The sequence below is a fragment of the Mytilus trossulus genome, chromosome 3 (genome assembly GCF_036588685.1).
Source record: "Mytilus trossulus isolate FHL-02 chromosome 3, PNRI_Mtr1.1.1.hap1, whole genome shotgun sequence".
Taxonomy (NCBI): Eukaryota; Metazoa; Mollusca; class Bivalvia; order Mytilida; family Mytilidae; genus Mytilus; species Mytilus trossulus.
Window position 1 is genome coordinate 17,704,588 of NC_086375.1, and position 61,569 is coordinate 17,766,156.

Here is a 61,569-nt window from a genome sequence, read left to right on the forward strand (position 1 = left end):
TTGCACTTTTAAGGAAACCTTGTTAATTACCAAGCATTGTTTCAATAATCCATACTTTGAAAAAAAAAATATTGCAATGTTTAAGTGAATTGTTAATTTAAATGTTATACATTTGTCATATTGCTAAATAAACACCCTAAGGGGTCAGGCCATTAACACTTATAAAATTGGCTGATTATTGTTACATAAACAAATCTGCATTCTACATGTTCTAATCAGAATAATTACTTACTAATTAGTGACAGTACATATACATTATTTAAATGAAATTTTTCTTACATGCAATTGTTAATTCTTAATAGGAGTTATATCTATTTTAAAAAAGTTTTTTGCTTTATGATTTACAGTTTTACCAATTCAGACAAACAAAAAAGGTTATACATACATTTTAAATGTATAAAATTTGTTTGATCACTGAATTCTCTATAAAATTCAGACTTGTTTTTTGTATTACCCAGTATTGCCCAGTATTACCCACTAAAACCCAGTAAAACCCGGGTTTTCCCAGTATTTCCCACTGGGCTGGGCAATACTCATAAAACCCGGGTTTTCCCAGTATTTCCCACTGGGCTGGGCAATACTCATAAAACCCGGGTTTTTGCCAACCCTGATTGAGGGAAAAAAATAGGTACAAATAATTCATATCTTGACAATGACAGTGAGGGTCATCTTACTTTCCTAGTTGAGACGATGTTTCAGTTTTTTTTTTTCCTTTTATAATTTTCTTGATACAGGGTTGCTGCTATAATGCAAGCTAATATAATGAACGTAAAGTTGTCATCTTTCATTAAAACTCTATATAGACACCATAAAGATTTAAATGACTTCAGATATCTTCCAGTTGTCATAGCAACAATCTTAGTTTTCAGTCCCTGTTCTGTGACGTGTTACAATGTTTCTACTGGACATGAGTAATGTCACTGTTGGAGCAGGAACATTATACTCATCTTCATTCCTAGGTTGTGTTGCTAAATCTTTAGTTTTCTTAGAAGTGTTTGGTAGAGAGTGGACTTGTGGCAATGCTGTTGCATGTATAATGTGTATTTTTAAAGCTTTAAATGAAGGCGATGGCAAACTGTTGCATTTGTATTTTTCACAAATATAAATAAACAGACATATCTAACTGTTTGAAAAAATCTTTTTTCTTTCAATAACAAAGCAATAATTTATACACTTATTTTATATATCACAGCTTTCAGTAAGTTAGTAGATTAACAGAAAGCTTTGGAGATTTTTGACAGTGTATAAATGTATAATGGTGGCAAATTATTGAGATTTCTGTAATTGATGTTGGATAAAAAATACTTACTTTAATCAAACTTTATACATATCAATAACCAGAACATAATTTATCCTTTTCAACTACTGTAGAAAATTAAATTTTGTGAGACTTATTAAAATATGGCTGGTGTCACACAAAACATTACCATTCCATTAAATTCTTTATTTAGAGAAACATGTGTAATCCTTTACAACAGTTCGACTTTAACATACCTTCCATCCTGAAAGCAGGGAATTTCTCCTGTATTCAAATTAAAAATTTAACATGCCAAATATTTTTTGAAACATTAGCTGCTTGAGCAAATAAAGTAAACTCACCAAAAAAACAAAAAACACAAAACAAAATATTCTGCTCATATTAATAATCTTTCTAAACGTAACAATTTTAATTTAAACTGCATAATCAATTAACCATTTGGCATTTTGAAATAAAAAAATGCATCTCAAAATTCAGTTGTCAGACAAGTTATTCAATGAAAATGTTAAATTTAAGATTGTCTTTCCTATTATTTAACCAACTCACAAACATGATCATGTATCTATTCAGTTTTAAACAAGGAAAATAACATGCAACAGAATATTAAATCTGATATACACTGTACAGTAAAACAATTCATTGAAAATGTGCGTAAACTATTTAAGTTATTTTTAAATCTTTCAGTTCCTTTAGCAGAGATTCTTCTGTCTTTAATTTGTCCAACTGTAAAGAAAACAATAGAAAATTTTATTAAATAAGGGACTATGATTTGGTGCAGCATGGTATGACTACAGCAGGTTCAGTTATAATTTCACTTTCAGTCTATCAAGGTTTCTGAAACAAAAACTTTGAGCCATTCATAGTGAAAAGCATTGGTTGGAGAGTTGTAAAGTAAGTTATTGCACAGAAAAATATATTTCCAATCATAAACTCTTGAATGGTAATGGTGAAAATCATCATTATCAAACTGGACCTCAATTTTGTCACTGGTAATGTTTAATAAATTATTGCATAATACAACATATAAGTGTAACTTCCAATTAAAGGAAAGAACCATTAATCTGTAACAGAAGAATGCCTGAGGAAGAGCGTTTCTTTAAGACAATAAATGTAAATTGAACCAGGTGCTCAGCATGGTGCAGCTTTGAACAACAGCTGTAGACAAACCCTGAACAGTTGGGGCAAATTTGGTCACAATATTCAAGCTTGATACTGTCTGAATTTGGATGGTGATCAAATTTTTGACACAAAATTGGTTTTTGTCACAATATAAATGTGGTCAAAGATCTAACAAATATATTATACAATACTGTGCAATTGAATTGAAGATTTCTTCTTTAAACTTTTGAAAACAAGCAGTGTAAGGGAGGTAATCAAGTAATCAAACGTATATATAACAATAATCTTTAAATTTAAATTGCATTACCTCCCTTACACTGCTTTTAATATTGTCTAAATTGTCCTAAAACCCTTGTTTTCCACCCTTTTGCTCCTAATTACTTAATTATTTGAGCCATAACCCCCCATACCCATCCCTATGTAGAATGAAAACTTGTGGTTTACTTTCAGGGAGATTTATACACTTAAACACAAGTTACTGATTAAAAACTACAAAAATGCTTATTTGGGCCCCTTTTTTTACCCCTCACTTATTGAAAACCCCCTCCCACCTTGAAGAAAGAACCCCAAAACTCAATTCCAGCCTTTCCTTGGTACTAAGAAACCTTGTAGCTTAATTTAAGAGAGATCAATTCACTTAAACCCAAGTTATTGCCTGAAAAATTCTTCTTTTTGGTTTTATTTTGGCCCCTTATTCCCAAATGTTCAGGGATATTAACCCCAAACTAAATCAAAGCCTTCCCTTATTTATATGCAACCTTGTGGTACAATGTCTGAGAGATCCATACAGTTAAACATAAGTTATTGTCCAGAAACTACAAAAATGCTTATTTTTGGCCCCTTTTTGGCCCTCAATTCCTAGACTGTTTGCCCCATAACCCTTAAAATTAATCTCAACCTTCTACTTTATGGTATGAACATTGTGGTACAATATCAGAGCAATTGAAATACTTATACACAACTTACCGTCCTGAAACTAGATAAATGTTTTTTTTTGGCCCCTTTGGGCCCATAATTTCTAAACCGTTGAGACCATAACCCCCAAAATCAATCCCAACCATTCCTTTTGTGGTTACAAACATGTATTGAAATTTTATTGATACTAAAGTTACTATCCGTAAACCATCCATCTTCAGACGACGACGTCATGATGCCAATATACAACCAATTTTTTTTTAATTTTTACCGTCTTATAAAAATCACACCTGGGCTTTCTCAATAAAAGTTTTAGTGTGGTGTACTATTTTAGGAACAAATTTATAGAAAAATTCACTAGCTCTAAACTAATTTTTATGTTAAAGGGGTTATAGATATCTTAACTTTGGCCTTTTCAACTGGGCTACTGTAAATTCAGAAATAATTGCGTGCATTTATTATTGCGATTTTGTCATTTTAGACTTAAACGCGCTTTTAATTTTTACGATTTTGCGAAAAATCATGTTTAATTCATATAAAATATTGCAAAATGCGAGTTTAATTTATTGCACTTACAACTCTGTCGCATTTTTCGCAATAATAAAAACCTCGCATTAATTTCTGAATTTAGGGTACATTACTATTTTCCTTTAAAGGTCTAACATGCATCAAAATTTGTTTTCAATATTATACAACCCTCTACTTGCTATAAGTTGGGATATGCATTCTGTAAGTATTGCATGGCAATACAGTCCCCTACTACTTTAATATTAATTACTGCAAAGTTCAAGGGAACTAGCTTGGTTTAATCATATTTACCTGATTTTTTTCCAGTGGTTTACCTGCCTGTTGTTGCTCCTTGAGTTTTTGTATTGCAGATAATTTCTAATGAAAAAAAATCAGCACCAATAAATTAAGAGAAATTGATATTAAATCAGATTCAAAATATTCTACCCAAATGTATTCAATAACAACATATAAACTTTCTATACATTGCAAGATTAGTTGCTTTGTTGTACATGTATTAAATTTTTAAATAGTTTTCTCTGCATGTTTAAATTTATCTAGAAAAAAAAAATGAATCAATTATTTTGTCACATTAATACAATAAAATAGCCCTTGAAACAATACTTGTTTCTTTTTTTGTTGTTGTTTACTTTTTGTTTGGGAGGAGTTGGGGCATATTTTCTTCAAAATGTAGTTTGTAGTTATTCAGTGTGTATTTGTTAGGTTGCTCTCTCATTTAAATATGGACAAATCAGCTGAGGCCGCCTGCCTATCCACTGCGAAAGACCCTAAATCAATATTAAAACTGGATTTCTGTTAGAAGCCTTTGTTTAAAGTAAAAATTAATGTATCAAGGCAAATCTACGTGCTGACTCTAAAGATAAATCTTACACTTCCAAGCTGTTTTCACCAGCATCAGAAGTTCTAACTATGTTATCTCTAGTCTGTTGCTACAAAATGTAAACATTTTCTAAAGCACCTACTTTGTTTAAATTTTTAATTTTCTTGTCCATCTCTGGATCCCCAGTTAATTGTGGTCGTCCTAAGTCAGATAGTGATGGTCCCCCTGGAACACTGGCTGTAGCTTCTGTTTCTGCTTGCTATCAAATAAAGAAGTTTTTTAAAATATTTGAATGCTGTCAGCAATTGTCAACAGAAGTAGAATTGTTATTGGTCAAACAAGTATGTATTTACCAGCTGAACTCAGTCATCAATTCAGATCAATAGTTAAACATGTGAAACAGATTTAAACCAAACACCTTGACTAAAATTAATTTGGCTCATTTACTTTTCATTTGATTTTGACAAAATATTGACCCTTTTAAAGAAATATAAAAAATAAAATAAAAATTGAACCACACATTTCATCAGAAATATTTCAATGGATAAATAGCAGTTTGCAAACACCAATTATGATCATTGGGAAGCTTAAAATTTCTTTAACAACAGAAGGTGATTAAAGCATTCAGAAGATTTTACAGAGATATCTCCCTGTAGTGCTATGTACCACCTTAATAACTGAAAGGATCAACAAAGTTAGTAATTATTTTGTCATGGTGGTCAATTTTACTGCAACAATGGTAACTTGTTCTATGTCAATTCATAGCTCTGAGTATGAATGTTATTCAACATGAAGATATTAATTTCAAATCTACATTCAACATAAAAGAAACATGCAAAAATTATTCCTTGTATATTTGGCCTAACAATATTTATACACAAGAATAAATTAATTACTCCTAAAACTTACACCATCTTCCTGTGCTGATTTAGCTTTCCTTGCCTCCCTCTTCTTCCTGTTTTTACTTGCTGCCTTAGATTCTTCTGTAAAAGTAAAAGTATTTGTTATGCCATAACTGACTTTTCAAGACCTTCATAGATATTTAAAAAGGTCATGAATCACGTCAGTAGTAAGTCAACAGCCCAACAAAAGTTGATCTTCTGGGCAGTAGTGAAAACTTGATGATTTTCAAAATATTGATAAAATCTTGTTAATGTAGCTTGTGTAATGCATATTTTTGTGACCATTATTTTTGCTACAATTATATTTCTTCAACCAATCAACTTTAAATTTAAAGTTTTGATTAATGTTATAATCAACATTCTTTATATTGTATTCAAAAAGAGTATCTTCACATCATAAAGAAGGTAATGTTTATTTTGATATGAATAACATTATGAAGAAAACTTAACATGAATGTGGCCTTTTATGAACTTACCCCCACTATGACCAGGATTTAGTTTCTTCGTTGGATCTGATGCAGCTTCATATTCATGTAGTTTAACTGATGCCTCTGTTCCTCTTGCTTGAGGTGGACGGTATGCTTTTTGTTTGACTGAAATTATAATTATGTCACTTAATTTAAAAAATTTCATAATGGCACACAGGATTACTTTTGACAAGGTCATACAGATGCACGAATAAAAGGCACATTAGATTACATAGGTCATTCCCAATCCTGCAAAAGATTTTTTTATGCCCCATTTATGGACATTGTGTTTTCTGATCTGTGCGTCTGTCCGTTTGTTCATCTGTATGTCCTACTTCAGGTTTAATTTTTTTGTCAAGTTAGTATTTGATGAAGTTGAATCGAAGTCTAATCAACTTGAAACTTAGTACACATGTTCCCTATGATTGGATCTTTCTAATTTTAATGCCAAATAAGTGTTTTTACCCCATTTTCACGCTCTTCTAAACATAGAAAATTATAGTGCTGATGGGGCATCCGTGTACTAGGGACACATTCTTGTTTATATTTAAACAAAAGATAATTGACACGTCAAAAATACGATAGAATTAAATGACCAGAAAAGTGGAAACCTGTTCAATTGTTGATATTTTAAACATATGTTCCATAAAACAGAAGTTCTAAGAAATTTTATACTTTACAAAACCCAACAGATAAAGATATTAGCAAATCAAACAAGAAGTTGGACATATTAGAAGATATCCTGGTTAAGTCATTTAAAGCATTTTAATTCAAAATTGTTACATGCAACAAATCTTTCTTCAACTTTTGAATATTACAAAACAAGTCTGAAATGGCATTCAGATAGTAAAACTGTAATGATTTGTATTGACATCCTGAAAAAGTGATTAAGACTCAAAATACCCAAAAACTAGATGACACTCATACCACATCTTCCTATTCTGTTTATGCAGTTTATATGTGTTTCTTGTTTTTATATAGATTAGACCGTTGGTTTTCCTGTTTGAATGGTTTTACACCATTGTCCCATTGACACTCATACCACATCTTCCTATTCTGTTTATGTAGTTTATATGTGTTTCTTCTGTGTCGCTCACCTTGGTATATTTAAATTAAACAAAGGAAGCAGACAGTTCATGACAAAATTGTTTAGGTAATTGTGATGTGTTTGAACATCTTACTTTACTGAACATTCTTGCTGCTTACAATTATCTCTATCTATAAAGACTTGTCTGTGTAGTTTCAGTGGAATTGTTTTAAAAATTTACAAATTTTATGAAAATTGTTAAAAATTTATTATAAAGGACAATAACTTCTTAGGGGGTCAATTGAACATTATGGTCATTTTGACTTATTATTGAGTCTTAAATTGCTGTTCATTATTGCTGTTTACAGTTTATCTCTATCTATAATAATATTCAAGATAATAACCCAAAACAGCAAAATTTCAATAAAATTACCAATTTAGGGGCAGCACTCTAACAACAAGTTGTCCCATTCACCTTGAAATTTCAGGGCAGATAGATCTTGACCTGATAAACAATTTTACCCCTTGTCAGATTTGCTCTCAATGCTTTGGTTTTTGAGTAATAACCAAAAACTGCATTTAACCTCAATGTTCTATTTTTAGCCATGGCGGCCATCTTGGTTGGTTGGCCAGGTCAAAAAATACAATTTTTAAACAAGATACATCAATGAAGATTGTGGCCAAGTTTGGATTGATTTGGCCTGTTAGTTTCAGAGGAGAAAATTTTTGTAAAAGATCATGGATATTTACGAAAAATGGTTAAAAATTTACTATAAAGGGCAATAACTCCTAAAGGGGTCAACTGACCATTTTGGTCATGTTGACTTATTTGTAAATCTTACTTTGCTGAACATTATTGCTGTTTACAGTTTATCTCCATCTATAATAATATTCAAGATAATAACCAAAAACAGTAAAATTTCCTTAAAATTACCAATTTAGGGGCAGCAACCCAACAATGGGTTGTCTGATTCATCTGAAAATTTCAGGGCAGATAGATCTTGACCTGATAAACAATTTTACCCCTTGTCAGATTTGCTCTAAATGCTTTGGTTTTTGAGTTATAAGCCAAAAACTGCATTTTACCCCTATGTTCTATTTTTAACCATGGCGGCCATCTTGGATGGTTGGCCAGGTGAAAAAACACAAACTTTAAACTAGATACATCAATGATGATTGTGGCAAAGTTTGGATTAATTTGGCCTGGTAGTTTCAGAGGAGAAGATTTTTGTAAAAGATCATGGATATTTACGAAAATATGGTTAACCAGATGCTCCGCAGGGCGTAGCTTTATACGACCACAGAGGTTGAACCCTGAACGGTTGGGGCAAGTATGGACTCAACATTCAAGCTGGATTCAGCTCTAAATTTGGATTGTGATTAAATAGTTGACACAGCATAGGTTTCTGACACAGAATGAATGTGTTCTAATGAACTTAAAATTTTTGTTTTCTCTTAGAGCAATTCACTATGCTGTTGAATATTAATCCTCTCAAAAAAATGTTTGAAGAAATTTTCTTTTTATCTATGAAATTTCAAATGAGAAAAATTTAACCCAATTTTTTTAATCACATCCCCCTTTCCCTTATTCCAAAACTAATCTCAATTAAAATTTCTAATGGAGTTTGCAACAATAACTACTCATTTAAATACATCATAAAATATTAAGATGTAAAAAAACTGCTTGTTATCACTGAATGGTAAAGATTATTTTAATTTATCAGTTAGTAGTAAAAAGTGAACATACATTGTATATTGTATATAACAAAGATTTAAGTTGATTCTGGACAAAGAAAGATAACTCCAATTAAAAAAAATTCTTGCTATTGCACAATATTTTGCAATTAGATATTTCTTGCTTACTATTCTGGACAAAGAAAGATAACTCTAATTAAAAAAAAATTTTGCTATTTCACAATATTGTGCAATTAGATATTTCTTGCCATTGTGCAATACTTTGCAATTGAAAAGACTTGCTATTGCACAATACTTAATATAATAATTTAAGTTTCCTGATTTGGACCAACTTGAAAACTGGGCCCATAATCAAAAATCTAAGTACATGTTTGGATTCAGCATATCAAAGAACCCCAAGATTTCAATTTTTGTTAAAATCAAACTAAGTTTAATTTTGGACCCTTTGGACTTTAACATAGACCAATTTGAAAACAGGACCAAAAATGAAGAATCTACATACACAGTTAGATTTGGCATATCAAAGAACCCCATTTATTCAATTTTTGATGAAATCAAACAAAGTTTAATTTTGGACCCCGATTTGGACCAACTTGAAAACTGGGCCAATAATCAAGAATCTAAGTACATTTTTAGATTCAGCATATCAAAGAACCCAACCAATTCATTTTTTCTCAAAATCAAACTAAGTTTAATTTTGGACCCTTAGGAAATTAATGTAGACCAATAAGAAAATGGGACCACAAGTTAAGAATCTACATACACAGTTAGATTCAGCATATCAACGAACCCCGATTATTCAATTTTGATGAAATCAAACAAAGTATAATTTTGGACCCTTTGGGCCCCTTATTCCTAAACTGTTGGGACCAAAACTCCCAAAATCAATACCAACCTTCCTTTTATGGTCATAAACCTTGTGTTTAAATTTCATAGATTTCTATTTACTTATAGTAACGTTATGGTGCGAAAACCAAGAAAAATGCTTATTTGGGTCCCTTTTTGGCCCCTTATTCCTAAACTGTTGGGACCAAAACTCCCAAAATCAATTCCAACCTTTCTTTTGTGGTCATAAACCTTGTGTCAAAATTTCATAGATTTCTATTAACATAAACTAAAGTTATAGTGCGAAAACCAAGAAAATGCTTATTTGGGCCCTTTTTGGCCCCTAATTCCTAAAATGTTGGGACCAAAACTCCCAAAATCAATACCAACCTTCCTTTTGTGGTCATAAACCTTGTGTTAAAATTTCATAGATTTCTATTCACTTTTACTAAAGTTAGAGTGCGAAAACTAAAAGTATTCGGAGGCCGACAACGACAACGCAGACGACGACGCCAACGTGATAGCAATATACAACGAAATATTTTTCAAATTTTGCGGTCGCATAAAAATTGACTATTAAGGGCAATAACTCCTAAAGGGGTCAACTGACCATTTTGGTCATGTTGACTTATTTGTAAATCTTACTTTGCTGAACATTATTGCTGTTTACAGTTTATCTCCATCTATAATAATATGCAAGATAATAACCAAAAACAGTAAAATTTCCTTAAAATTACCAATTTAGGGGCAGCAACCCAACAATGGGTTGTCTGATTCATCTGAAAATTTCAGGGCAGATAGATATTTACCTGATAAACAATTTTACCCCTTGTCAGATTTGCTCTAAATGCTTTGGTTTTTGAGTTATAAGCCAAAAACTGCATACTACCCCCATGTTCTATTTAGCCATGGTGGCCATCTTGGATGGTTGGCGGGGTCTAAAAACACAAACTTTAAATTAGATACATCAATGATGATTGTGGCCAACTTTGGTCTAATTTGGCCCAGTAGTTTCAGAGGAGAAGATTTTTGTAAAAGTTAACGCCGGACGACGACAGACGACGACGGACGCCAAGTGATGAGAAAAGCTCACTTGGCCCTTCGGGCCCGGTGAGCTAAATATGACCAAAATACTGTAATTTTTTTTCCTGTTCAGATGTAAGTACTTCTTAGTTTATAGTTCTTTATGGGTGGATTTGGGAATCTGACTATGAGTGTTAAACAGCTGTTTACCATCTGGTTGAGGTACATCAACTGGAGCTTGTACTACACCGTATCTGATAGGTCTCTCTGGGTAAGCTCCTTTAGGTGCTGGTTGCCATGCAGTTTCCCACAATTCATGGTTTTGCTCTAACAAAACTTGTTGCAACAAGGTACCTGTATAATGCCATACTCTATAGCTGCAAGGATAAAATATCAATGTCTTTAGTGCAATATTATATACAAGGCTGATGCACTTAACTAGTTTGTATACAAAATTCACAGACTAACAAACTTTTAAAGACTCATACTGATTTACTGCTTCACATTTTGTATAGATACCAGTCTATTTATAAATATAAATATAAATTTGAAGATGTATGTTATAGAATTAGACCAATATTGACCAGATACAATGTGACAGGGTGTTTCAAACTGTAGGCAAATCAAAATATACTAAGTCCATACTGTCTGTTCTTGAAGATTGTACATTGTTCTCTAGATGTCTTTTTGGTTATTTTTTTATGGTTTGTTGTCTAATTGATGTATATCTCTTATCTCCTTTTATTCTTATAAGATAAACCATGAATTGGAAAGAACAAATATCTCACCCATTAGCAACTCTGAGTCTTGGAGTACAAGTTGATGTTAGTATATGTTCCCCATCAGGACACCATTCAAAACTTGTAGTATCTGGAGACTGTGTTTGAGTTATCATTCGTTTTTGTTTGACATCCCAAAACTCCAAATTCCCTCTTAAATTACCAAATCCTGCCAGACACAAAAGTGTCACAGTTAAGGAAACAATTCAACATAAATATCAAGCTAAAGAATTATGACAATAGCAATTTCTTTATTTCTATAATTGATTATAGTAAATAGTTTTCCAATTTCTGTAGACTGATCTTAGAAGACTTAAATAAGCATTCATATCTAATTATAAAATACTGTAGTTTCCAAATTAGGATTAAATAGACAGGCTGACTCTTCTTTTTTTTCATCATTTATGTTCTTTTTCAGGTTTGTGGACTCATTGTTGGTAAATGGAATGCACAGGATGCATTATGGTGTGTTTTACAACTATGGTTGAGACCTATATACTGGTAGGCAGAAAGGCAGGCTGATGTGCAAGTTAAAACTAGTTAAATCTAACCACATTGTGTGTCAGTAACAAGTCAGGTTGTCTAATGTAGAGTTCGTTTTAGTTTTTTAGATGTTGTTGATTGTTGGTGTGGTCTGTACAATATTTTTGGTAATTCCTGCTATTTATTATATCTTATACAAATTTAAAGACAAATATTTGTGTCTTTAGTCTCATTAAAATAATCAAGGATATTGTTCCCTTGTGGATTGTAGAAACAGCAATTCCTTGGTCCAGTTCCAAAATCAAAGATAGGCTCTGTCTTCATGTTGTACAATGTGGCTTTAGCAGGCATAACTGACAGTCATTAAGAAATTTAAGAACAAATTTAACTCATTCATATATATATTCAAAGAAGCTAAAGCAACAATGTTATTATTGATAAAAATCTAAAATCTGATGGTCTAACATATTTCTATTACTTTACATTTCCATGCATTTTTTAATTGGTACAATGAAAAACTGACAGAAGTTATAATACATGTACAGTTGATAAGCTCAACTCAGTCTAGAACTATTTTTATGATCCTTAGTTATATCCTAATATCTACTTAACGATTTATGATCAATAGAAGGAATAGTTTCATCTTCAAACAAGTTATATTCCTGAACTTGTTTTATTTTTACAAGGGAAATAACTCTAATCAGTCACTCTAAAATTTAACCTGAATTTCATATTGATATTCACTTGTAAATTTCTGAGCTATGAACATTGAAAACAAGTCAAAGAAAGATGAAATAAGAAATAACATTTTATAAGTAGAAAAGGATACATCCATATACAACGCAAAATTCTGTAGACTTTGGACTCCAAGCAATATTATAAATAGGTCCATTCTTTGCTGTAATAGAATGAGATATTAGACATATCATCAATGAAAATATATCCCTATTTTTCAACAGAGCACACTCAATTAACACCTTGGGTCATAATTGCCAACCTCTGGTTATAGTTAATCATGTCATGACATAATATGCCAAAATGCTTATAAAAATATTTGAAACTCTGTTTTTTTTTATCTGAAAATCATATCCTATATTAAGCTGGTTATTTTAGATCACTGTTGGAATGTTAAATGCAAGGGGAAAATGAGATGAAACAGAATAACTAAATTAACACCTGGCATAAGTTTGTTTTTTTCTCAATCACCATTACATTTGATTATGTATGTGCATGTATGTAAATGTTTATAAACTCAGGTGAGTTGTTCAGCTTTAAATTTACTTTTTAAGCCTTATAAGCTCATCAACATTTACATCAAATTTTGGAATATTTTTGCCTCCAGCAGCAGTGAAGAGACATGAATTGTTAAAATATTAAACGTTATCACATATGTATTACAATGGCCAGTCATTATTAATGTTGTGTACCTATGTCACATATATATATCAAATTATATTGTATCACATCTTCTAATTCTCCAATATGACTTACATCTAGGTACAAGACATGCATCCCCATTGATATTCATGTAATGTAATCCTTGGTCACCGTAGTATGACTGATCAGATAATTCTGTAGAAGTTAAGGCCAATAATGCTGTTCCTGCATTGTTCCACAACATCTTCACATCCTCAGCTTTATAAAAACTTCTATTGGCTATGGCAGCTCCTTGTCCACCAAAATTAGGGTATTTATATAATCTAATAAATGATGGTTGTCCCTACATGCAAGTAGAATTAAATAAAACAAAACTATATAATTCATATTTTAAAACATTGTGTTGTACCAGTATCGTAGATCATTTATATTCCAGTATATATTTAAAATTTAGCAAATATATTCTGGGGCTTAGTAAACAATATGTCAATATAGCTGCAAGAGCCGAACTAGCTCAGTATACCATAGATGTCTTTATTATAGTAATCATTAAAGTACTTAGCAAGAACTTCCAGTGATGAAATTAACCCTTTATTATATGTTGCTTTCTGTTTATCTAAATGGCTTAGCACAAATAGTACATTTTCATGATTCTCATATGTAGAAAATATAGCCCATACAAATAAATAAATTTCTATTTAAAATGTTTCTAACATTTAATGAAGATTTGTTAACATGACACCAGGCAAATTGTTTATGCCTATACAATGTATTGTGAACTTTAAAAAAAAAAAGAAGACAAATTTAGGGTTAACAATAGAATAAGACAAGGAATCAAATGACACTTTTGACGATCAATCATTTTGCTCTATGAGTAGTTTGCCAGGAAGAAATGTAAATAGCCTTTGGCATACTAATCAAATGACATTTATGTACTTATTGAATACGTTAAATGAAAGTATATATCCTGAAGATAAGATTATTTTCCATTGTTAAAATAACAAATTTGCAGATTAAATTTCTATTAAATTTTTTCATTATTGTGTGAAAAAAAAAAACATTGTTTTATTTACTACTAAAAAGATATCCTATTTGTGAATTTTCAGAAAAACTTTTTTTTTTAATCTTTTAATCATGTTTATACTGGTAAAGAAGTAAATTAAGTTTTTTTTAACCCTGTCACATCATGTATGTGCCTATCCCAAGTCTGGAAACTATAAGTCAGTAGTTGTAATTGGCTGTAGTTCTGTCAAATTTGTTTTTAATTTATTATTTTAACATTTATGAACCCATTGGTTTTTATTTTTAATTGTGACCAATTTCATTAAGCAGGAGTCTATTATAGTTAAGAAAAAATCCAAAATATCTTCTTTAAGGCCAAAAAATTGTCTTTAAAAATTATCAATCTAGGAAAATAAAATGTACACACATGAATCTTACCTTGCTTCCTGGTACGTAACCAGCTACATAATATGGAGGGCCACTCACAGCTAAAGCAAAACTTGACACTTTCTGCATGTGTAACTTGGTTTTAATACTATCTGTTAAAATATATATATATAAATTATTTCAAAGTAATTCTGAATAGGTGAAATAATTTTGAATACAAGAAGATTTTGAGCCCTTGCATATACTGTTGCAACAAACTTAAAATTAAAAAAAAAACATTTATTAAACTATATTCAATCTTTTCATACTTAACTTAATAGAAACAGTGGCAAATATAAATACACAATATTTTACTGAATTAACTTTCTGAGTTGATTTTCAATGTGCTAGCTGGTTCAAGATACACAATTCATTTGTACTGCAGTTTTGGTAACATATTTTTAATTTCTCTGCCCATATAGCACACTTGGATTGATATGATCACTCATTTCAAAGCTGAGACATTTTCACATACATGTAAAGTTTCCATTTTCTATAATTTACAGTATACTATTTAATTATTCTATGGTCCTCTGCTCTTCAATCTTTTCTGAGTATACAGTTCTCTTATTATTTACTTCCATTAATCAGGGACTAAACTTAACTGTTTTTCTCTAGGGGCCAGCTGGGCCCCTAAGATATTTTTTTCAGGGGCCCGCTTAAAATTTTAGGAGCCCACTAATCTTTATACTAAAATAAAACAAAACTGAAAATTACTTAATATATACTTACTAACAGTGTTCCAGCTTAAATCTCAGGGCAGAAGGGTGCTAGTTTTCTGAAAGGGCACTTTAGCGCAATAACCGGGATTGTAAGGATACTTTGTATAAATTACCTTGAATATTGCTAGCTATAGGCTCAGCTAGAGAACATTAGTTGTATTTAAACCTTATTCAGAAATTAATATGTTCTTGATGTTGGTTCCAGTCAGATTTTTTTTTTATCAAATTATCATACCATGAAGCAAAGTAAATCATTTTGATGTTTATGTTAACAAACTTGTACATTTGTTTAGTGCTCCCACGTAAGGAGGATCATTCATACAAGAAGTAAAACAGGAAGTAGTCTTCATATATATGTTCAAATACAAACTTCTTTGATTCGTCTTTAAATGTATGTTCATGGTATGAAACAAAACAATTTTTCTAATGAAGCCTTATTGTGAAATCCTACTTGTAGTCTTGAAAATGTTTTCTGTGGTAACCATTGTAATATTTGAATTATTGCCACCAGAAATGTATCATAAGATTTGACAATTTTTATTTTAATAAAATTGAGAATGGAAATGGGGAATGTGTCAAAGAGACAACAACCCGACCAAATAAAAAAACAACAGCAGAAGGTCACCAACAGGTCTTCAATGTAGCGAGAAATTCCCGCACCCAGAGGCGTCCTTCAGCTGGCCCCTAAACAAATATATACTAGTTCAGTGATAATGAACGCCATACTAATTTCCAAATTGTACACAAGAAACTAATAAAACTAGAGGCTCTAAAGAGCCTGTGTCGCTCACCTTGGTCTATGTGCATATTAAACAAAGGACACAAATGGATTGATGACAAAATTGTATTTTGGTGATGGTGATGTGTTTGAAGTTCTTACTTTACTGAACGATTTTGCTTCTTACAATTATATCTATCATGAACTTTGCCCATTAGTAACAGAGAACTATATTTGGTAAAAATTTACATAAATTTACCAAATTAATGAAAATTGTTAAAAATTGACTATAAAGGGCAATAACTCCTTAAGGGGTCAATTGACCATTTAGGTAATGTTGACTTATTTGTAGATCTTACTTTGCTGAACATTATTGCTGTTTACAGTTTATCGCTATCTATAATAGTATTCAAGATAACCAAAAACGGCAAAATTTCTTTAAAAATTACCAATTGGAGGGCAGCAACCCAACAACCAGTTGTCCAATTCATCTGAAAAATTCAGGGCAGATAGATATTGACTTGATTAACAATTTAACTTCTTGTCAGATTTGCTCTAGATGCTTTCGTTTCATAGTTATAAGCAAAAAACTGCATTTAACCCCCATGTTCTATTTTAAGCCGTGGCGTCCATCTTGAATGAATGGCCAGGTCATCGGACACATTTTTCAAACTAGATACCCCAAAGATGATTGTGGCCTAGTAGTTTCAGTGGAGATTTTGTAAAAGATTACTTAGATTTATGAAAAATGGTTAAAGATTGACTATAAAGGGCAATAACTCCTAAAGGGGTCAACTGACCATTTTGGTCATGTTGACTTATTTGTAGATCTTACTTTGCTGAACATTATTGCTGTTTACAATTTATCTCTATCTACAATAATATTCAAGATAATAACCAAAAACAGCAAAATTTCCTCAAAATTACCAATTCAGGGGCAGCAACCCAACAACCGATTGACCGATTCATCTGAAAATTTCAGGGCAGATAGTTCTTGACCTGATAAACATTTTTATCCCATGTCAGATTTGCTCTAAATGCTTTGTTTTTTGAGTTATAAGCCAAAAACTTCATTTTACACCTATGTTCTATTTTTAGCCGTGGCGGCCATCTTGGTTGGTTGACCAGGTCACGCCACACATTTTTTAAACTAGATACCCCAAAGATGATTGTGACCAAGTTTGGATTAATTTGGCCAAGTAGTTTCAGAGGAGAAGATTTTTGTAAAAGATTACTTTAATTTACGAAAAATGGTTAAAAATTGACTATAAAGGGCAACAACTCCTAAACGGGTCAACTGACCATTTTGGTCATGTTGACTTATTTGTAGATCTTACTTTGCTGAACATTATTGCTGTTTACAGTTTATCTCTATCTATAATAATATTCAAGATAATAACCAAAAACAGCAAAATTTCCTCAAAATTACCAATTCAGGGGCAGCAACCCAACAACCGATTGACCGATTCATCTGAAAATTTTAGGGCAGATAGATCTTGACCTGATAAACATTTTTATCCCATGTCAGATTTCCTCAAAATGCTTTGGTTTTGAGTTATAAGCCAAAAACTGCATTTTACCCCTTTGTTCTATTTTTAGCCGTGGCGGCCATCTTGGTTGGTTGACCAGGTCACACCACACATTTTTTAAACTAGATACCCCAAAGATGATTGTGGCCAAGTTTGGATTAATTTGGCCAAGTAGTTTCAGAGGAGAAGATTTTTGTAAAAGATTACTTTAATTAACGAAAAATGGTTAAAAATTGACTATAAAGGGCAATAACTCCTAAAGGGGTCAACTGACCATTTTGGTCATGTTGACTTATTTGTAAATCTTACTTTGCTGAACATTATTGCTGTTTACAGTTTATCTCCATCTATAATAATATTCAAGATAATAACCAACCAGATGCTCCGCAGGGCGCAGCTTTATACGACCGCAGAGGTTGAACCCTGAACGGTTGGGGCAAGTATGGACACAACATTCAAGCTGGATTCAGCTCTAAATTTGGATTGTGATTAAATACTTGACACAGCATAGGTTTCTGACACAGAATGAATGTGTTCTAATGAACTTAAATTTTTTTTTTTGCCTTTGAGCAATTCACTATGCTGTTGACTATTAATCCTCTCAAAAAAATGTTTGAAGAAATTTTCTTTTTAATTATGAAATCTGAAATGATAAAAAATTGACCCCCCAATTTTTTTTTCACATCCCCCATACATCATAAAATATTAAAATGTAAAAAAAGTGCTTGACATGTTATCACTGAATGGTAAAAATTGTTTTAATCTATCAGTTGGTAGTAAAAGTGAATATACATTGTATATTGTTTAAAACAATGATTTAAGTTGATTCAACTACTATTCTGGACAAAGAAAGATAACTCCAATTGAAATCCAATTGGAATTTCTTGCTATTGCACAATATTATGCAATTAAATATTTCTTGCTATTGTGCAATACTGTACAATTGAAAATATTTGCTATTGCACAATACTGTGCAATTGAAGATTTCTTGCTATTGCACAATACTGTGCAATTGAAGATTTCTTGCTATTGCTGAATACTGTGCAATTGAAAATTACTTGCTTTTGCACAATACTTAATATAATAATTTTGGATCCTGATTTGGACCAACTTGAAAACTGGGCCCATAATAAAAAATCTAAGTACATGTTTAGATTCAGCATATCAAAGAGGCCCAAGAATTCAATTTTTGTTAAAATCAAACTTAGTTTAATTTTGGACCCTTTGGACTTTAATGTAGACCAATTTTAAAACGGGACCAAAAATTAAGTATCTACATACACAGTTAGATTTGGCATATCAAAGAACCCCAATTATTCAATTTTTGATGAAATCAAACAAAGTTTAAATTTGGACCCCGATTTGGACCAACTTGAAAACTGGGCCAATAATAAAAAATCTAAGTACATTTCTAGATTCAGCATATCAAAAAACCCCAAGGATTCAATTTTTGTTAAAATCAAACTAAGTTTAATTTCGGACCCTTTGGACCTTAATGAAGACCAATTTGAAAACGGAACCGAAAATTAAGAATCAACATACACAGTTAGCGTCGGCATATCAAATAACCCAAATTATTCAATTTTTGATGAAATCAAACAAAGTTTAATTTTGGACCCTTTGGGCTCTTTATTCCTAAACTGTTTGGACCAAAACTCCCAAAATCAATACCAACCTTCCTTTTATGGTCATAAACCTTGTGTTTAAATTTCATAGATTTCTATTTACTTATACTAAAGTTATGGTATGAAAACCAAGAAAAATGCTTATTTGGGTCCCTTTTTGGCCCCTAATTCCTAAACTGTTGGGACCTCAACTCCCAAAATCAATATCAAAATTCCTTTTGTGGTCATAAACATTGTGTTTAAATTTCATTGATTTCTATTTACTTAAACTAAAGTTATTGTACGAAAACCAAGAATAATGCTTATTTGGGCCCTTTTTTGGCCCCCAATTCCTAAACTGTTGGAACCAAAACTCCCAAAATCAATCCCAACCTTTCTTTTGTGGTCATAAACCATTTGTCAAAATTTCATAGATTTCTATTAACTTAAACTAAAGTTATAGTGCGAAAACCAAGAAAATGCTTATTTGGGCCCTTTTTGGCCCCTAATTCCTAAAATGATGGGATCAAAACTCCCAAAATCAATCCCCACCTTCCTTTTGTGGTCATAAACCTTGTGTTAAAATTTCTTAGATTTCTATTCACTTTTACTAAAGTTAGAGTGCGAAAACTAAAAGTATTCGGACGACGACGACGACGACGACGCCAACGTGATAGCAATATACGACGAAAATTTTTTCAAAATTTGCGGTCGTATAAAAACAGCAAAATTTCTTCAAAATTACCAATTCAGGGGCAGCAACCCAACAACCGATTGACCGATTCATTTGAAAATTTCAGGGCAGATAGATCTTGACCTGATAAACATTTTTACCCCATGTCAGATTTGCTCTAAATGCTTTGGTTTTTGAGTTTTAAGCCAAAAACTGCATTTTACCCCTATGTTCTATTTTTAGCCGTGGCGGCCATCTTGGTTGGTTGACCGGGTCACGCCACACATTTTTTAAACTAGATACCCCAATGATGATTGTGGCCAAGTTTGGTTTGATTTGGCCCAGTAGTTTCAGAGGAGAAGATTTTTGTAAAAGTTAACGATGACGGACGACGACGACGACGACGGACAACGACGGACACCGGACGCCAAGTGATGAGAAAAGCTCACTTGGCCCTTCGGGCCAGGTGAGCTAAAAATAATAGGTTGTTTCCTTTCAAAATTATCTCCCTTCAAATTTTCAACTTCCTGTTGACCTTTAGACAATATGGCTCTTTCTTTAAACATTAAATATTATCTCAATCCAAGCCATCCTCTAATAGTGTTGATCAAAATATATTTTTCAATAAGTTTTTAATGAAGATTGGATATCAAACTAGATATTGGGATTTTTATTTACGAGATTTTAAATTTCGTTTTTTAGTAAATATTTTTGTAAAAAGCGATTCAGGGACAAGTTACCATCTAACACAGGCTTGTAATGACTCGCAGGACAATAAGAAAACATCCCTTTCACGATGCTTATTGAACAGTAAAATAGAAAACACCTTTCAATAATGAAATTATCGTAGAAAATTTAGCAGAAATAAGAAAACATGCGGAAAGAAGAAGGTATATATATATGCAACATCGTGACTCCGGATTGAAAACATAGCTATTCGACTGGGTTCAGTTATTAGAAATAACCTACTGGTTTTCGAAAATACTCTATATTTCTATATCGCTTTGATAAGACAACCAGGTTTTCTTTTGGGAACAGTCTTTGTTAATATCGCGGGGGAAAGGGTACAAATGGGATTTACTTCATTTTTTTACAGTCGCCAGCTGGGCGACCATGATGACTAAATATATTCGCCCAGCCGAAAATCTGGTCGCCTCGGGCGCCCGGGCGAGCGCTAAGTTTAGGCCCTGCCATTTAGTAACAGTCTTGTTATTTTGAAACAAAGGTTCAAACGTCCTATAAAGAAAGCATTTTTAATTGGTTCAAAATTTAAAGGTTTTTTTTTATTCATAATAAAATTGAGAATGGAAATGGGCAATGTGTCAAAGAGACAACAACCCGACCATAGAACAGACAACAGCAGAAGGCCACCAATATTTCTTTAATGAATCCTTAGGCACTTACCAAAATCATTATTCTCAAAGAAGTGAAGTTCATTATTAACATTTCGGCAACAGATTCCTTCATCATTTGTCCATACTGGATCCCTGTAAAGATACACTTTTATATAGCAGTAACATCTCTAGGTTAGGTCAACTTATTACCTGTTTATTACAGAAGATTCCATGAATATACATTTATCTGTGGTCCAGCACAGGTTACTTAATTATATCTGACATAAGCCAGATTTCTCTGTTCAAAAGGGACTACATGTTTATTGCAATTAATTATTTAGAAGGAGGTGTGGTCAGTTTAAATTATATTTTATGATTCTAAGAACACCATATTTTTTTCTCTCAAAATCTCCAAATATCCTACACTGGAATTTATAAATTAATTCAAACAATCTGAACTTTATGGGCCTACAACAATGTATAATTCACATCATAATGAAAGCACTGTCTGAATCAAGTCAATGAATTATTAAGAAATATTATATTTTAAACAAGAGGCTCTTAAGAGCCTGAATCGCTCACCTTGAAAAAGATAACCAAAAACTGCAAAATTTCCTTAAAACTACCAATTTAGTGGCAGCAACCCAACAATGGGTTATTAGATTCAACTGAAAATTTCAGGGCTAATAGAACCTTACCTTAAGAACACTTTAATCCCTTATAGTATTTGCTCTAACTGCTTTGGTTTTTGAGATATATATAAGCCAAAAACTGCATTTTACCCCTTTGTTCTATTTTTAGCCATAGCAGGCATGTTTTTTGAAGAAACAGAAAATATAACACAAACTTTATTCCAGATACCCTACGGATCATTCAGCTTAAGTTTGGTTGAAATTGTTTCAGTAGTTTCAGAGGAGAAGATGTTTGAAATAGTTTACACCAGACAGAAGACGACGACAGACGCCTGGTAATGGCTAAAGCTCACACTTCCTTCAGAATGGTGAGCTAAAAAGCCTTGTTTGCAAGATTGTTTTTGCATATCCATTCATTGGGTACATCATTTTCAGGGAAATATTGATATTACAGTGCAACCTGCCTAATCTGACACACCGGGGGACCAGAAAAAAATGTTATATTAAGCAGGGTGTTGGGAATACTCATTTTTTTCTGCAAGGATCTGCATATTTTGGGACCATGATAATGTGTTGGTTTAAGCAGGATGTTTGAATACTCAAGTGTCAGATAAGACAGGTTGCACTGTACCAAATTGTGCATGATTTTGACAAAAAAATTGAGAATATTATAGGGTCAATCTGCTGTATTTCAAAAAATTTCTTACCAATTTGCTTGTTTCTTTTGAATCAAACTCTTCAGCAGTTTGCCTGTTTGCATGTTGTATATATGTAAATTTGCATTTCCCTGTTGTGTTTCTGAATTCACTGAAACATAAATGTTTGGTTTTTTTATATGAATTTGGGACATTATTGTCACTTACTTTTTCTTCAAAAATATCAGATATATCAAAAGATTATCACACATTTAAAACTGTTCAGACATCACATTATCCCAAACTTATCCCAAACTTGAACAATTGTTGTTACTGCCTATGTTATCATTTTTAATGTTGTAGGCAAGATAAACATCATATCAAAGTGAATTTCTTATATGTTTTACTTGGAAATGTAAAGACACTACTATAGTGAACACTTAAATTTTCATGGCCATGAAGTTCATACTTAGTCCATTAAGTCTCTTGTTATATTTTGTTATGGGGTTTTTTTTTGGTGTCCTTTTATGAATTTGGTGTTAATATCAGATCTTTGGTCATTGTTAGTAGTAACTAGCCTCAGTGACATTTATTCACAACTAATACAGAGTTGCTGATGGAGCTTTTCCTTTGGTGTAAACAATTGTCATGTTTTGAAAACCCTCTTTTGACCTCCACACGATCATGTTTGGGATATTGTCACATGGATTCCTACATTACATATGTTCTTCACACTTTATACATATATATATACTTCAAGGTATATTTTTGTGTTGCTTATCTAAGAATCTTATATATATTTTTACAAAGCTTAAAAAAAATCAAATAAACAGGTACCTCTTTTAATAAAAAAATGTAATTAAATGCACTTATGAAAGTTACCTGAATAATTTTCCCATATTAACAAAATACTGCCTTTTGGAGAAAACTTCATACACTGGACTTTTGCGTGAGGTAAATCCCATAACTGCTGGTAATCTGAGGTTTTCAAAACTTTGACACTAAAAAAAAAGTTTTACAAATATATAAATAACTAGATACCATTGAGATGGGAGCCATCTCTGTGGGCCCCGCTGTCAATAACGTGGGGTAAATAAGTTGTATGGATAATCTGATATGAAGCATTATTTGAAGTTATTACATAATCTCATGTGTGATTTTATTCTAAGATTTTAAGTTAAAACTGATAAATATTCTCAACTTACTTTCATAGTATAATAGTGATATGACTGCATGATGTGAACTCATTGTTGACTACTCTAAGGTGACTTCTGGATATATGGATTGATGTTTGAACAATATGTTTAAAGGTGCTGCCCAATTGATATTTGTCACATATTTTTAGAATTATGCCTTCAATATATTATGATCCACCAAAAAAGAATGCCAATTAAATGTTAAAAAATGAAAAATTGCTGAGGGGCTTCAACTTTTTGAAAAATATGGATTTTACTTTAAGAAAAATATAACACAAAGGAAATTATTTCTATCAGGAAAATTGTGGAATAAACAGGACACGGGGTTGTCAACTGAAACCAAAGTTTTTTTCACCTTGACCTTTGACCTAGGAAGTTATACATACATCAAGACACGCCCTCTGGTGGGGGTTAAAATGGATGTCAAGTATAAACTTTGAAATCATAACGGTTATCTAGATATTGAGCGGACACGATCTTCACCACAGGACATGGGGTTGTCAACTGAAACCAAAGTTTTTGACCTTGACCTTTGACCTAGGAAGTTGTACATACATCATGACACACTCTTTGGTGTTGGTTAATAGACATGTTAAGTATTACGTATAAAATCATAACGGTTATCTAGATATGGAGCGGACACGATCTTCACCACAGGACACAGGGTTGTCAACTGAAACCAAAGTTTTTAACCTTGACCTTTGACCTAGGAAGTTGTACATACATCATGACACACCCTCTGGTGTTGGTTAAAATGGATGTCAAGTATAAACTTTGAAATCATAACGGTTCACAAGATATAGAGCGGACACGATCTTCACCACAGGACACAGGGTTGTCAACTGAAACCAAAGTTTTTTTACCTTGACCTTTGACTTAGGAAGTTGTACATACATCATGACAAGCCCTCTGGTGGTGGTTAATAAACATGTAAAGTATAAAGTATGAAATCATAATGGTTCTCTAGATATGGAGCAGACACAAAGTTAAAGTGTTACGGACGGACGGACAGACAGACTGATCACTATAGGGCAACCCGCCTAAAGGCGGGGCCCTAATTAAAATATTTGGTGTAGACAGATTTCAAATGTAGTGGTATTCATAACTGCAAATAGGGCTTCGTTTTCAAAACTCCCAAAATTTCACATCAATGATGAAATGTTTTAAAGAAATAATTATCTAACTTACAGTGACTTGACTGTTAGTGTTGCTATTCACCAATTGCAACTCATTCAAAATTTTGACCAAATTGCAATTTGTTTAATTAAACCAAATTGTTCAAAAATATTTGAAATTGCAATATGTTTGTAGGAAGGGGAGATAATGGCTTTTTGGTTTCAAAAAGTCTTTATTCAAAAGAATAGTATTTTAGGTTATCTCCCCAAGGAAGCATATTGTTATTTCATACATATTTTACTGAATATGAAATGTTTTTATTCACATAATGTGTGATTCTTATAAATATAGAATACTTTCAAAAGAAAAACTCTATAAAAGCTTAGTTTTGACATTTTTATAGCAATTCAAAATAAAACAGTTCAGCTTTAGTATGGTAATTGCTATAATATAACTATACAGATTGATAGGCTAATTTAGTAACTACATTAATACAGTGAAGTTACAGACTTATAGGATTGTAAGTATGATTTATTTTATCACCTTGCACTTTCACATTTTGACTGAACAGTTTGTTCAAATTTTTGACCAGTTGAACAATTTGATTTAATAAAACAAATTGCAATTGGGTCAAAATTTTGAATGAGTTGCAATTGGTGGATAGCAACACTAACAGTCAAGTCACTGTAGTATATAAATATATATATAGCCAAGGTGGTCGTGTGGTCTAGTGGGACGACTGCAGTGCAGGCAATTTGGTGTTACGATATCACAGTAGCATGGGTCCGAATCCCGGCGAGGGAAGAACAAAAAATTTGCTTTCGCAAATTTACAGATCTAACATTGTTGGGTTAATGTTTAGACGAGTTGTAAATAATATATAATTTTAAGCCATTATTTTTTCAAATTGGGATTCTTTTCCAGGGGAAAAAGCCTTTAGAATCAGGAAATTTAAGGCAAACAATATCACTGTTTATATACATGCGTGTGTTAGTATATTTGGTACTTTCCATCAAATAAAGACTACTATTCTATAATCAGTTACATGTATATTTCTTAGTAAATATGATCAAAACTAACAAATTTACCTTTCACCATTACACCATGCTATAAGTGCCCCATCTGAACTGAATACTACCACTTTAGTCTTTGAACTGGTTTCCCTGAAGAAGTAAATAAAAAACAGTTAATCAATTTAAAACTGAATTTACAGTTGTTTTAAGGTGTTACCCAACACTTTCACTGAAATTGGTTGTTTAATTTTCATAAAATTTTGACAAAGTATTTGCTTTGACCATTTGAGAAAAATATAAAAATTTCAAAGAATTTGAACCAACCATTTTATCAGAAAAAATACACTGGTTATATAGCAGTTTGACAAACACTAATTTTGATCATTGAGAAGCTTAATATTCCCTTAACAATGCAACGTTATTTCAACGTTCAGCTGATTTTACAGAGTTAAAATGTATCTCCCTGTAGTGTTAGGTACCACCTTAACCTTGTTAGTTTGTTATATAAATTAAATATTCAATTTATGAATGGTACATTACAAAAGAAAAAACAAGTTGATAACTTTAAGCATGCCATCAAATTTTGTGGTTGATATTGACCATTTAAACAAAGAGAGGAACATTCTTTTTACATGAATCTCAGCCCAACATGATTCTTATGAGCATCTCATATCTTTCTTCATTATAGATAACAGGATTGAAATTTTTTATTTACGCCAGATGCACTTTTCGTCTTTAAGGACTCACCAGTGAGGCTTGAATTAAAAAATGTAAAAAAAAACAAATAAAGTAAAATTATTTAAAAAAATCTTTTAAAATCTGACAACAAGAATAGATTATTTTTTTTCTTATATTAGGCCAAAATAAAAAAAATTGTTTCCTCTCCCCACACATGTTCAACTGGGCAAAAAAAAAGCCCATGGATCAACAAATTATTTTCACCATAAAATCAATTTTTTTTAAGGAAGAAACCATTGAAATTGCTACTCCAAACATGTTGAAATAGTTGTTATACAAAAAGGGTTAAGCTGTGCTGCAGATTAAGATTTTCCAATTTTTTTTAAAAAGGTATTGTAATACATTTGCAAAATCTCAATAACTTAAACTAAATTACAAAATATGAAAAATTCTCAAGAAAATAAGTGTAATTGTATTTATAATCAATTACCCTGGGAAATCTGGACGAGATCCAAGTGTAGGTGGTCCATTTACCATCCAAATACCATCACTCCCACGAACTGAAACAAATAAATAAATCAAGCCATATTTCCTGAGTCAACATTGTTAATATTAAAGTTGGTTTTTTTTTGTTCCTGTAAAAATATAATCAAATTTTAAAAGTAAATTGTTTGAAAGCTACTCAAATTATTGCACAAAAACAACTGAGTGTTCTCAATAACCTAACAACCCCAAATCTAAATCTTACTTGAAAGTCTAATTTAAACTTAACAGAAGAGAAATAGTTCAGAAGATCTGCCAGAGGCATACTGAGATACAATGTACATACATTTTGTGGAAAAAAATTTGGATGATTATATAGGGTAGGGGGATTCACTGAAGCAGGCTGGAGCAAATCCTCCACCTTCAAGAAAAAGTTCTGAATAAATTTGCCAGTGGCATACCAGTGGTGGATCCAGAACTTTTCCTAAGGGGGGCCAGCTGACTGACCTAAGGAGGGCCCGCTCCAGTCATGCTTCAATGATTCCCTACATAATCAACCAAGTTTTTACTACGAAAGGGCCCCCCCAGGCCCTGGATCTGCCTATGCATGCAGAAATTATATAATGTAAAAGAAATTTGAAACTCCATTTTATGATTCATATTCTTTCTAATCACTTACGTCACTGACACTGGTCATGTAAAATATCATTTCATCTGACATCATGATCATGAACATATTGATTACTGGTTTTTCGCTTTGGTGGCTATCCCCCCCCCCCCCCCTCCCCAAGTGGATTAGCCCCCATATTTAAAGATGATCAGGCCCCCCATAAAAATAATATAAGGAATGAAAACAAAGATATATTTGTTGTAATTCATAAATGTTTAAGAATTTTAGTCCAAATATAAATTATAACATCTTGAAAAGCTATTAGTATTAATTATATTTCTTTGACACCTTACATTAACGAGGGGTCAAATCAAAATTTTTAAATAGCCTTCCAAGACTTCATAATTATTTGGACTAATGACTTTCACCGTGTATCATCGTACAGCAGATGTTACAGTTTAGTAATTATATATAAAAGGGGGGGGGGCATGAATGTGGAAAAAAAATTATAGCAGGTTGAAATTATGTTTACTGACTGCTTTTGTTTTAAACTGAGAGGTAACATCGTATTGGTTTAATAATCTAAAAGAGGCATGAGTTTTTGGAAATAATTTTAATAGACATTCTGCTATTTTATCGGTGTATCGATATCATTTCCAGCATAATCTCATAATGCTAGCACTCGGCACTCACGTGTAATGGGCGGCGCCATCTTTAATACCCTGGTTCCAAATATTTTCTTTCCAACGTCATAGATTTAATGATGGAAACCAGAGTAAACTTTAGAACCAGTCGTTGTACTCGGTACTCTTTAGAAGTTACCATCAACACAAATGTGGATTAACATTGCGAGGATGAAAGAGTCCAAGAACAAATTATGTGACACGTAAATATCAAATTCGTACGCTAACTATCCTTAAAAGATAAAACATTTTTTATATTTTGATACAATTTTACAATTTGAATCATTTATTTAAATAATTCACTATCCACTTGAAACAAAATATAGATATAAAAATGTTTAATAAAAAGCTTTCACTCAGCCAATTGAAAGAACTATATTAACATGCGTAATAATTGTACACGCGACACTGATCACTTCCTTTTTCCACACAATTTGTTATGAAAAGTGACGTGTAAAGTGTTCGCACAAAATCATTTACACACTACAGTAAAATTCAACACCTGAAACCGTCATCATGCCTGCCACAAAACAAAGAATGAGACTTGCAAATGAAAAGCACAGCAAGAACATAAATACACGAGGAAATGTTCCAAAATCTTTGGTGAGCTTATAAATTTTGTATCTTGGACTTCAGAAACAGCTGTTCGGTGTACATGTATACCTGTAAGACTTTATATATATAGGTGGACCAATTGTCCCTGATTGTGAATTGTGATCTTATTGTTCCTCATTTAGAATACTTTAACAAAGTTTTGTATCTGCACAAAAGTTGTTCTTCAATCATTGATTGGGATTGTCTCTGATGTACAGATACAAGTTGCTACTATTTCTCAAAACAAATGCACCTTAAATACAAAATTTAATCCTGGTATCTATGATGAACGAGTTTATTTAAGTCCTAAGTTGTTCACATATATTAAATAAATGTTTGCTTAAAATTAATATACCATTTAGGCCCCAAACTCCTATTAACAGGATTACTACATCAAACACTATATGACTATATTAAAAAACTCAACTTGTCCCAACAGGTCTGCTAACTTGTAAATATGGTTTAAAATTTCTAATTGTAACTAAGATTTAGATCTTCAACTGCCTTGAACTGGTAATTTAACATTAAATTTAGTTTTAGATCTGGCAGCTCTACAATAGGGACTTTTAAATTCTCCCTCATACATAGTCATTCGTCGGAATTTAAAACATTTCTAATCTATCTACATGGCGAAATAAGAGGCAAGACAAAATGAAGGTTTGATTTGCTTGCAGTAACTTTTTTTTCTGTGCGATACAACATTTAATTATGATAATAAGACGTTACAAATATATCTCAGCAAATACACATCTAGCTATTCTAAACTAAATCATTATAAATAAATAAAAAATAAAATACTATGCAGAACGTGTTGTTACTTTGAAGTTACTGTGAGCATGTTGATACAAATCATTCAAGTATCTGACTTATATACCCCACATGTATTCCCGCCTAAGAAATGCTCCTGCAGTACTCATTAAAGACTTGTATATAGATACTATCCAACCAGTTCTTCAAACTTGTTTTACAAACTTGTTCTACAAACCATAGTTACTAAAGATAGAAATAGATATTAGGGAGAAACCCAAATATAACAGAATAGAAATAAATTAACATCTGAACACTTTTATCGATCTGCCAAACACCTACATGTACTACCTTTTCTTAAATGTTTCGATTTTTGCAGCTTGTATATATATATGGACTTGTCAATTTTCACCATAAGGTAAAATGAACATGTATCAAATTCTTCTAACCAGCTGAAATTAAATACTTGTCTTGTTCTCAACATGCATGAAATACAAGAAACAAATGTTTTTTTCACTGGATTTGAGTCCAACAATAACTAGTCAATCATTGCATAATTAATTAGTCTTGGCTGTATTAATGTTAGAAACCCAAATGTACATTTTTTTCTGATACATTTTTGTACTTTGAACATGTTTTGAATACAAATTGGGGGTTGCTTAAAACAAGAACACATCCATTATTTTTTTTAATTTACTTTTCAATGATCTATTTATATTTTATTAAACGCCTATAAGAAGAAAATATTATTCAAATCTTCCAGAGTCATTTATTTCTATTAGTACACATTGATTCTTTGGTGTATTTTGGGTTTCTAGCAGAGTCGAACTAAAATTGGGGTGTTTTATTTGCTGCCATATCTGAAACTGGTTTTGTTATTAATTACATTTTAGTCAACTGTCAAGTCATCTCATTAATTTGTATCAAACAAAAGAGGCTATTAAAACTTAATTAATTTCTCTATAAAGGTTTCACCTTCAAAACTCATGTACATTTTTATGTATATTATGATAATGATGCATGAACTAATTTGCATGTTTAATATTCACAAGTTTTAAGTTATATTATGGATGAAATTTTTACCATGTACAATGTAGCAATCCACATTGAAAATCTCTTCTTGGTGTATTTCAGAAACCAGCAGAGGAAAAATACCCAGTTGGACCATGGCTGTTAGCTCTGTTTATATTTGTTGTGTGTGGTTCAGGTGAGTTTTAGTATTCAATGTACATGTATTTATATTTGGTAGTTGTATTCAGTTGAAAACAAGGGTTTACCTTAACCATGTTTACTAGTTTTGACTTGGATGAAGAGTTGTCTTATTGACACTCATTCCACACATTAAATCTAGTGCAACATACTAAAACATTTGTTTCAATTTTTAATATAAGAAGTGTTTATACTTAATATGTTTTCAGTCTCTTTAACTTTGTAAAATATGTTTCTACAGTTGTATGCATGTTTCCCTTAAAAATATCGTTTTCAATGAATGTAAATGGATGTTCACAAAATCTTTTAAATTTAAGTTTTGTCTTTCAAATCAAATGTTCTACTCTAATTCTAAGCAACTGAGGATTAATACTGATAAGCTTTTCTGCATACTGAAATGTCTTTTGAAGTCTTCACTGAAAAATTATAAATTAATAATATATATATTTTCACATTTCAAATTTTATAAATGTATTCTCATGATTTTCCTATTTATTTTTCAGCTGTATTTCAAATTATCCAAAGCATAAGGATGACGTAACACCTTCTTCAAATCAGGACATATTAAAACGAATGACTCTTTGGAAAACAACAACTTTTTTGTCTCTGGGATCAAGATTTTAGGACCACGGATCAGGATATTATTGAATTTCATTGTTATTGTTATGAGTGGCAGCATACAGGTTTAATGCCAAACTAAGTCAGTAAATTCTCAGTTACAGCTTTTAGCTGTAAATGAGGGCATTTGTTTTAAACGCTGCTGAATCTTATAAATAAATTTGTTCATGTATGAATGAGTGATCACTTTTCATCGTTGTGTTAATATCAAAGAATGCAATCTACGTCAAGATATTTTATTTAATGTAATTAAAATGTTTTAATAATTGTGAGGCTTTGTTGTCTTGAAGCATTAGTTGATTGTCTTACCAATAAATTGTTCATGCATGTAATATAAAACAAGAACTGATTGTAAATGATGTGATGTATCTATAAATACATGTATGTACAAATACACAATTTTTAAAAACAGTGTTGCAATAATTAATCTGATGAATAGGTTCAATAATTCCTGTTTTGCAGAAATGCATCAAATACATGTAATGCTATCTATTGCATGAGAATTAAAATAGATATCTTGTGCAACCAAATAGGATTTTGACTGGCACTGGAAAATGAGAGTAAATTGGTTAGGGACAGAAAATGTGCCATCTATTACAACCACTTCAAAGAGTTCATGCCAGTGTTCCTAAGATTCAGAGAGCATACCCGTAGCAATTTGAACAAGGCATCAGATTTAAGACCCCATTCTGACTTGTGGCTGCATACACGACATGGCAATACACTTGTACATTTAACAGGGCCAAAAAACTCCCTACATGGACAAACATATTTTTGATATTTTCTGAAGAAACACATCATTTCTCTAAAATTGATAAATGTCTGATTGAAATGGTGTTAATATAAATAATCATTAGTTCAATGGGTTGCTGAAAACCTAACAAAAAAGGCACATACTTACTGAACTGTGTGCACTAGTAAAAAAAATAATTGTATCTGAAATGGTTTAATTTCATAGAAAAAATACTTGAAGAGCTGTGTTGATGTGATACTGACACACTTTTTCTTCCAGAATATGAATACTTCCATTTCATTTTGATAAAACTATTTAGATGTGCTAGCTTTTAATTTTCTTGATGATTGTTTTTTAAAGCAGGTCAGCATCAGTTTTGTGATTTTTTTTGTTGGTCATTAGCACATTTTTGAGTCAAGATTAGATTGCATAAAATTTCATCAAAACCCCATGGTACTGACGATGTCTAAATCTTCCTAGGTTTACCATTACTAGTGAGATGCACACTATATAGTGCATTGATCATTATATTCTAAGCATCCTGTCCATGAACATTTCCAGAATTTTATCAATGAAATATATGCTCAGATATTCAAGTTACAAACTGATTTTATACTTGTCAAGAGACACAACTTGTAGGAATCTTGTATATGTTAAATATCAATGATGTAAAAGTAATCTTAAAAAATGGAAGTTATCTTCCTTTGTCCAAAATTGTAGATGAGTAGGTCATAAGGGACAACATCTAAAGTTCGATGTAGGATAACAAAAAATTATATTAAATAATTTGGGGTGGGAGTTAAAGTTCTACAAGTTTTGTATATCTAAAATCGATTCTGACTTGTATCATTGGTAAATCATTTTTTCCCAAATAAAGTTAAGAGGTCAGTGAAAAAAATATGTGAATTATAAAGTTTTTTATCCTACATTGAACTTTTGATGTTGTCCCTAAGCAATGCCATGTTTAATTTTACTTCCCTCTGATTAACTAATGCAATTTTTACCCTTGAGTGCTCACAAGCACTTTGATTATATAAATTAGACGGTTGGCAATCCTGTTTGAATTGTTTTTCACTAGTCTTTTTGGGACCCTTTTTACTTGCTGCATGTTGAGTGTGAACCAAGATTGTTGAAGGCCTTACTTTGACATATAACTGAGTCAAAACTGCGACAACTGTTTTTTCAATGTTTGTCTATTATCTTGAAAATTATAAAAGATAAAGAGAAAGTTTTGTGAAAAAAATGTTCAGCAAATATATAAAAAAGATGTGGTATGATTTCCAATGAGACAACTATCCACAAAAGACCCATGATACAAGAATAAGTAGACAGCTATCTCACAAGCAAAAAACCCCTAACTGTAAAAATATAAGGGCATACACAAAGACTATTTCTTCAAATAATTAAGCCATCGGGGCTGAAGTCATCGCACTGGCTCCTTATTAAAGTTATTTTATTTTAAATACGATTTTTATAATAAAAAAAATACATTTTTGTCCAATACCTGAACATCTATAATGGTTAGATGGAGACAAAAACGGATCATGAAAATATAGAAAAAAAAAATGTTTTGAAAAACGAATTACGATAGCGAAAATGCGACGATCACGAAGAACGAAAATAACCCATCAGGTCCCTCTTATAAGACAAGATGATGAAAAAATGTCTGCAGATGCTTATTACCAAATGTCAAACTTACACACAGGTTACATTTAGTACATTCATATTAGTATGCATACTATTGAAATGACATCATGCCATGGTAAACTGGTAGAAAAATATATTTAATAGCTATCGATTCGTAAACTCTAAAACTATGTTATAGAAATCAAACGAACGTCTTCATTTCTTGTTTTGGTATAAAGTTACAACGTTATAACATAAAAGATTACGTACTGTTAACATGGAATATGCGAATAAAACTATGTACATTGATATTTATACAGTTTGATTGTGTTTTACAAAACATGCAGTATGCGACATCTGTGCTCAAACGGATTGCCACAGTGACACCTTGCGTTAGCATGTTCCACAGTGCTATTGCATGAGGAAACAAGAGGCGATCAAGAGCCTCAATTGCTCACCTGTAACTCTTTGATTGCATCTTTCATCAATGATTATTTTTGCCACTTACGCTATCTCTCTATCTATTATAATTTTAATTCAAATATGTATTGCCATATAAACTAATAAACAATATAACTATATTTCACATATATATATACACAATCATCCATTTACAGTAACTATTCCAGTGTCCCCTGTCCTCAGTTCTAATGACATTTTGATGTAGGACCCCAATTTATTTACTTGTGATGGTGTTGATGGATTGAGTATGGAAATCAACTTATCTTCAACAGAAAAATTAAAATCCAAGTTGTTAAAAAAGTTATTTCTTAGTTCCATATTTAATTTACAATCTAATATAACATGCTTTTCGTTTTCTAATGTTTTACATTTAATGATAATAAAAAAAACCAGTTAAATTTTAAATTTCATTAAAATTAACTATTTCGGACAGTAACACTACAATGGATTGTCCAATTGGTATCATCATCTCTTAGCAGATAAGTTTTGACTTATTCGCTGTATCTGCTATAGTTTTTGAGATAAAAGTCAAAATCTTCATTTGACCCCTTTGTTCTGTGAACTTCTATTATAAGCCATGGCGGCCATGTTTTTATGAATCAAAATTTCGGATACAATTTATAAATCAAATATTTACCCTAAGGAACATTCAATTAAAGTGTAGAAGTGTTTGGCCCAGCAGCTTCAGAGAAGATCATTGTTTAATGTAAGCAAACATGATCGATGATCAAATTGTGTATACATATGTAATTGATTATAGGGCAATAACTCCTTAAGACCGAGTCAACTGTGTTAAGAGCACTCCCCTGCCCTCAGTCCTAATGACTTTTCAAGAAGGACCCTAACTTATTTGATGGATTTTATAGTTAATAATGATTTTTGTTTCTTCAGTTGAATTATTTAAATTATTATTTTCTGTACATATGTGTTCAAAAAAGGCATTTCAAGAGTGTTTTATTTTAATCACAATAGAGTAAAAAAAATGTTTCTCATCCTCTAGAAGATTTGCTGTTTACAGTAAACCTTTATCCGGCTTTAAAAATATTCAACCCCATTGATGGATTTCGGCTGTTGTCTGCTCTTTGGTCGGGTTGTTGTCTCAGACATATTCCCTATTTCCACTCTCAATTTTAAGATATAAATAACCAAAAACTGCAAAATTTCTATACAATTACCAATTTAGTGGCAACCAAACAATAGATTGTTCGTCTGAAAATTTCAAGGCTGATTGATCTTGATCTATATATTGAACATATTTACCGAATGTCTCATTTGTTACGAATACTTTATTTTTTTTTAGATATAAACCAAAAACTACATTTGACCCTCGTGTTCTCTATAACTATGTAATTGTAGTTTTATGAGAAATAAAGTATTCGTATACTTTTTAGCTATTGTGACCATCTTTGTTGGTGGATTTAAATTTCGGATACAATTTATAAACTAGATACCATAAGGAACATTCAGTTTTAGTCTGAAGGTATTTGACCCATGCAGTTGTTTCAGAGAAGAAGATTCTTGAACTGAATAGTTTACGACGACGACAGACAACGGACACCATGTAATAGCATAAGCTCACATTCAGACCGCGGTGAGTTAAAATGGTGGTTTTTTTTGGTACTGGTATGGATAGTAAACCCCATATTGTCAGAAACAAGTGCCTGTGATATAGATATAGGAAGATGTGGTATGAGTGCCAATGAGACAACTCTCCATCTAGAGTTTTCATATTCCACCCTTTTTCAAATGCTGGTGCTATATTTGCTCGTTTCAAATGGTTTGTTGACAATGCATGTAAAGTTTGTACCAGAGACATGTTACATGTAATAATATGTCTCTGTTGGTAATACCTACGTTCCTATAATATATATACGAAGAGAGATAGAAACAAAATTTGATTATTATTGACTATATGTGTTGCTAGTTTACTATCATCAACGGTCACTGATAATATATAATACTCTATATATGTTATCAGTGACCGTTGTAGATATTAAACTAGCTAATGCCGGTTAATAGTTTTAATAATTCTTTATTCCAAAAGCATGTACAGCTTATATATAAAGGATATATACAATGATAGAAAACATTAATTATACATGCACCATATCATATTAACAGACATCTAATTAAAAATGTTAACTTAATTTGAATACATTAAATCACTCTTACACAAAGTGCATAATTAAGTCTAACGTTCGACATACACGTATAAAGACATGTTGTTTCAAGTATATTTAAATGTAAGTCTATTGAACACATTAAAAACAAGAAAAGAAATGAAATTAAAACAAACGAAGGATTTTTCCTAAAGGGAGATGGAAAAACATTGTTCTGTCATCAAGTATAAAATAACAGATTCCTCTTCTATAAAAAAAAAAAAGGAGTTTAAAAAAAATCCACTCCCGAAATACCTTAGAAATAATCGTATATATACTCACGATAAAGGCTTGCCAAATATTTTTTATGTACCTGTATTTTTGTCGAGCCTGCAACTTTTGTTGCAGAAAGCTCGACATAGGGATAGTGATCCGGCGGCGGCGGCGGCTACGGCGGCGTTAGCTAACTTCTTAAAAGCTTTATATTTTAGAAGTTGAAAGACCTAGATGCTTCATACTTTGTATATAGATGCCTCATGTTACGAAGTTCCGTCAGTCACATGTCCAATGTCCTTTACCTCATTTTCATGGTTCAGTGACTACTTGAAAAAAAAAGTTCAGATTTTTTGTAATGTTGAATTCTCTCTTATTATAAGTAAAAGGATAACTATATTTGATATGTGCGTACCTTGCAAGGTCCTCATGTCTGTCAGACAGTTTTCACTTGACCTCAACCTAATTTCATGGATCAGTGAACAAGGTCAAGTTTTGGTAGTCAAGTCCATATCTCAGATACTATAAGCAATAGAGCTAGTATATTCGGTGTATGGAAGGACTGTAAGGTGTACATGTCCAACTGGCAGGTGTTATCTGACCTTGACCTTATTTTCATGGTTCAGTGGTTATAGTTAAGTTTTTGTTGAGCCTTCAACTTTTGTTGCAGAAAGCTCGACATAGGGATAGTGGTCCGGCGGCGGCGTTAGCGAACTTTTTAAAAGCTTTATATTTTAGAAGGTGGACGACCTAGATGCTTCATACTTTGTATATAGATGCCTCATGTTACGAAGTTTCCGTCAGTCACATGTCAAATGTCCTTGACCTCATTTTCATGGTTCAGTGACCACTTGAAAAAAAAGTTAAGATTTTTTTGTAATGTTGAATTCTCTCTTATTATAAGTAATAGGATAATTATATTTGGTATGTGCGTTCCTTGCAAGGTCCTCATGCCTGTCCGACAGTTTTCACTTGACCTCGACCTGATTTCATGGATCAGTGAGCAAGGTTACGTTTTGGTAGTCAAGTCCATATTTCAGATACTATAAGCAATAGGGCTAGTATATTCGGTGTATGTAAGGACTGTAAGGTGTACATGTCCAACTGGCAGATGTCATCTGACCCTGACCTCATTTTCATGGTTCAGTGGTTTTAGTTAAGTTTTTGTGTTTTGGTCTGTTTTTCTGATACTTTATGCAATAGATCTACTATATTTATTGTATGGAATGATTGTAAGGTGTACATGTCTAGCGGGCAGATGTCATATGACCTTGACCTCATTTTCATGGTTGAATGGTCAAAGTTAAGTTTTTGAGTTTTGGTCTTTTTATCTAATACTTTATGCTATTGGTAAACTATATTTGGTGTATGGAAATATTTAATGATCTATATGTCAGTCGCGCAGGTTTTATTTGACCTTGACCTCATTTTCACGGTTCATTGCTCAGTGTTAAGTTTTTGTGTTTTGGTCTATTTTTCTTCAACTATAAGTAATAGGTCAACTATATTTGTTGTATGGAAGCATTGTTAGCTGTACATGTCTGACTGGCATGGTTCATCATTTTCAAGGTTCATTGGTCTTTGTTTAGTTATCTTAATTAATGTTAAGTTTAAGTGACAGTTGTAATAAAGCTTTATACTTAGGACTATCAACATAATATCAATGATTAGTACAGAAGGCGAAACATTTCAGCGTGTGCACTCTTGTTTTAATTGTTATTCGTTATTTTTCTGTTCGTTGTTTTTGCAGCACTAGTGTTTCATGAATAGGTGAAAACTATTAAAAAATCTGGTTTTATTTAAGGGAATACGATACAGAAGCAAACAAACAAGAATTCATATAGTAAAATTTTACCATATAAATAATCAAGGGAACGATCGTCAGCTGCTCTACTGAATAGTACCGAACGTAAATATCACACCTTCATAAGACAATTTTCAATTTACAATGAAATCAACAATTAATCTGAAACTTGGAAAAATCTAGGGGTATGTAAGTGGTTATTGTGAGGGAATTGAAAGCCGAGACAACAAAAAAACCGAAACATTCCAATGATGTCAATAAATAACGATCATCATATGTCTGCTGGTAATCGAGCCGGGAAAATACACAGTTGTTTATAGTCACACTCAAGTCTTATTTAACTTATTTGGAGAAGGGATACTTTAAGATGACTCCAAATGAAAAAAAATACAAAAAATATTATCAATTTCCTGCGCCAAAAGTGATTATCTTTATCATGAATGGTTAAACCCAAACATTTGAAAGCAAGAGAGGTATGAAAACGAACAAACGTTAGGACTTATGACAAAAGGAACATAGGAATAGACCAATTCATCCAAGGTCAGCTTGTCGTACAGAGTTGGAACGAGTTAGTTTCTAAGTAATATTATTTCTTAATTCAATTTTTCAAACAATATATATGTATAACAAATGTTGCCAGTATAGAAGCATTGACTTCTGAGCTGATGATACCTTCGTGGTCTTGCAGTCCACTAACAATGCTATTGTTCAGTGCTATTATAGTAAATGAAAATGACACTTTATACTTTCGAGCATTTCTTGGATTTAACTTCTTCAGGAACTAACAAACCGAATATGTCATGTAAAAAAAACACCATAAGAAACGAAACAGTCCGTCAAATGCAGAGAGTTCTTAAACATTTAAACTTTTTATAAAAAAAAAAAAAAAAAAAAAAAATATATATATATATATTATTTTCACCTTTATACGCCAGGGTTTCATCAACAATTTGTATTCAGGTAAAAGATGAAATTCCATCTTTTCTTGGAGAAAAAAAGATAATAATAAAAAGCTTATATTATGATCATTTGTTCTTTACCTTAGTGTACTGCTTTAATGAGAAAGTTGAACTATTTTGTCATATAATTATACATTTCTTCTTTCTGATCCCTTCCCCTCACCTTTCGATACCACAATGGATTGTTGTCAGATTTTAATGCTGGATTTGAACTTATTGCATTCACAGTCTGATACCAAATCTTGAGCGATCCGATCACAATGTTTGATCAACGTTCATATTCTTCACGATCATTTTTGTCAATATCCCGATCGACAGTAGACAGTATAAATTGAAAACAAGATAATAATTGGGTGCTTTGTAAAGGTAACTAAAGAGTAGAATAAAAGGTCTTATTAGGAGGACACACCTCTGCCCATTTGTTTCCATAGACAGCAAAAAATTTAAACTTGAATTGTCTGACGATAAATTCCAACTGAACTGCCACCTTGGAACACGTGAAAGAGATATCCGCTAATAACTACTTACTTACGAAAAGACAAACACTTGTTGAACCATTCTGGAAACCTATTCCCATATGAGATGCAAATTTTATATTTGCTGCATAAGGAAAACGTACAGTTGTATACATAGCGTGTGACAATAGAAATTTCTATGTACGAACGACGTATAATTTTCTACTTGATTATTCATTATCAATTGTAAACATCAATTGTAAATATAACTTAACATATGCAACAGATGGAAATCATATTATTACATTCTTTTTGTGAAAATTCAGGAGAAAGGACGCAGGTTTATGTTTCGCTTTGAGCGAGGAAAATATTTTTTCCAACAACATGCCTGCAACTAAACAAAAAATGAAGATGGCTAACAAGAAACATCGGGACAATGTACACATAAGGGGAAATGTACCTAAAACATTAGTAAGTACAATGAGAGGAAATGTGCCTAAAACATTAGTAAGTACCATAAGAGGAAATGTTCCTAAAACATTAGTAAGTACCATTAGAAGAAATGTGCCTAAAACATTAGTAAGTACCATTAGAAGAAATGTGTCTAAAACCTTAGTTAGTACCATTAGAAGAAATGTGTTAAAACATTAGTAAGTACCATTAGAGGAAATGTGCCTAAAACATTAGTAAGTACCATGAGAGGAAATTTACCTAAGACATTAGTAAGTACCATTAGAAGAAATGTGCCTAAAACATTAGTAAGTACCATTAAAAGAAATGTACCTAAAACATTAGTAAGTACCATGAGAGGAAATGTTCCTAAAACATTAGTAAGTACCATTAGAAGAAATGTGCCTAAAACATTAGTAAGTACCATTAGAAGAAATGTACCTAAAACATCAGTAAGTACCATGAGAGGAAATGTGCCTAAAACATTAGTAAGTACCATTAGAAGAAATGTGCCTAAACATTAGTAAGTACCACTAGAAGAAATGTACCTAAAATATTAGTAAGTACCATGAGAGGAAATGTTCCTAAAACATTAGTAAGTACCATAAGAAGAAATTTACCTAAACATTTGTAAGTACCATTAGAAGAAATGTGCCTAAAACATTAGTAAGTACTATTAGAAGAAATGTGCCTAAAACATTAGTTAGTACCATTAGAAGAAATGTGTTAAAACATTAGTATGTACCAGTAGAGGAAATGTTCCTAAAACATTAGTAAGTACCATTAGAAGAAATGTGCCTAAAACATTAGTAAGTACCATTAGAAGAAATGTGCCTAAAACATTAGTAAGTACCATTAGAAGAAATGTACCTAAAACATCAGTAAGTACCATGAGAGGAAATGTTCCTTAAACATTAGTAAGTACCATTAGAAGAAATTTACCTAAAACATTTGTAAGTACCATTAGAAGAAATGTGCCTAAAACATTAGTAAGTACTATTAGAAGAAATGTGCCTAAAACATTAGTTAGTACCATTAGAAGAAATGTGTTAAAACATTAGTATGTACCAGTAGAGGAAATGTTCCTAAAACATTAGTAAGTATTATTAGAAGAAATGTGCCTAAAACATTAGTAAGTACCATTAGAAGAAATGTGCCTAAAACATTAGTAAGTACCATTAGAAGAAATGTACCTAAAACATCAGTAAGTACCATGAGAGGAAATGTTCCTAAAACATTAGTAAGTACCATTAGAAGAAATGTGTCTAAAACATTAGTAAGTACCATTAAAAGAAATGTGCCTAAAACATTAGTAAGTACCATTAGAAGAAATGTACCTAAAACATTAGTAAGTACCATGAGAGGACATGTTCCTAAAACATTAGTAAGTACCATGAGAGGAAATTTACCTAAGACATTAGTAAGTACCATTAGAAGAAATGTGCCTAAAACATTAGTAAGTACCATTAGAAGAAATGTACCTAAAACATTAGTAAGTACCATGAGAGGAAATGTTCCTTAAACATTAGTAAGTACCATTAGAAGAAATGTGCCTAAAACATTAGTAAGTACCATTAGAAGAAATGTACCTAAAACATCAGTAAGTACCATGAGAGGAAATGTTCCTAAAACATTAGTAAGTACCATTAGAAGAAATGTGCCTAAACATTAGTAAGTACCACTAGAAGAAATGTACCTAAAACATTAGTAAGTACCATAAGAAGAAATTTACCTAAAACATTAGTAAGTACCATAAGAAGAAATGTGCCTAAAACATTAGTAAGTACCATGAGATGAAAATAGCCTAAAACATTAGTAAATACCATGAGAAGACATTTACCTAAAACATTAGAAAGTACCATGAGAGGAAATGTGCATAAACATTAGTAAGTACGATGAGAGGAAATGTACCTAAAACATTAGTAAGTACCATGAGAGGAAATGTACCTAAATCATTTGTAAGTACAATGAGAGGAAATGTGCCTAAAACTTTAGTAAGTACCATTAGAAGAAATATTCCTTAAACATTAGTAAGTACCATAAGAGAAAATGTACCTTAAACATTTGTAAGTAACATGAGAGGAAATGTACCTAAAACATTAGTAAGTACCATGAGAGGAAATGTGCCTAAAACATTAGTAAGTACCATGAGAGGAAATGTACCTAAAACATTAGTAAGTACCATGAGAGGAAATGTGCCTAAAACATTAGTAAGTACCATGAGAGGAAATGTACCTAAAACATTAGTAAGTACCATAAGAGGAAATGTACCTAAATCATTTGTAAGTACCATTAGAGGAAACGTACCTAAAACATTAGTAAGTACCATGAGAGGAAATGTTCCTAAAACATTAGTAAGTACCATTAGAAGAAATGTGCCTAAAACATTAGTAAGTACCATTAAAAGAAATGTACCTAAAACATTAGTAAGTACCATGAGAGGAAATGTTCCTAAAACATTAGTAAGTACCATTAGAAGAAATGTGCCTAAAACATTAGTAAGTACCATTAGAAGAAATGTGCCTAAAACATTAGTAAGTACCATTAGAAGAAATGTGTCTAAAACCTTAGTTAGTACCATTAGAAGAAATGTGTTAAAACATTAGTAAGTACCATTAGAGGAAATGTGCCTAAAACATTAGTAAGTACCATGAGAGGAAATTTACCTAAGACATTAGTAAGTACCATTAGAAGAAATGTGCCTAAAACATTAGTAAGTACCATTAAAAGAAATGTACCTAAAACATTAGTAAGTACCATGAGAGGAAATGTTCCTAAAACATTAGTAAGTACCATTAGAAGAAATGTGCCTAAAACATTAGTAAGTACCATTAGAAGAAATGTACCTAAAACATCAGTAAGTACCATGAGAGGAAATGTGCCTAAAACATTAGTAAGTACCATTAGAAGAAATGTGCCTAAACATTAGTAAGTACCACTAGAAGAAATGTACCTAAAATATTAGTAAGTACCATGAGAGGAAATGTTCCTAAAACATTAGTAAGTACCATAAGAAGAAATTTACCTAAACATTTGTAAGTACCATTAGAAGAAATGTGCCTAAAACATTAGTAAGTACTATTAGAAGAAATGTGCCTAAAACATTAGTTAGTACCATTAGAAGAAATGTGTTAAAACATTAGTATGTACCAGTAGAGGAAATGTTCCTAAAACATTAGTAAGTACCATTAGAAGAAATGTGCCTAAAACATTAGTAAGTACCATTAGAAGAAATGTGCCTAAAACATTAGTAAGTACCATTAGAAGAAATGTACCTAAAACATCAGTAAGTACCATGAGAGGAAATGTTCCTTAAACATTAGTAAGTACCATTAGAAGAAATTTACCTAAAACATTTGTAAGTACCATTAGAAGAAATGTGCCTAAAACATTAGTAAGTACTATTAGAAGAAATGTGCCTAAAACATTAGTTAGTACCATTAGAAGAAATGTGTTAAAACATTAGTATGTACCAGTAGAGGAAATGTTCCTAAAACATTAGTAAGTATTATTAGAAGAAATGTGCCTAAAACATTAGTAAGTACCATTAGAAGAAATGTGCCTAAAACATTAGTAAGTACCATTAGAAGAAATGTACCTAAAACATCAGTAAGTACCATGAGAGGAAATGTTCCTTAAACATTAGTAAGTACCATTAGAAGAAATGTGCCTAAAACATTTGTAAGTACCATTAGAAGAAATGTGCCTAAAACATTAGTAAGTACTATTAGAAGAAATGTGCCTAAAACATTAGTTAGTACCATTAGAAGAAATGTGTTAAAACATTAGTATGTACCAGTAGAGGAAATGTTCCTAAAACATTAGTAAGTATTATTAGAAGAAATGTGCCTAAAACATTAGTAAGTACCATTAGAAGAAATGTACCTAAAACATTAGTAAGTACCATGAGAGGAAATGTTCCTTAAACATTAGTAAGTACCATTAGAAGAAATGTACCTAAAACATTAGTAAGTACCATGAGAGGAAATGTTCCTTAAACATTAGTAAGTACCATTAGAAGAAATGTGCCTAAAACATTAGTAAGTACCATTAGAAGAAATGTACCTAAAACATCAGTAAGTACCATGAGAGGAAATGTTCCTAAAACATTAGTAAGTACCATTAGAAGAAATGTGCCTAAACATTAGTAAGTACCACTAGAAGAAATGTACCTAAAACATTAGTAAGTACCATAAGAAGAAATTTACCTAAAACATTAGTAAGTACCATAAGAAGAAATGTGCCTAAAACATTAGTAAGTACCATGAGATGAAAATAGCCTAAAACATTAGTAAATACCATGAGAAGACATTTACCTAAAACATTAGAAAGTACCATGAGAGGAAATGTGCATAAACATTAGTAAGTACGATGAGAGGAAATGTACCTAAAACATTAGTAAGTACCATGAGAGGAAATGTACCTAAATCATTTGTAAGTACAATGAGAGGAAATGTGCCTAAAACTTTAGTAAGTACCATTAGAAGAAATATTCCTTAAACATTAGTAAGTACCATAAGAGAAAATGTACCTTAAACATTTGTAAGTAACATGAGAGGAAATGTACCTAAAACATTAGTAAGTACCATGAGAGGAAATGTGCCTAAAACATTAGTAAGTACCATGAGAGGAAATGTACCTAAAACATTAGTAAGTACCATGAGAGGAAATGTGCCTAAAACATTAGTAAGTACCATGAGAGGAAATGTACCTAAAACATTAGTAAGTACCATAAGAGGAAATGTACCTAAATCATTTGTAAGTACCATTAGAGGAAACGTACCTAAAACATTAGTAAGTACCATGAGAGGAAATGTTCCTAAAACATTAGTAAGTACCATTAGAAGAAATGTGCCTAAAACATTAGTAAGTACCATTAAAAGAAATGTACCTAAAACATTAGTAAGTACCATGAGAGGAAATGTTCCTAAAACATTAGTAAGTACCATTAGAAGAAATGTGCCTAAAACATTAGTAAGTACCATTAGAAGAAATGTGCCTAAAACATTAGTAAGTACCATTAGAAGAAATGTGTCTAAAACCTTAGTTAGTACCATTAGAAGAAATGTGTTAAAACATTAGTAAGTACCATTAGAGGAAATGTGCCTAAAACATTAGTAAGTACCATGAGAGGAAATTTACCTAAGACATTAGTAAGTACCATTAGAAGAAATGTGCCTAAAACATTAGTAAGTACCATTAAAAGAAATGTACCTAAAACATTAGTAAGTACCATGAGAGGAAATGTTCCTAAAACATTAGTAAGTACCATTAGAAGAAATGTGCCTAAAACATTAGTAAGTACCATTAGAAGAAATGTACCTAAAACATCAGTAAGTACCATGAGAGGAAATGTGCCTAAAACATTAGTAAGTACCATTAGAAGAAATGTGCCTAAACATTAGTAAGTACCACTAGAAGAAATGTACCTAAAATATTAGTAAGTACCATGAGAGGAAATGTTCCTAAAACATTAGTAAGTACCATAAGAAGAAATTTACCTAAACATTTGTAAGTACCATTAGAAGAAATGTGCCTAAAACATTAGTAAGTACTATTAGAAGAAATGTGCCTAAAACATTAGTTAGTACCATTAGAAGAAATGTGTTAAAACATTAGTATGTACCAGTAGAGGAAATGTTCCTAAAACATTAGTAAGTACCATTAGAAGAAATGTGCCTAAAACATTAGTAAGTACCATTAGAAGAAATGTGCCTAAAACATTAGTAAGTACCATTAGAAGAAATGTACCTAAAACATCAGTAAGTACCATGAGAGGAAATGTTCCTTAAACATTAGTAAGTACCATTAGAAGAAATTTACCTAAAACATTTGTAAGTACCATTAGAAGAAATGTGCCTAAAACATTAGTAAGTACTATTAGAAGAAATGTGCCTAAAACATTAGTTAGTACCATTAGAAGAAATGTGTTAAAACATTAGTATGTACCAGTAGAGGAAATGTTCCTAAAACATTAGTAAGTATTATTAGAAGAAATGTGCCTAAAACATTAGTAAGTACCATTAGAAGAAATGTGCCTAAAACATTAGTAAGTACCATTAGAAGAAATGTACCTAAAACATCAGTAAGTACCATGAGAGGAAATGTTCCTAAAACATTAGTAAGTACCATTAGAAGAAATGTGTCTAAAACATTAGTAAGTACCATTAAAAGAAATGTGCCTAAAACATTAGTAAGTACCATTAGAAGAAATGTACCTAAAACATTAGTAAGTACCATGAGAGGACATGTTCCTAAAACATTAGTAAGTACCATGAGAGGAAATTTACCTAAGACATTAGTAAGTACCATTAGAAGAAATGTGCCTAAAACATTAGTAAGTACCATTAGAAGAAATGTACCTAAAACATTAGTAAGTACCATGAGAGGAAATGTTCCTTAAACATTAGTAAGTACCATTAGAAGAAATGTGCATAAAACATTAGTAAGTACCATTAGAAGAAATGTACCTAAAACATCAGTAAGTACCATGAGAGGAAATGTTCCTAAAACATTAGTAAGTACCATTAGAAGAAATGTGCCTAAACATTAGTAAGTACCACTAGAAGAAATGTACCTAAAACATTAGTAAGTACCATAAGAAGAAATTTACCTAAAACATTAGTAAGTACCATAAGAAGAAATGTGCCTAAAACATTAGTAAGTACCATGAGATGAAAATAGCCTAAAACATTAGTAAATACCATGAGAAGACATTTACCTAAAACATTAGAAAGTACCATGAGAGGAAATGTGCATAAACATTAGTAAGTACGATGAGAGGAAATGTACCTAAAACATTAGTAAGTACCATGAGAGGAAATGTACCTAAATCATTTGTAAGTACAATGAGAGGAAATGTGCCTAAAACTTTAGTAAGTACCATTAGAAGAAATATTCCTTAAACATTAGTAAGTACCATAAGAGAAAATGTACCTTAAACATTTGTAAGTAACATGAGAGGAAATGTACCTAAAACATTAGTAAGTACCATGAGAGGAAATGTGCCTAAAACATTAGTAAGTACCATGAGAGGAAATGTACCTAAAACATTAGTAAGTACCATAAGAGGAAATGTACCTAAATCATTTGTAAGTACCATTAGAGGAAACGTACCTAAAACATTAGTAAGTACCATTAGAAGAACTTTACCTTAAACATTAGTAAGTACCATGAGAGGAAATGTTCCTAAAACATTAGTAAGTACCATTAGAAGAAATTTACCTTAAACATTAGTAAGTACCATTAGAAGAAATTTACCTAAAACATTAGTAAGTACCATTAGAAGAAATTTACCTAAAACATTAGTAAGTACCATTAGAAGAAATGTTCCTAAAACATTAGTAACTTTTTCCATAACAAAACTGTCTTTCATTTTAATTCTTATTTAGAAAAAAGATACTATATAATTTATGAAAAGGAAATGGAATTGCTACCTTTTACAAATCGCTAATGATCAGTGTAAAGCTATTGACAAATATATAATGCCAACCCATGTTAAAATAAGCATATAGCATGGCATTTAGAATTATTTATTAAATAATACAAGACTTTTTCAACCTTACAAGTAAACGAATCAGGAAAACATACGGTGCTGCAGACATCCAGTCACCCAAAAAAAGTTCTGACGTTTTATTTTCAGAAGTCAGTTGAAGAACAGTATCAAGTTGGACCATATTTATTAGCTCTACTTATTTTTGTTGTCTGTGGTTCAGGTATGTTTACAGAATACATATCACGAAAAGTATAGATATATTTTATTTAAAGTGCATCCTGATACAATTTATATAATTTATCGCTATTTTGTTCATTTTTCCTTTTATCTTTTTTTGTGATAATTTTTCATATATTGCTACTCGCTTGAGATGTGGTCCAAGTCGTCTACTGTATCATTAGCTTTTCAACACTGTGTTTGTAAGTTAACACGCGCGTGGTAGGCGGCTACAATCTAATTGACTAGGATGCTAATTTTCCTACCTCTGGTCGGTGGTTCAGACTCCGACTTCACCCACCTGTAAAAAGTTACTGACACGAAATAGTACAAAAGCTTAGAAAGTGACGTTAAAACACCACTGACCAATCAATTAATTTATCATAAATAAGGGATTATAGTTACAAATGATACTGTACATGTCCTGACACAATGCTATATGATATTGAATCAACAATGATAATGCAATAAGCGAACAAGGCCTAGAAACTATATATTTCTACATATATACATACCCGTCAATATTTTCTCTCTTAAAAAAATCCGAATTTAGAGAACATATTTGCGCATTTATATATCAAACGTGGAATTTAGTACTTTCGAGTATATTAAAGGGGCATTAAATGTCAAATTTGTTTTTTCTTCGGTTTGACTCATCTTTTCATTTTTGAGTTGTAACATTCTAAAATGTATTTCAAAACTTCAAAAAGATAAACAATTATTAATAGATAAAGGAAGATGTGGTGTGAGTGCCAATGAGATAATGCATGGACTAGATAATATGTATCTGCATTTCGCGTAGACCTATAATTAACCATTAAGATAACTAACGAAGATTGGCGAAATAAACTTAAATATATTAAGCTGAAGTTCACATGAATTCGGATTAAGAGGTTTAATCCTTGACTTACATCGGCTATGTTTATGAACTTAGTTTGACAATCTGGGCCAAACTGACTGCTGTTACTAACGATACATTATTTCCTTTTAAGCTTTTATTTATAGACAATAAAGAAACGAATAAAAAATCTGTCTAAATCGTAGTTAATGTTCCTTTACTTAAAGGCATATATTCTTCAATACTATCAGCTTGATCTATATAGATTATTCATATTTGAAAACATTCACTTTTTATTTCAGCTGTTTTTGAAATTTTTGATCATTTCCTGAGATGATAAAGAAAAAGTGAGAAAGAAAACCTATTTCCGAAGAGTTTTGTATAAACATGTACGACTTATAATGAATTAAACATTTAAAACACAGGTACTGTGTTTGCAGACTTATTTTGAAATAAATCAAGAATAATTAAATCGTCCTCTTTATATAACAAAGAAAAGTGTAGTAATATAGAAATATTCACAGGAATAAAACAGCACAAAATGAACTCACGCATAGACACAAGCATATTAAACTGCACAAAACACTTAAAAAAAGATCTCACAAAAGTCTTTTCATCAGATGTAGCAACGAGCGCGTTTGGTTTTCCTGCTTCAAATTATCTAAGCTTTTAGAATCATTTTCATAACAGAGTGGACAACCACAATACTTATATTGGTAATACTACTGAATCATTTACCTTTAACCTGTCTTGTTTGTCATCGAATATCGATAACAGCGATTTTACGCTCACTTGTCTGAGATGGGGAATGGAAAAAAATGAGTAAAATACATACAGGTGCATGCACAAGAAGAAAAAAAGTAATTATATATATTCAACATTTCCCAAATGAACACACGAACGTTCGCCTATTATGACCCAGTCAATTGATGACCTGAGCGGACCAAGAAATTGTCTTGCCCAAGCTATTATGAAAATGATTCTATTTCCTATGTAATCGTTTTTGTTTATGGGACAGCTGAAGTCAGTCTCCGGTGCAAGATGTTCTAGCTTTGTTAAAGACTCATTGGTGGCCTTCGTCACTTTTATGCTCATTGGTTGGGTTTTAATTTCTTTGACACATTCATTACTTCCGCAACTTATTTTCTTCTAGCATCGGTAGAGTCAGAAAAACGAGACGATAGCGTGCTGAGACGTCGATGCTGTTCATGATTGTATCAGCTTTTAATAATGTCACGACCACATGAAGCTTGTGAAATACCTTTGTCACATCTCATTTCCACTAATATTATTTAGCTTCTCTCCTTCATTCCTAGTCTACTGACTTTGAAACTGTTTTTACAAATTAACAAAGTTACACAGCCGAGTCAAATCTCTATGTCAACTCGCTGTTTGTTATTTGACATTTTTCTTTTGTCGACTGTTGGATATAAAGATTATAAAATGACAAAATAAAGTAAGTCATCTAATGTCCGATATTTTATGATAAGAGGCGTTTAACAAAGTATTTTGTTGGTTACAAAAACGAGACTTACAATATATTTATATGTAATACCGTCGATAGCGGCCAGTTATTTTCGTGGGATGCAAATTTTTGCTTATTTTCGTAGATCACGAAATCGCTAAAATAAATTCCGCAAATTCAAAACGGCACATGCCCGGTATTGATAAAAGTTTTTATTCCGCCAAAATAATAACTGCCAAAATATTTCGTTTTTTAACAAAAATCGCGAAATTTTACACCCGCCAAAATAACCCGCTATACGGTATACATAAGGAGATTTTGTATGATTGTATGAAACGCCATGACTGCCTTATGTTAATGATCAGCATTATATGCAGTGCTCACACCATTATATTAAGTGTTCAAAACATTATATTAAGTGCTCACAACATTATATTAAGTGCTCACACCATTATATGCAGTGCTCACACCATTATATTAAGTGCTCACACCAATATATTAAGTGCTCACAACATTATATTAAGTGCTCACAACATTATATGCAGTGCTCACACCATTATATTAAGTGCTCACAACATTATATTAAGGGCTCACACCATTATATGCAGTGCTCACATCATTATATTAAGTGCTCACAACATTATATTAAGTGCTCACAACATTATATTAAGTGCTCACAACATTATATTAAGTGCTCACAACATTATATTATGTGCTCACAACATTATATTAAGTGCTCCCAACATTATATGCAGTAGTCAAAGCATTATATTAAGTGGTCATAACATTATATGCAGTGGTCACAACATTATATTAAGTGCTCACAACATTATATGAAGTGATCACAACATTATATGAAGTGCTCACAACATTATATGAAGTGCTCACAACATTATACGTTTTAATGCCAGCAAACAAATTTAGACAGTTATTAAAGTCATGTGATCATAAGGCAGTATACAATATTTAAAACTGATTGAAATAAGTACGGAAAATTTATTTTTATTTTTTTCGCGACAAGTCGAAAATAATTGTTTTTCATTCAATTTTAGCATTACATATATTGGCAGCTAAGGGTGAATCAAACAATTTTTTTTTTTCAGAATCAAATACTTATTTCAATCAGTTTAACACAAAATTATTCCACACCAGGGCATTTTAAACTTATTTTGAGGATCAGTTTCACCATATTCACAACTTAATATGTATATATATTTAAGCGTTTATTAAATTGCTTCGCCGAACGCAGTTTGATACGACCGCAGAGGTCCAACCCTGAACCGTTCGGACAAAAATGGACACACTATGCAGTTTAAAGCATTTCATTGTAGGTGTTTAACATAACTTTAGGCAGCAACCATTTAATTTTTTTTTTATTTTACATATATTGGCAGCTAGGGGTGAATCAAACAATTTTTTTTTTCTCAGAATCAAAAACAAATTATTTTTTTCTCCAAAAACTGGAAACACTTTTTTTCAAAAAAAACCATAGCCTCAATGCTTGATTATGAAACAACTTTCCACAAGAGACAAAATGACATCACAGAAATAAACAACTAAACGGCCACAGTGCGGCCTTCAACAATGAGCAAAGCCCATACTGCATAGTCATGCAGCTATAGATGGCCCCGAAATGATAAACGTAAAACATTCCTAATTTATGTACAAACAAACGATCGAAAAACTAACATGTATATAACACATTAACAAACGACAACCACTGAAATAAAGGCACCTCCTGACTTGGGACAGCCACAAATATAGAATGTGCGGCGGGTTTTAACATGTTAGCGGGATACCAACCCTCCCTCTAACCTGGGACAGTGGCGTAACAGAACAACATAAGAACGAACTATGCAAATCAGTTGTAAAAGGCTTAACTCATCAGATGGGTACAAATATAAATCCATCTACCAGAAAATAGAGTGGACGTGGGCGGGTACTTCTATATCCCAACAACAAAAAGACACTATAAGTACTGATCTGAGAGTACTCGCAATTACTGACAGCTAGTTCAAAGCCACTAACAACTAATAAAAAAAACATGCATCTAAGTTTTGCATTTAGGTAAAGATTGAAACAAACTGTGAGTAAAATAGAATGATTTACTAGAATGGGATAGTAACGATTGTCCATGAAAAAGGAGTCATTTTCAATGCTCTTCAACTTTGTACTTGTTTGGATGTATAAATATTTTGATATGAGCGTCATTGATGAGTCTTATGTAGACGAAACAAGCATATGACGTACTAAATTATAATCCTGGTACCTTTGATAACTTCTGACCTAAATTAATTCTGGTTAAGGTACATTAAGATACAAAATATAATCAACTACAAGTCATAGAAGAATAACATCTTTTAGATCGCACTTCTTTGATAACAATGGACCTCGAAAAAAGATTCAAATTTGTGTTTAGGTCCAGACGATAGCAACAACACAAACAAGAGGAATGCTATTTGTTACTGAGCACTTCTTTGATTTTATTTAAAGTCCACACAATTTATTTTGTAACGGAAGCGTTCTAATTCTTCTCACATACAAGCTTGTCTATAGTCTGAGGATTTCTGTTATTTTTTCTACCAATTTTTTTCCATATCCCATGTTAGGATCAATGTAAAAGGTTGAAAATTTCATATCTGAATATTTTTTTCGTTATCTGGAAAGTTACTTTTGACGGCGGATCTTGATTGTTTCTGTGGGGCTTCTTTCTCATGGATATGGATCACTCACGGGGGAAAAATGGAAAATTGTCGAAACTAATTTGACTTTTATGTATAGCATAAAATCGAGAATGGAAATGGGGAATGTATCAAAGAGACAACAACCCGACTCCATAGAAAAAACTACGGCAGAAGGTCACCAACAGGTCACCAACAGGTCTGCAATGTAACGAGAAATTCCCGCACCCGGAGGCGTCCTTCAGCTGGCCCATAAACGAATATATAGTAGTTCAGTGATAATGAACGCCATACTAATTTCCAAATTGTACACAAGAAACTAAAATTAAAATAATACAAGACAAACAAAGACCAGAGGCTCCTGACTTGGGACAGGCGCAAAAATGCGGCGTAGTCCGAATTATATTCTTGAAAGAATTTAAATTCACAAACTAGTTATTTTGCACCAAACATTGCTGTGACATGCCTTTTTAAAATATGATTGAAAATCGTAAATGTTTAGGTAAAATTCTATTTGCAATTGCTGACCATTGATAAAAAAAAATGCAATGAACAGTATACTTCTGACAGATATTTGGTTCTCCTTGAAAAATACTGGCTCAAAACATATCTTAATTACAATCCCGAGAAATCTGAATATATTTATTTAGAAATGCACAATATATGTGTACAAATCTACATGTTTTAGTACGACTGCAAAAAAAATGAAAAAAATGGTCGTATATTGTTGCTATCACGTCGTCGTCGTCAGCGTCGCCGAAGACAGATGTTTTCCGGATAATAACTTTTGTAGAAGTAAATAGAAATCAATCAAATTTTAACACAAGGTTTATAACTACTAAAGAAAGGTTGGGAATGATTTGGGTTTCCAGTCATTAAGTGTATGAATCTCTCTGAAATTATACCACAAGTTTCCAAACTACAAAAGGGATGGTTATGATTTGCTCGGAGGGGTAAGTGGGGGGGGGGGGGGGGGGAGGGGGGGGGGGGGGGAGGGGGGGGGGGGGAGGTGTTATGGCTCAATTCGTTTAGGAGTTAGAGGCAAAAAAGAGGGAAAAACAAGGGTTTCTTGGTTAATGGTCAACTAAGACAATTTGAAACCAGTGTAAGGAAGGTCATCCAAATATATCAAGGAAATCCAGACATGTTTGATTACCTCCCTTACACTGCTTTAAAATTGTGTGTATAGATTTTTTTTCCCATATCAGATTTCAGAAATTAAAAAGAAAAAAGTGGGGGATATATTTTTCTTTTCTTCAGGTTGGGGTCAGTATGCAACAGCATAGTGAGTATATTACACAAAACAACAAAAAAGGAGGGTATTTTTTTTATTTTTGGAGGGGGTGGGGCAATTCGCAACAGCGTAGTACAAAAGCAAAAAATTCTGTATAAATTCAAATTATATATAACCAATTTTTAGTTCTGTGACTACAGTTATTCTGTGTCAGAAACCTATTATGTGTCAAATATTTAATTACATTCCACTTTCAGACCTAAAATCAAGCGTGAATAGTGTGTTCATTTTTGTCCGAACGGTTCAGGGTTGGACCTCTGCGGTCGTATCAAACTGCGTTCGGCGAAGCAATTTAATAAACGCTTAAATATATATACATATTAAGTTGTGAATATGGTGAAACTGATCCTCAAAATAAGTTTAAAATGCCCTGGTGTGGAATAATTTTGTGTTAAACTGATTGAAATAAGTATTTGATTCTGAGAAAGAAAAAAATTGTTTGATTCACCCCTAGCTGCCAATATATGTAATGCTAAAATTGAATGAAAAACAATTATTTTCGACTTGTCGCGAAAAAAATAAAAATAAATTTTCCGTACTTATTTCAATCAGTTTTAAATATTGTATACTGCCTTATGATCACATGACTTTAATAACTGTCTAAATTTGTTTGCTGGGCATTACCGTAATTTCCAAATTATGGATTCGGTAATTTCCGCTAAAAAACGATGTTTACCGAATGATCTCATCATACATCAATCTCATCATACAACAATCTCATCATATAACAAAAAACGTATAATGTTGTGAGCACTTCATATAATGTTGTGAGCACTTCATATAATGTTGTGATCACTTCATATAATGTTGTGATCACTGCACATAATGTTGTGACCACTGCATATAATGTTTTGACCACTGCATATAATGTTGGGAGCTCTTAATATAATGTTTTGAGCACATGATATAATTTTGTGAGCACTTAACATAATATTGTGAGCACTTAATATAATGTTGTGAGCACTTAATATAATGTTGTGAACACTTAATATAATGGTGTGAGCACTGCATATAATGCTGATCATTAACATAATGCAGTCATGGCGTTCCATATGATTGTCAATGATACATCATACCATCAAAGTGAGTGGATATACGCAATTATTAGCAACTTATATAGTCAAAACAAAACAGAAAAACAGCATACATCAATTCGTATAAATTATCTCGAATCGAACTATGTTTTATAAAAAAAGGTTCTGACAACCAAAGATCTGCAAACCATACTGAATGGTAAAAAAAATATAAAACCCGAAACGAGGTTCATGGTTTTTGGAAGGCAAATACAAATTGACATACGAAAATCTCTTTCTGTAAACGTTACTTATGTTTTGAATGAATACAAAATAATGACCTTTTTCTCCAAAAACGTTTTGTGATTGAACCGGTCGACAAATCAGTAATAGAGGTATGATATTAATACTGCACTGAAAATCTGTAGAACCAAACTATATTTTCTTCAACATTCAATGCCGTGAGCTCCACAGACATCCGAATATTAAATATACATGTCACGATCTGTTTTATTTGAGATTAGTAATAAGACGGTTATCCTCATTAAACTCATCATAGATACAAGGATTATAATTTTGAATCCTTACCCTGTTACATTTTAGGTTTTGACTTTATTTGCACAGTTATTTCTAACCAGACGTTTTAACTTGAAATATCAAAATTTGAGTCAAAAAAAGGTACATTGTTTCTAAAACAAGCCTTGTTGATGACTTCTCATATCTGCTTGATATTTATATTAAGCTAGGTATGTAAAGTTTCCACGATGCTACTGTTTTACCGTGATGCTTTTTTTCTTCTTTTTCTTTTTAGAAAATCTAATCTGGTTGCAGATTCTGTTTATAATTTTGATCATAAGCAACTTTTCAGATATAATATCCTTTTGGACTTTGAGCGTAAGCTGTTTTTGATTTTGTGGTCGAAAACTCTTTCATTGTGTTTTGATATGATGTCATCCGTTAGTAATTCTGATAAAAGATGATTGTTGTTTCAAGAAAACATTACTATGTGTCCCTATTACTTCAAAACAATTTCAGTTAATATTGAAACTTTTAGATACTGACTTGGGTTTCGATATTTCGTCGTATTCTGTCTAGACACAGTTTCGGGTGCGATGGTTCTAGCTGGGTATCTAAAGAACGTAAATGAATTGAATTACATGGAGAAAGGAAATATATGTCTATGTTAACTCCTATTGATTATATTATCTTTCATTAAGGACACTAAGAAAGAATATCACCTGGACTGTGCCCGGGCCATGATAAAATTGTGAAAGTGAGAAAGGGTTAGGGATGTTTTAGAAATTTGATTATCAAAGAAATTAAAACCGCAAATACAATGTAACAGTTGTTTGTACTTTAACTGCTAAAAACTTATTTTATTTGTCACCAAACGCAGCTCCATATTTGGCACCTTCCTTTGAAGTATGTAATATTTATAGAACTTCAATAAATCGTAGGTCAGTTGATAAGTAATCACATTGAGTCTGCTAAACTGACTGTTTGATATACTTTGAATGTTAAAAAGATGGAATGGTCTTTTCTGATACGATATTGAAATAAGTTGAAGACAACCCATGCTTTTCATTTTTTTTAGGGGTGGGTCGCACGCCCTCCACGCCTCCGCCTTAATCCACCCCTGTTAGTATGCTGCAGTTTCTTATCGACAACTTATTTGGAGGTTAACTTTTTCAAACAAATTTTCGGCATTCCTATAGGCTCTCCTTGTCGAAATTCTGAAATGAATCAGCGTTTCTTTATACACTTGTTAAAAGTAAGAAGACCAAAGAAGACAGATAATTTTATTTTACATTCAGATATGTTGATAATGTTCTTTCCATTAGTAATTCAAAATTTTCTGATTGAATTTCATTAGTATATCCTCCAGAATTAAAGGAACAAAAGACTAATTTTTAGACTTAAATCTCGAATTTGACATTAGCGGTAATCTCAGTAAAACTGAAAGAGACAAATTAAAGGCACCAATAGTATACTGCTGTTCAATAGTCATGAATTGATTAAGCGAAAAAAGCATTGTTATTTTTTTATATTGATTAAAACTGTAACACTATGTTCACTGCTTTTTCCTAATTTTGACAATTTTACCTATCATTTCTGTTAGTTTTGCTCACATATTCTGTCAATATAATGGAATTATATGTGCCTGTCATACCATACAAGTGAGATATTGAGCTATCTGTAAAATCAGCTTTAATCCACAATTTTATACACAAGAAAATGAATGTATTAGTCAGGCATATGACAGTTGTTTCCATTCGTTTGATGTGTTTGAGCCTTCCATGTTGGCATTTGATGTATGACGTTCCGTTTTGAATTTTTCTTGTAGTTCGGTATTTTTGCTATTTTACTTTTTGTACATAAAATTGTATATGTAGAATCAAATATCCAATCGTCACAGATCCCATACAGTTCCTATAGAACAGAGAAGAGAATATATCCTGGCTTACATGTAAATTCATTTACTAGTATTTTAAAGACATATAATAATATAATGTTATTTCAAAGTTTGATTATTTTGTTTTTATCAGGATCAGTTAAATAAAACTGTCTGTTAATATTCATCAAAATAATAAAAATAATCATTTTCGCTTCGTTTGCCTTTGAAGTAGTCTCCCAATTCGTGAAGAACGTCATTCTTTAGTTCATTGTCACCATTGTTACCATGGGGTCTAAAGGCTGTAATACAAAACAAAATAAAGAAAAATGGAGATTATGATAATGAAATATAACAAATAAGATATAAAAAAAAACTGAACAAGCCTTTACATATAGAAATGGGAAGGAATACCACACTTGCAGACTAAATAAATGTGTTGCTTAAGAATTCAGGATGATTTGAATGTTCATCTTATATGTAAGTATTTCTCAGAAGTGAATTATGAAACTTAATATTATTTCAGTTCAAGAAAGGACACAGAATATACCAACAGAGCAGTAAAAAACCCATAAAGTCTAAAAAAACAACAACCAAAAGGCAAAAAAAAAAAAACCACTGATCGAAAAAAAATGAATTTAACAAACATCATGGACAAAAGAAAAACGATATAAAAAGAAGCAGTCAACACAACCTTATACAGAAAAATAACGATTGGTCAATTTAAATACAAGATGTGAGTATGACAATTCCTACTCCATAGGTTGCATCCTATTGTGTTTTCAACAAACCTCATAGTCAATTACTTGATGCTAATCAAGATAGGAACAAGATGTAACTGTATCGATGTTGTAGCCTTATTTTAATATCGATCAATATAATCACTAAACTTTGAATAATCAATTATACAATAAGAAGAACACATCAGCGTAAAGCGAAACGTTACAAAAAAATTGAAGGAAATTCAAGTTTCCCGAAGATGTTATTTTTAGAGAACCTTTTGTTTAAAGCGTATTTGTTAAAAGTTTAAGACTGAATTGTGATTATCGATGGACATACTAATACTACGGCATGATTTAACCTTGCATTATTCAGTAAGATAATAAAAAAAATATTCACATCCAGTTCTCTTTCCTTTGTAGAAATCTCCTAATTCATGAAGGATGTCATTTTTTGGTTGATTTTCTTCAGAGGTAATATGTAAATGAATAGCTGAAATGATAAAAATTTTAAAAGAAATAAATGAATAAAACTTTAGTATGCTTTTTGATTTCAAGTTAAAGGAAAATAACAAATCTTAATGTGTCTGCATACTATCTGAAGCAAAACTTGTTGCATTCAGATTTATTAACATTTCTGTTAGAATTCTTTTAGAAAAGATAATTATTTATTATAATACAGATTCTACTTAGCAAAACAAAAAAAGAAAGAATGAAATAACTACTGTCTTATTACAGTCATTAGACAGAAGCGACTTCCCACTCAAATAAACTCATATCATTTCAGCTATAATTCCAAAAACAATACGAATGTTACTTTATGGGCGATTTTCATAGAACAGATACCATAACTAAAGAAGTAAAAAATGTATGAAGTTTAATTGTTTATTTGACCGTAATTTCCGTGAGGGTTGTGTCATTTTCTGATGGGTTAAAAACAATTGCATTTAACATTTTTTTTTTAATTTGGTTATAGCAAACTTTTCAAGAAATATTTTTCTTCGTGTTCACCTTGTCAAAAATTCAAAATGCGCATAAATAATATCATGACCAAAAGGACAATAAAACTTTCAACGTTTCTGCATCTTGTGGTATTTGTTCTATGTAAATTGGCCATGTAGTTACTTGGTAAAAAAAAATAGAAAAATATTGAATTTAGCTGAATGATGGGAATTTTTAGGAGTGGGAACTCACTTTTGTCCAATGACTGTTAGTACAAACCCAATGCAAAGTTTCACTCAATGCTGTAACCATTGACGGAAAGAGCAGGGTACTATGGTCACGTCCAGTAGAACGTATCAAAATGTTATATAAATATTCCATAATAGTCATAATAATCGTCAAAGCATTAGTTAAACTGTCGAAAAAATCATCTTAAAACATTTTACCATTGATATCTCTTTGTCAAATTCCTTATACGCAGCAACCATTCTAGAACTTCATGGGATTACACTTGAGCACATGAATATCGTATTAACTTTGAGATACATACTCAATATGAAGGAGTTTCTAGAATGTTTGGTCAATAAATGGTAAAATAATCAAACACAAGTCAATATCAATGCAATACAATAATCATTGTGTAGAAGGTCAACATATAAATAATATAAAAATAAGAAATTATGGTATAATGACCAATGAACAAAATATCAACCAGAGACCAAACGACATACACGTTGACAAGAATAGGTCATCGTAGGCCTTCAACAATAAGCAAAAACTTTATTTTGACAGTTTATTTTGACAATTTCTCATTTGCAAATAATTCGGGAAATATCCGAAACACAATGTATTAAGATTGTAAATCCTGACATGCTTAATAAGTTTTTCAGTTACACATGTTTGGATGTACTCATTTCTAATTTTGTGGTGTAAACATGACCGTCTCAAAGCTTACAAAACATGATGGCTACATTTGCGATGATTAACTGTAGTTGAAATTACAAAACGACAAATGTGAGTTGTGGGTTGGATTGATTGATTGTTGTTTGAATCTCAGAATATCATATTAATCAATATAATAAGTAAGCTGTATAAAATTGTTAATTATCTATACATGCTTGAACAGCACGACAGATGCCACATTTGAAACAAGAACTCTCCGTCCCAGAGCACCTAAGTTCATATCCGTTTTTTTTGGTGGAAGTGTATTGCTTAGTCTTTGATTTTCTATATTTTAGTTTTTTGGTTTTTTTATTACACATGGTTGTCTTGTTTTATTGGAATGAGGATTTTCGTATGCGCAATTGGTCTTTCACCTAAATTTATATATTCAATTTATTCGCTACTTTTTCAGTGATAGTAATACGACAATTAATATTTTTAATCGTCTGCAGTTTTTAAATTTGTCATAATGCGATCGAAATATTAATGAAATATATAACCATATATTAATATGTCATATTATGAAACAAACTATATTATAACGGTTATATGGAGAATGGCGTAATTTCGGATTAATTTTCACCAAATTCTCGATATCATTAGATTTGGATGCAGTTTTAAATCATATCACAATAGAAAAAGGTAACAAACTAGAGCTAAACCCGACTTTATATATCAAATTGCCCAGGGTCTTTTTCAAACCTTACCGAAACCCAAAACAAAATGGTGATACATACAATTACACGATTTTAAAAACCAAATATATATTATGCAAATAAGTGTTCTCCAATTTTCAAAGACGTAATAGGTTCTATTTCATTTTTTAAATAAGAAAAACACTTTTGAATACGATTTTTTTAATCAAACTTTCAACGGTAACACCAGAGGTAGTTTCTTTATTCGACAACGTTTAATTACCTTTAATTGTTACGCTTACAGAGTCAGAAAGGGAAAACGTTAACGTCAATACTTCGATATCAACATAAGTGTATACTTACAAAAGTCTAATGGTTTCAAAATAGATGACAGTATAGAGCCTTGGTGTTTTGATAAAACAATTCCTAGTGATACTATGAGCAGTAAGCCAAATGTAAGGATTTTCATTGTTACTCCTGAAAATATATATGCATTATAAATGTTACTGAAACAATTTATTAAGTGCTGGCACTTGAGCATTAATTCTTTTAAAGTAAGAAAGTAACCACTGTAAAACATCTTATCCACTGAAATCATTAAGTGCCAGCAAAATATACACAGTGGAAATATTTGTA

At 31.7% G+C, this 61,569-nt stretch overlaps 2 protein-coding genes and 1 long non-coding RNA gene across 5 annotated transcripts in view; 1 reads left to right on the forward strand and 2 right to left on the reverse strand.

Annotated features, from left to right (window-relative positions):
* Positions 1–1,120: 1,120 nt before the first annotated feature.
* LOC134710283 (eukaryotic translation initiation factor 2A-like) lies at positions 1,121–28,440 on the reverse strand. Its single transcript, XM_063570580.1, has 17 exons — positions 28,283–28,440; positions 26,987–27,056; positions 25,894–25,968; positions 23,376–23,494; positions 22,566–22,665; positions 21,297–21,379; positions 14,659–14,759; positions 13,333–13,561; positions 12,671–12,739; positions 12,093–12,194; positions 11,368–11,542; positions 10,790–10,956; positions 6,019–6,135; positions 5,550–5,623; positions 4,783–4,899; positions 4,112–4,177; positions 1,121–1,981 (listed from the first exon to the last, which is right to left on the reverse strand). The coding sequence occupies exons 1-17, from the start codon at positions 28,299–28,301 to the stop codon at positions 1,919–1,921; spliced, it is 1,746 nt and encodes a 581-aa protein (XP_063426650.1). The 5' UTR covers positions 28,302–28,440; the 3' UTR covers positions 1,121–1,918.
* Positions 28,441–40,173: 11,733 nt separating this feature from the next.
* On the forward strand, positions 40,174–49,250 carry LOC134710284 (uncharacterized). The gene is made up of 3 exons (XR_010106109.1): positions 40,174–40,322; positions 47,944–48,016; positions 49,153–49,250. It is a non-coding gene; the product is annotated as an uncharacterized LOC134710284 (long non-coding RNA).
* An 8,324-nt stretch (positions 49,251–57,574) lies between these two features.
* Positions 57,575–61,569, reverse strand: part of LOC134709267 (uncharacterized) — a 20,883-nt gene continuing 16,888 nt past the window's right edge. For all 3 annotated transcript variants that reach the window (XR_010105938.1, XR_010105939.1, XM_063569436.1), the window contains 3 exons: positions 61,297–61,410; positions 58,815–58,907; positions 57,575–57,997 (listed from right to left, as the gene is read on the reverse strand). Coding sequence is in view for 1 of the 3 variants with exons in the window: in XM_063569436.1 (XP_063425506.1) it covers positions 57,873–57,997; positions 58,815–58,907; positions 61,297–61,410 (332 nt within the window). In the remaining 2 variants the exon portion in view is untranslated. The remainder of the gene's footprint in view (positions 57,998–58,814; positions 58,908–61,296; positions 61,411–61,569) is intronic.

What these genes read in the sequence shown, in the direction of transcription:
- LOC134710283 (XM_063570580.1), bottom strand. An exon ending in CTTTGAGAATAATGATTTTG is followed by an intron (nt 14,760 to 21,296) that starts GTAAGTGCCTAA and finishes ATATTTTAACAG; the next exon opens with ATAGTATTAAAACCAAGTTA. An exon ending in CTACAATCCACAAGGGAACA is followed by an intron (nt 11,543 to 12,092) that starts ATATCCTTGATT and finishes TAACTGTGACAC; the next exon opens with TTTTGTGTCTGGCAGGATTT.